Consider the following 72,089-nt stretch of genomic DNA (forward strand, 5'->3'; position numbering starts at 1 on the left):
AGATGTAAATAATAATCAAAATTCATGTTCTGTGCTAATTATTTCTTCAGTTACTGTTCCAGTTGTTTCATTAATTGCTAGTTATGGTATTTGGTAACACTTTATTTGACAGTGGCGCCATAAGACTGTCATAAGACCATCATAATTGACATTACACCGCCATGAGCATTAATGAATGCTTATAACAGATGTCATTTAGTGTTATCCGGCAAATAATCTCACTTTTGAATGGATGTAAGAGACCCGAGCTGGACGTAAATGGAGTAAGTGACATAATTTGCCAGATGACATTTAATGATATCTGTCATAAGCATTCAGTATACCTATGATAGTGTCATGTCAATATTATGACGGTCTTATGACGCCGCTGTCAAATAAAGTGTTACCTATCAACCAGAATAAATTACATTCAGTATACCTATGATAGTGTCATGTCAATATTATGACGGTCTTATGACGCCGCTGTCAAATAAAGTGTTACCTATCAACCAGAATAAATTAACAAATAAACCGTACTGGACTATAAGCCGCAGGATTCAAAATGAAGGAAAATAGTAGCGGCTTGTAGTCTGAAAACTACGGTAATAATGTGATTTTTTTTGCAGAGAAGAAAGAATATGAACCCATAAGCAGTGTTGTTAAATTAATTTTAAAAAGTAATTAATTACAGTTACAAATTACTTCCCCCAAAAAGTAATTGCATTAGTAACTCAGTTACCTGAAAGTAAGAGTAATTAGTTACTTGGCAAAGTAACTAGTGATAATTTTCATGTTTTTTTTCTCAAAAAAAAAAAAAAAAGTCACACAATGTGAAGTTTAAAGGGTTTTGGGGACAATTGGCCCTGGCCCAATTCTTTACCCTCGACTTAATTAGACACAAGGGTATTGCGATAACTAGATATTAACCTTTGCTATGTGTGGAAGTCATTTAAAGTTGTGAATCAACCGTTAAAGTTGTTAAAATTGCTCCCGTTATTGCATTAGTTCCCTTCTGTCTACTTTCAACATGTGTAAGTTTTAAAACTACTTCATCATTTAAAGGTAGATTTAGGTCAAGATTTTGCCGATCTAGGAGCATTTTAGATAAAAGAAACGAAAGTTACTTAGGTTCGCTAGGAAGGATCTCTACATCAGAGCCTTCCTGAGAGGTCTACTGGTTTAAGATGGCGGCTGTTTACAAACGCATGTAGTCTTTAAAACATGTTGCCAATGCAGCCGTGTCTGTCATTTGCATCTAGTTCTATAATATGTGATATCTACAGTATCATGTGGGCGTAGTTTGTAGGCTATGGCTGCAGTCAGGTATTATTGGAGCCACCTAGCATCGCGTTTGCAACGGCGTCTTCCCCACTCCTGCTCTGCGCTCTCGTTTCCGTGAGTCCGTCTCTCTCAGACTTTTTTTTATTCAACCAACTTAGTAACGCATAGTAACGCACGCCTTTCACGCCTCAGTAACGGTGACTGCGTTGCCAAGATGAGAAAAGTAATTAATTAGATTACTCATTACTGAAAAAAATAACGCCGTTAGTAACGACGTTATATTCTAACGCCGTTATCAACAACACTGCCCATAAGTATTGTTACCTTCATAAAACAGTTGCAAAGTGTTGTTTTGAATACACATGTTGCAACTTGGTTTAATGTGTGACAGTAAACCTTTACAACTAAAAAAAAAAAAAAAAAAAAAAAAATTCAGTCAAGTCACTCTTATCTCAAGGCACCACTCATTAGCAATTGGGTCTTAGCCAGAGGACAAGACTGGTGTATTGGGGGAAAAAAAACCCTGAAATGCAAAGTCAACTCATTCAATGTCCATATATTTTTATTTTTAATTAAAAAAAAAAAAAAAAAAAAAAAAAACATCAGATATTCAGGAAAAAATGAGACATTTTATTTAGTATTTCAAAAGCCTCGATAAAATTAAAATACATTTAAAGTCACTGTACTATGGCAATACATACACACGTATAAACATGTATGTGGTGCTTTTTGTGTACTGTAGGCTGTAAGCAAATGTACAATAGGTACAGCTATGTGCAAGTTCGTTGTACTATACATGGAGAAGAAAAGTCCAAAAGCGGCCCCTCCCTGTACAATTGGCACATCCATTTACACTGACATGACAATATTTCACATTAGATTTCATTTGTGTTTTTTTTTTGTTTGTTTGTTGTTGTTGTCATTTTTTACCATTAATACACATCATTCAGTCCATAACATTTTTGTACGGTATGAAACCAATTAAGCTTTGTTTACCCACCTGAATCCCTCCACTCTGTAATTTGCAGTAGTTAGTGTCAATAAAGACAGTCTTGACGAGGTAGACTGTTCATTTTCAAGGGCACATTTTTAAAAATTATTTTTGTGTTGCTGTTATCCCGTCTTTTTATTTTTCTCCACAATGTATGACAATAAAAAAAAGAAGACATACATACTACATTTACAATATGTAGCAATATGAGGTAGAAATGCATATAAAGAAAAATCACCAGCTCAAACTACAAACTGTACGGGTGGAAGCAAAAATATTACATGAGTGAAAAAGACAAACAAAAAGCATCACTGTGAGGATTGATGTGCTTATCAAAGATTCTGCTCAAGTATGATCGGTGACCACGTGCCCTTCCGCGCGTCACCCTTAATAATGAATGACAAATTATAATTCTAACATTGACAGCAGGTGAAACCCACACACACCCCATTTGAATAAATGTGTGACTGATCTGTCCTCATTTGAGATGTGGTAACAATTAAACCTGCACAAATGCCACTCCTTAGCCGTGTGCCATATTTAAAACCTATTCATAATTTTCCAAAAAACCTGTTCTGAGATCATTGCGATTTACTGCCCTCGTTTTAAGCATACATCACTCTGTATGTTCTTGAACCTTTTTCATAAGCTCTTAAACACGTGACGTGTGCTTTGCAAAAGCACTTAGGGCTTCTCGTCACCTTCTTGTCAGATAAAACTTGAAGTAATATATTAAAATTGCCAGGAAAGAAGACAGATTGGTAAAGCACTGCAATGTGTAACCGGGCATTTCCCACCAAAGATTGTATTGTATGCATTTTTTCTTTTTTTCTAAAAATTGATAAAACCTGTCAAAATATTGCCAATACCATGACACAAAACTGAACAATGTAAAATAAAATGAAAGTGTTAATTTCAAAATATCTCCATGAACTACAGCTGTTTTTAACACAGTCAAAAGAAAGCTGTTTTACTTTGGCCTCAATTAGGAAAAGTGCAGTTATTCATAACATTGGACTGGTGTTTTCTTTTTTCCAAATAGTCAATGATGTCCAATTAAATTTGACTACAAAGGAGTATTAGAGCCAAATTGGAAAGACAAAAAAAGATAAAACATACTCAGGGAATATTTTATATGAGGTGTCATTTTATGATAAATTAAAAAATTACTAGGTACAGTGATCCCTCCTCTTTTAGCGGTTAATGGGGACCAGAATTAATTAATTAAAACATTTTTAATGTATTTATTTTTTTGGTTCAATGTATTTATTTAGTTTTAGCATGGAAAAGAATTACATATAAGACATATAAGAATGTTTTTTTTTTTCACTTTTTTCCCCCCAAAGTATAATTAAAAAAAAAAAAAAGATTCATACATATTTTAATAAATAGTTTTTTAAGTACTTCAAATGTAATAATTATGATAAGTTTAAACATGTTACTGTCCCACCGAATTATCACTAAAAAAGAATAAAGTACCGTACTGTACCGTAGTGTAAAAATGTTTGGCTTTATTAAATGCTTCTGTTACCTCCCTTGGCTGTGACACTTGTGGCATGTGGAAATTACAAACTTCTCAGGATCAATTTTAACATGTGGCGTTTATTGCCGTGCATACAACACGTCCGGCTGCCTTGAACGTCGCCACACAAATGCACATTCATTCCAGCGCGCACTTCCTTATCCCCCTACCTGCGCAATGCGCACACAGAGTCTGTCTGTTCCTAGGCAGCACTTCAGTGAGTGAGTCTACTCAAATCCTCTCACTTACACACAACGAGTTGCCACAGCAAATGTTTAACAAGTAAAACGATAATTGACGCATGCAGCACTTTTGAAGTTTTGGCTTCCATGCATCTCTGACAAGATCAAACCTTAACATCTGTCAATCATCGTTAACTTTAATAAGCAACTCCAGTGCATGTGCACTGCCTGCCTGGGGAGCAAAGAAAGTGATACTAAGGGGCAGTTTACATGGCGACTCTGCGACACGAAGACGCAATGACAGTGTTGCGGAGTGGCCTCGCGTTCGTATGGTGTCGGCGAAGACGTAAGGCAAAGACGAAAACCTTGGAATCCTGCCTCCAAAGTGGAAGAATTCGATTGCGGGGGATTGAGGGAGGCTTGCTCTGCATGCATATAAAAACCTCCCACGGTGCAGGGCCTCGCCGATAACGTCAGCACTCGTACACATCACATTGGGCGTGTGCAGCGGTGCTACTAAACATTAAAAACAGCAAATATGGCGGAATGTCGGATTTAATTTACTGTTTTTATAATATTTTTAAAATTTAAATAGGTTGAATGTTTCCATTTTTGTGCCTTTTTGAACAAAAGAAAATGCCATTGACTGGAGTTGACGGGCATGTTGTCTTCCAGGCTGAGGAGATCAAAGTGCACCATTCGCTTTCGCCTTGTAAAACTGCACTGCCCCCTAGGGCCTGGCATGAATACTACATCGGTTTCATGCGGAATTGCAACACTGTTCGAATGGAGACGGAACCATATAAATGCAAACATGAAATTTTTCGTCTTCTCGGAGTGTCACCATGTAAACGGCCCCTAAGCGATCGGCTCGGGACAGCTCATCTGTATTTTATTTTAATTGGAAATAAATCCGCTATGGATTGAGGGTGCGAAGTTTGAAGCGCAAAGTAGCGCGGGATCGTTGTATATCTTTTTGTATATCTGAAGTAAAATTAAACAATGCTTGTAGTAAAATGAGGACCGTTTCGGATGTTTTGAAGTAAAACATGCCATTAACAGTTATGCAATTTTGTGAGTTTTCAAATTGTCTTTTTTTTCGTTTGCAATGATGGCTCTGATCATCCTTAGTAGTTACACTATTTGGTAGTAAAACATTAAAATTCCACTTATGATTCTCCAGTCCTTTTATGAAAAATGTATACATATTAAGAGATTATGGAACAGAAAACACAAGCACCTTTGGAAAGATTCCCGTTAAAATATGAGTAATGAGGAAACAACAGCAGCGAATACACATACTAATATACATTCTACTCAGGTGAATGAAACAAAATCCAAACAAAAACAATTCCTTCAATTTCCAGGTTGATCTCAGAGGGCAGAGAGACGAAACACCATCTGGACTACTGTGTGCATTTCATGAGAATGTTTCTTAAGTAGCCTACACAATGCACGGTGAAACGACACAGTTTATCGCAATCTTTGTAGCTTCTTACATCTTTTATGCTATAAGATCCAATACAAGTCCTGTAATAACCTTTCAAGGATTTAACACGCTTTTTTAGTCAACAGACAGTTTCCTTCAAAACAGCTCTTGTGTTGAATCTCATTTGTGCATGTGAGTGGAGCTATAAAATGATAATCAAATGTTGACTGTAAATAGTAAGACAAAACAAAACCACTTTGAAAACAAGTTTAGTGCAACAGAACAACAGTGCTATCTACTTCAGTGCCTTTTTTTTTCTTCTTTCAATCACTGTGCGAGTGTTTGGTGTTGATTCAGGCCAGAGGACATCATACATTCAAAATGTGCCAAACTCACTTGTCAGATGTGCTCTTTCTTTTACCGCCAAAAACGTTGTTTGGATTATTGTACCGATTAATGACAACACACAGGTATAAATAAACGTCTAAAAATAACACTTTGTCACATCTTGCCACCTGCCCTCAAGTCAAAGGAGTGCCACTCAACTCATGGATGTTACAGTTATAGACTGAGACAGTGTCACAGCACGTCTTCCATAAACATTATGCTTTTTTTTTTCCTTTCAAAGTAACTCAGCTGTTAAATGTGGAAATAAATCTACATTGTGATAAGTGGTGATATATTAAAGCAAACATCATCAGTGGTATTCCCCTTTTTGTGTATTATGTGAGTTGTCAAATTGTAAAATGTGGTTTTAAAAAAAGTCTCCACAACCCTATTCGAACAAAGGTTTCTGACCAACGTTAATGCTTGTACAACTCAATTTAATTGCTTAAATTAGCATAAAATATATCATGGTCTGTTTGACATTGCCGGGCTGGTGGTGGTCGTGCCAATTCAAATGGATTTCACGTCTATGGCAGCCAATGAGTTCTAGTGAAATTTAACATTTAAGCCACAATTAAAAAAAAAAAAAAGAGTTTGGAACAGACGCAATATTGCTAATCACATTTTGCAATCTACTAGTATTCTGTACTGTTTTATAACAAAACCTGCCATTCCAACAGGGGTGTGTAAACTTTTTCATAGCCACTGTAAGCACATACCAAAACATAAAATAAAACACTGGCGTTCTTTGAATACTTGCCATCGTCACTTATTTGCCTTTCAGAGAAAACTAACAAACTGAGGTAGAAAAGCAACTTAGGAGATACATAATCCTTCGCTTTCATTAATGATAAAACAGCAGCAGGATGGAATGAAATGGCTCCAGGCAGTTTTTCTTGTTCAACCCCAAGATGTTTGTCTGCACCTTTTTTTAAATTCTACACCACTCTCATGGCGAGATGTACAGCTGAGCCTCCAAAAGGGGCAACTCAAAGAGCAGAATCACCGTGTATGATTTTCCGTGTGATAGCGCCTTGAAAATAACGACGGAATTAGCCAGAGGCAACAATTCAAGATAAATAACGGTACCATTCTCTTCAAAGGCAAATCTCTAATCATAATACAATGTTCCATTTCAAGGAAACAACAAAAAGCAGATTACTATTTGTCTAGCAAATAAATCAGAATTAAATATATACATTCATTGTAGAAACCATCTTATTTCTCACTCGCTGAGGTATTATAGCCGTATATGGTTGTTTGACACAATTTCAGATGTAAGTCTTCTTGTGGTGTGGTGTGTTGGAAATGTACAGTTAAGCCCAAATTGATTCATACCCTTGACAAATGTGGTATTAATGTGTTGACTCGATATCTTAAACATGAACCATTGCAGTTAGCTCATCACCATTTTTTCCTCTCAAATATATTCTTTGAACAACCTACATAATTTAGATGTTTGACATTAACCGTATCTATAATAGTCTCGGGCTAACACGATCAATCAAATAATGGATTGATTTGATTACTAAAAAAGTTGAATAAAATTTTTTGCCTTGAAGCTTCATAGAGATATTTCTTCCACAAAGCCTAATGTTACTGCAAACCTGTCTGTCAACTTAACCCATAAAGACCTGCTGTCCACATACTTGGATATCACATTTTGGTCATGTTGGCCACAATAATAACATTTAGTATGCAAGTGTGACCAGCCAAAATGTGACGTCCGCGTATGTGGACGCCAAATCGTAGTTATAACTACGTTATTATTAATTATTATTATTTTATAAAATTTTCTATGAATAAATAAAATGATAATAAGATGTTCATTAAAAAAATAAATTAAAATGAATCCAAACAAGGTAGGACGCAATTAAAAACATTATTCTAATTAATTTGATGCTTTTTGTTTATTTAATCTTGAAGGACTGCATTTTAATCATAAAGCAATATTTGTCCCCTCCCATCTGTTTTTTTTTTTTTTTATTTGAAAGGACTTTAGTATTTTTAGGATTTTAGAAATATTAATAAGAAAAACAATTAAAAACTTGAACGATCTGAAGTTGATGTACCATTTCAAGACATTAAAATTGTTATAAAAAGTATTAAAAATATTTTTTAAATTGCATAATATGCACATCTTTTCAGTGGCGCCGGAAGTACGTTACGTACTTTCTGGTGTTAGGGAGAAAAAAAAGTTGTGGTAGACTCTGAAACAATAGCGTATTTATTTTTGGGGATTAAATATACATGTTGAAAATGTTGTTTTTTGTTGTTGTTAATAACATGGTCAGCTCCTGACACCTTGCTTGCTACCACGTCACGCTGGATAAGGTGCTATTGGAACGGAAAAGTTAACTGTTGACAGAGGAAGCGTTAACATGGCGCAAAAACGAATTATTTTTTTTCTTTACAAAAATAGCGAAATTTAAAAAAAAATCTATTTGATGTCAAAAATGAAGATTATTATGTTAGTTTATAATAGTGCCCAGATTTATGTGTCATTGCGCCGTATAAATGCTGGGATTTGCTTTACAATACACAGGCACTTTTATTTCCAATAGAAAACGCCAACACACACTGTAGGAGAAATACAACGTTCTAGCGGTGCGTAAACTGTCCAGGATGTGTGTGTACTGCCATTGTGCACACCTTTTATGGAGAAAAAGTGCGAGCATGACAAATTTGGAAAGAAATGGCTGTTTTTGGATGGGAAAAACAAAATAAGATCCCCAGCACCCCCTGCTGTGAGTGACTTCCAACGCCCCTGCATCTTTCTTCTATAAATCGTCCTAAAAGTCCTAAAAGTCCAAGTAATTCTAGCAAAAATTATCGTGTGCTCAACCTTTTTTTCACTATGGACTTATATCATTTGAATATTTTGACATACTTTTTTAACAAGCCATCATGTAATGTCGTTAGTGAATTATGAAAAGACTAGCACATTATTGGACTATAAAATACTAGCAAAAAAAAAAAAAAAAAAACTAAAATATACTCTGATTATTACCCTCAGTAATATTATATATAGGGCTGTCAAAATTATCGCGTTAACGGGCGGTAATTCATTTTTTAAATTAATCACGTTAAAATATTTGACGCAATTAACGCACATGCCCTGCTCAGACAGATTTAAATGACAGTACAGTGAAATTGTGTTTTATGGAGTTTTGCCGCCCTCTGCTGGCGCTTGGGTTCGACTGATTTTATAGGCTTCAGCAGCCATGAGCATTATGTAAGTAATTATTGACCTCAACAATGGCGGGCTACTAGTTAATTTTTTTATTGAAAATTTTTACAAATTTTATGAAAACGAAGACATTAAGAGGGGTTTTAATATAAAATTTCTATAACTTGTACTAACATTTATCTTTTAAGAACTACAAGTCTTTGTAGCCATGGATCGCTTTAACAGAATGTTAATAATGTTAATGCCATCTTGTTGATTTATTGTTATAATAAACAAATACAGTCCTTATGTACCGTATGTTGAAAGTATATATCCATCTTGTGTCTTATCTTTCCATTCCAACAATCATTTACAGAAAAATATGGCATATTTTATAGATGGTTTGAATTGTGATTAATTGTGATTAATTAATTTTTAAGCTGTAATTAACGCCATTAAAAATTTTAATCGTTTGACAGCCCTAATTATAAACAATCCTTTTGGTCCCATTGACATCGACAGACGTCCAATTCTTTAGCTTGGAACCTGGGGACCTGTGGATGCTCATGTTTCAATGTTATTGAAGGTTCTAGATGTCTAATCCATTTTGATTATAAGTTTCAGCAGCTGATATTAGCTACCAGACCCTCCCAGTCAAAATGGATTGGACGTCTTGCATCGTCAAGTGCAGCCAATGAGTTAAATGAGTGTCTTTAAACGGTTAATTGCAAAGGATATGAATAATTTCAGGCTGAACTGTATTTGATTACTGTACCATAATCACTTTCCTGAGTATTCAAAAGAAAGAAAACTAGATGGTGTAATTTTACATGTATGTCAAACACTGTGAATTACAACTAACAACAACTACATAGTAATTTATTGGTTTGAGTCAAGCCACATTGTAAAATAATCTTCACCCTTTAAGTCCTATCTACATCGGAGGAGCGAAAAAATATCACCTTGCTTGGCTCTTACTGAACCAGAGTATGCAAAGTATGAGTATGTAAATGTTTTTGTTTTTTCTCCTGTAATCAAATCATTTACACATACAAAATATGCCAGAAAATGAAGCTGAAATTATGCCCATAAAATTTAATTTAGCTGAAAATAACTGTTCACAAAGAGCACACAACAGACACAGCTGTTCTAATGGAAAAGAGAAACAGGTTTTTTGTCTCATTTTAAAGCTTTTTTTTTAACACACTATTAGCACATGTCACCAATGAAGATTGTGAGCCAAAAAAAAAAAAAAGAAAACTTAAACAGCACCACCTCAGGCACTTGATAGCAACTAAATCTCAAAATCAGCAGTATAGTATAGTCATATATATGTAAGTATATACAAAAACGAGGACGGGCGAGTGAGTGAGGATCCTTTACAAGTCTTTTAGTGAGCACATAACTCCAGCCATGTGCCAATTTATCAAATTACGGGTTGGTCATTTTACATCTAAAACACTCAATGCCAAACCCTCCACCACATCAAGAGTCTTCATGTAAGTGATTCTTCCAGCCCAGTGCATGATTACATGACCACCCAAACACTTTTAGGGAATCATGTTGGAAGTGTCTCATCAATTTCATTGACTGCATCCAAACATTTTATTCCATTCAGTGTAAGTGTCAAGTTCTTTTTGTGATATGCTGGGCTGGAATTTACAAAACACATTGTCAAAGTCTTGAAAAGACACCGGTCTCATTTGTCTGGGGTGGATACTGGACAAGTCAGAGCCGGGAACGCCTTGGAGAGCGCACACCACGGCCTCTTGACAAAGCTGAACCACGTCCAGTCCTGAAAAACCTTCTGTCCTTTGAACCAGTAAAGACATCTCCTTGTCACTAAGACAGTAGTTGTGCTGTGAGAGTACTTGGCTGATTATCTGGTGTCGCGCAGTCCCGTCGGGTAAGGGGATGAGCAATCGCTTGGTAAAGTACCTCCTTAGGGACTCTGGGATCTCTTCGGGTTTACTAGTGGAGCAGACGACGAGAACGTGATCCTCTGCAGAGGACAAAATACTATCGAGCTGCATGAGCAGTTCAGCCTTCAATCGACTCACTGGGCTGTCCTCGCTGAGTTGGGCCGACAGGAGGAGGTCCACCTCGCTAATGAAAACCACCGCCGGTTGGCGACACCGAGCCACCAGGAAAGAAGCCTGGATAATTTTTTCCCCTTCGACCAACCACTTGGTAACAAGTGCAGAGCTGCTAAGTCGCAAGAAGGCGGCCCCCAGTTGGCTAGCCATGCAGCGAGCCATCAGCGTTCTGCCCGTTCCCTGAGGTCCGAATAAAAGAAGGTTACGAGGTAATGCGTGCAGTCCGCTAAACATATCTGGCCTTAAAATAGGCCATAGTATCTCCTCCTTGACAGCCGCTTTGGCCATATCTAGTCCGGCGATGTCACTCCAATCCACCGGAGGGCACTGCTGAAGGATTTCTGCTGTCACCATGTCCACCAGGTTGGGATCGCTGTTCTTTAGTTGCTCCTCTGCAGCGAGGATGGACGAGGTAGGCGTGCCGACATCGGGCCCCGTTAGGGAATGAGGCAGGTGCTGTCTGTGCTCTTCGCTTTGTTCGCTTAATATTGGGGATCCGAATTTGCCATAGGTGTCCCCGGCTCGGAGGTCGTCCACAGAGCTTTTGGATGATCCAAAAGACGGGGGAGTTAGCGCTCCGCTGGAGTGTATGCTAAATTTTCTTTGCTGATCAGAGGATATTGTCTGTTTGGTTGTTTTAAATGCCAAAGAAGATGCCTCAGCATTTCTGTCAAAGCCATTGCCCCTGGTGGAGTCTGAAACACTGCTGTCTGCTAGTCTATACATGGGACTTTGAGAAGAGCGCTGTTGGTTGTAGTTGAAATCGCTGTAGCTAGAATCCACTTCTCCGTGTCCACTCATGTAGAAAGCCTTTCTTTTTAACGAGTTGGATGTGCTGCCGTTCAGAGGTGCCGGGGCAATCGGCGTGTGATTGTGGGACTGGTACGTGTAGCCGGGCAGAGTAGAGGGAGGGATGGGAGTGGGCGCCGCGATACCGGACGGCAGATAAGCAGAAGGAGGGGGCGCTCCCCCGGGGCTATAACCGGGGCCGACAGCCGTTTGAGAGGGATACCCTGTTGGCGGATAATTGTAGTTGGGGAGGTTTGGCGAGGCGCCATTGTAGCTCGGTACTAAGGTGGGAGGAGGAGGGGGTGGTGGAGGCTGTAAGAGCCCGGCGCTGTGCAAAGGAGAGGGATGCGGAGAAGGGAGGGCCGGGGTGGTCTGGCCGCTGTAGCTAGAATGCAGGTATGAGCCGTTGTAGCCGGCGCTGTATTCCTGAGAGGAAAGGCTCGAGTGGAGAGTCGTGGCCGTGTGGCTCCCGCAGTTGCTGCTGGAATAGCTGGGCTCAGACAAGCTGCTCGGCACCCCCGGGGAGCTGCCTATGCTAGCTGACGCATCTGTAGGGGGTAGGGCAGCTGTCATTCCAGCTTTGCTCACAGATATAACATCTGGAGCACAGTTCATCGGGTAAATCCCCTCCTGCCAGGGCTCATTCTCCGACTTGCGTCCATTCAGGAGTCCGGTGGCGCCTTCAGAGTAGGAACAGAGAAGGGCTCTTTCGTTCGGGCCTTCGAGGATCCCAGAGTACTTCTCAGCATACTTCTTAAGTAGGTTGGAGGCAGTCAGCGCAGAGATATCATCGTTTGCCCACGCATACTGGTACGTTCGCTGTAAGTGTCCCCGGTAGGCCTCTACTTTGTGCGCTGGAGAGCGGGTAGTGGATGAGATGTCAAAGTGTTGTTCTGCCCATTGTGTGTGCTCTGGGGTCCACTGCATCTTTAGACCTAGGTGTTGCGCATAAGGGAAACAGATGTCAAAATAAGCAGAAACAAGTATAAAAACAATGGTGGTTGAATGGGTACTTGAAAATGGTAAATATGACCAATTCAGTCGTATTCATTGAAATACTTAATCGTGAAACACTTTTTAACTCACGTTTTTCAATTATGTCTTACTTTTGTGGTATTAACTGTTCAATACTGAGAGATGTGGACTTTTTGTATCACTGCAATTAAACTGTGTTCTCAATGTTAAGAGTTCACACATAACTTGCCCAATAACACGTTAAACAATTTTTACACGTATCCCACGTGGGAAACAAACAAAAACAACAGCAAAACAGGATGCATTGATCAGGATGCGTTGTGAGACATGGCTCTGCGCTGTAATCCACCCAACGTAGATCAGAATGACACAGACGGACATCATGGGTCAGTCCATAATCCAACTCTCATCTGAAGCATTCTGAGACAGTTTCAAATCTGCTTGGAGGAGCGCAGCAAAGCAATCTTCCTTGGCAGCGCTCCGTTGCTTTCATCACACAAACCCCTCAGCCCAGCAGGAATTACATCCACATCAAGTCTGCCCACTGCTTCCCATCCAGAGCGAGGGAGGGGGAAAGAAAAAATAAATAAATAAAAAAACAAAAAACACATGCTTGACTGCGAGCGTCTCCCGGCCTATTCAGCCTTGAGATGTGAATGACATCGAGGATCAAGTTAAACCCCGACGTCAATGCGCAAATAAATGTTTTCATGCATGTGGTAATTTTTTTATTTTGTTCGGGGATTATCTGATGATTTACACCCTCAAAGAATATTTAATAGACAGCTGCTCAAAACACATCACACGGAGGATGCATCCAAGCAGATGTTTTATTTACACGCGCAATTATTAGACGGAGCAGGTATTGCAGTGCCAGATTCCAGTATTGCAGTATTTGCAAGGCGTCCTTTCACATGATTTAAGAAGCACCAGGCAGCTGCAGCTCCAGGCGCGTGACAAGCGCAGTTATTGTCTGGAAAGAATAACGGATGATTCCCTTCCCCGTCTGACTCCATCTCCATCACTGGCCCACCCACCACACCAGGAGCTAATTAGCAGGATTACGCTGCACTAATTGTGTTAATTTACAAGGTTTTAGTCAAAGAGATCCATGCTATGCCTTACATGCTTGTCACCCATCCAAGCTAATGATGAAGGGGGAAAGCCCGGGGCATGAAAGAAAAAAAAAAAAACTGGCAGAAAAATAAAAGCACAAGCCGCTGTTCAAATATATAGAAAGTACAAAACAATATGGAGACATATAACAAAGCATTTTGGATTATTGGAAGAAACTCTTCAAACAAAATAAATAGGAGCATATTTGGATTGTTCACATATCAAATATAGATAGGTAAAACAAATTATGAGCCATAACAAAGCATAAATAGAAAAAAAAAAAAAAAGAACCATTTTTATAAGCATATTCAAGTTACTTCAGTGAGGGGAAAATGAAAGGTAGGAAAGTAAAATTTTTTAATTTTATATTCCATATCTGGAAAAAAAAGAAATTTTGAATAAATTAGGGCTGTCAAAATTATCACGTTAAAGGGCGTTAATTATTTTTTTTAAATTAATCACGTTAAAATATTTGACGCAATTAACGCAGGTGCCCCGCTCAGACAGATTTAAATGACGGTACAGTGAAACGCTCACTTGTTAATTGTGTTTTATGGAGTTTTGCCGCCCTCTGCTGGCGCTTGGGTGCGACTGATTTTATAGGCTTCAGCACCCATGAGCATTGCGTAAGTAATTATTGACATCAACAATGGCGGGCTACTAGTTTATTTTTTGATTGAAAATTTTACAAATTTCATTAAAACGAAAACATTAAGAGGGGTTTTAATATAAAATTTCTATAAATTGTACTAACATTTTCTTTTAAGAACTACAAGTCTTTCTATCCATGGATCGCTTTAACAGAATGTTAATAATGTTAATGCCATCGTGTTGATTTATTGTTATAATAAACAAATACAGTCCTCATGTACCGTATGTTGAATGTATATATCCATCTTGTGTCTTATCTTTCCATTCCAATAATAATTTACAGAAAAATATGGCATATTTAATAGATGGTTTGAATTGCGATTAATTACGATTAATTAATTTTTAAGCTGTAATTAACTCGATTAAAAATTTTAATCGTTTGACAGCCCTAAAATAGATTTAAAAATCTAAATAATAGTTATTTGGATCCTACCTGTTTGTACTCGGAATGAAGTAAATTGCACGTCAAAATACATATGCATACAACTATGCCCTTTTTAAAATTTGTACAGTCCTACCACATACACAACGGCTTTTGTATTTTCATACTTCAAATAAGGCATCTTGGAAAAAAAATTTTTAAATACAAATCGACCCTTTTTCTAAAACAATAAAAATAAACAAAAAATCTACAAAAGTCGATTACATCCCTTAACGCATTATGATCATTTCAATTTGCTGAAACAAGTCCTTTTATCTAAAAGTACAGTATTGTTGACTACACAACCCTTCAGATTTCAACATTTCTGCCATCATCCACTTCTGGTAAATGCTCCGCACAGAGTTGACCAACTGTACATCAACCATGTGCATTGATGTAAATATTATGTTCTCAACCGAGTGTTTATCTCAAACAGGTTGTCACGCTGCTGTCAAAGCTTTAACTCCTACTCACGCTACAACACATCAGAACAATTATTGCCGTATTCCTGATATTTTCCAATATTCTCCCACAGATGAGGCGCAATCTGGCCTGTGGCAAGCGGCACTCTGAACCGAGAGTAAGAGCGATGGATTTGGTCAAAACTGTTCATTAACACTCAAGCCACATTTCGTCAATAGCAAAATTGCACGGGGGCTTATTGAGTGTGATTCCTCTGATATTGTTAATGGCCTCTGAACAATGTGCCACTTAAGGCAATCAAAGAGGTGCTACTTGCAAAGTGTACTTGTCATCCACGAGCATCTAGCTTTTCATATAATGAACCATCCAAGATGATTACACGAAGCCATCACGCTGCTAACATTCTCCATGTAGGACACAAGCACAACACAAAGGATTTTGATTTGTGGAGCAAGATTAGATTTTAGATTGAATGAAGTGAAAGTAGATTTAATGTCTGGGTGCAATGGGTGAAATGACTTAATTACCTAGCTTCCTGTTATTAATCAAGTCCACTATTTTAAAGACAATTTTCTTTCATAAAAAGATATGAATCGCAACAGTAGAACCAAATAAGCAAAGGCACGTTCACTGCACACACTTATAATTTCAATGTTCTCTGCTTGACTGTCAAAATCAACATTCGCAGGATCCTTTGTTTTATGTGAGGAGCTATAATTAGATTCAACTTGTGGAATTATTGCAGATAGCCTGAGGGTTGAAGATCACATTGAACCGATCAGCCCGCATCAAATACAGTCTTTGTGAGCCAGTGCCGATCGTACAATTTTAGCTTTAAAATGTAAACATTTCAAGAATGTGCAATTTTTAAATACTTTATAAATGCATTTCGCCTCATCTCAAGACTCGGGCTAAAGCACCTTTACAGCAAAAGGGTGAGGATTTCCTAGAAAAGCACACTGGTGGGTCAAAACACGCATTTGACACCGCGATGACACGGTGATACGCGACGCTACGGTGTTTAATTTCAGGTTCAGTGATCAGCATGGATGAAACTGAAATGTTGACCTTTTTGGGAACTATTAATCTGCTAGCCAAGACCGTTTTTTAAGCAAACAAGAGCGGGCCTCCACTCTGTCCATCCAATTTCCCAGTGTGTAAATTGGACCGCCGCTTGGACAATTCTCTATTCATTACAGTGCGGCTGAAAGGAAGCACCGAGGTGGCAGAGCCGTTTTCTTTTCCTTTTTCTGTGTGTGTGCGTGTACGGCACATGCATGTGTGTGTGTAAGAGAGAAAGAGAGCATAAAGAGCTGGACTTTCCTTCCTCTGTTTTTGGCTTGGGGGAAGGGAGCATTAAGGGAGATGGGGGAGGAAAAGCTGTCATAATTGAAACGTGGCCTAATCAGAGTCATTACCATTTTTACCAATTTGCACCACCCAAGATGCTTATTAGGTAACTGTGTTTAATAAGCGCCTCTTTAGAAAACTAACTGTAATGAGCTCTTTAAAGTCAGACTGGAGCGTGATTATGCACTGGAAGCCAAAGCAGACTTGGCGCTGGTAGAAAAAAAAAAAAAAACAGTCCACATTTAGTGGCACACAATGTCATTATTAAGCTGCACAAACTCTGGACTTCAATGCGCACAATAGCTCCCACTGAGGCAGCAGACATGCTGAGAAGTATTTATAATTACTGATCATTACAATCCTTGGATATTCATCTCTGGATGTAAACATAATTACGAGAGCTTTTGCTTTTATTCCGCACGCACAGGCCACCCTTGACAGGCGTGCAAATATTTCCGACAGACAGTAATTACATGTAGGGTTAAAAACAAGACCCTATTCAAATTTACTGGAGATATTCTAAGAAAGGGTGGGGCCAAACATTCAGATACAGTGTGAATCGCTATAATCAGGTTCTCATTCATGCCACATATTAAGTTAAGTCTACTTAAACTCAACGGATAGCTCTATGAGGCACTAATTCCAATCTTTAGAAAGCAGGGTGCCATTTAACCCCTCATTTGGAAAAGAGATGTCTTCTTCATTCCGAGTATTTGCACGCCTACTGTCCATAAATTTCACAGTCTGACCACCACGCTGATTAACGACTACATGTCTGCACACTATCAAGCACATTGATCCTAAAGGGCTGTCCGTACTGAGATAGCAACCATAATGATAATGACTATGACTACATCATCTTAAAAATCACTCTCTGAGCATAATGGACAATGGAATGGCTAGATTCATTAGATTCAAGAACAATATGTGCGCAGAATAAATTGACGTTTGTTACAGCAAGTCATTCTAGTGTAAAAACAGAATTCGTACACCACTATAACTATGTTTTTCAACATTATTTTTTAATTCAGCTCAGCATACCAACCTATCTGTACTGTTTTATTCATAATTTACTGTACAATGATAGGACTGAAACTAAAATTATATTTAGAATCCATTCATCTGTTGATAAGTTTTTTGATTGATCAATGAGTCCGGTTAAGAAAAACCATAGACTTCATCATCAGTTGACAAGACAGCTCCCACAAACATTGCGCCATGCCTTCCCGTTGGGGGCCGACCCAGGCAGAGCATTTGGCTGTCACTGTTATAAACTCAAACACATGCTGCGTTCAAACGCCGGGTTTAGGTGTAAAAAAGACGAAAGTTGCATACAAGCAGGCAGGAGTGTCTCAAGAGTGATTTGGTCAAGGAAGGTAATTATTATATAAAATAGTCTATGTATGACCTTTGAAACGTGAACAACATGCATGGAAAAAATTAGCGTAACTTTAGCTAAAAAAAAAATTAACTAAAAATGAATGATAACTGCCTGTTTTTTTGCTTTTAACCAAAAATCTAGACTGTTCTATGTTCACATCTATACAAATTCAGGAATGTGTGCAAATAATTACAAGAATTTTCAACTTAAAAAGCTCTTTGTTTTGTGATGGCCGCCACGTTGGATTTACAAAAATAGCGTAATTTTAGCTAGAAATATTTACGTAAAATGAATGATTACTGCCCGGTTGTTTGCTTTTAACCAAGAATCTAGACTGCTCTATGTTCATATCTATAGAAATCGTGGGATGTATGCTTTTATTTACAACAGGGGTGTCCAAACTTTTTGCAAAGGGGGCCAGATTTGGTGTGGTAAAAATATGGGGGGCCGACCTTGGCTGACGTCATTTACGTAGAACAATATATTTAAGCAAATGTTAGCAAGCCATTCTGTGTATCACATTTGCTTTATTATTTTTTAAAATTAATAATTTCAACAATCTCGCAACTATCCTTTGTGGCGTTCTCTTTCGATTCTCGAGCTCTTGCGAAATACTGCTGCTGTGAAATTAAACTAGCTTCAAGTTGCTTCAATTTCTGCGTATCTTCCCTTTAATCTTGTCGTACACGTCAGAATGTCTTGTTTGGTATTATATATTTGGTTTAGAAAATATTTGAATTTTAAGTTTTTGAAAATAGATTCCCTACGGAAAAACGTATTTTAGAAGGGCATTTTTACGAAAATATCCTCAAAGTAGTAGTTTTTCAAATGTTTTTTTTCTTTTTTAAGAAGAGAGAAAATCTCTCTCACTATGTTCTGAAATTCTTCTATAGATATCAGTGATTTATTTCTTGCATTCAAAAATGACTCTGACAAATGCTGTATGTTAATATCACATTACCTAATTCATTTGAACTGTTGTTCACTGCTCCACATCAAGTACAATATATATAATATACATTTCAAATATGACTTTGACACAGACAGCGAAGAATCGATTACTGCTCAATGGTGGTGTGAATGTGACTGCAAATTGTTGTCTGTGTCTGCATATGCCCTACGACTGAATGGCGACCAGCTTAGGTTGTAGTCTAAATTTTGCTCGAAGTCAGCTGGGATAGGTTCCAGCATCTTGCAACCCTGACAAGGATAAGTGATGTTGAAAATGAATTAATGTTATTTTTTGCCATTGATTTAAAATTTCTATTATCTTTTTCAGCCTTTGAATTGTAGCCAAATGGGAGTAGTGCACAGTGCAGCTAAAAAGCTGTGACTCAACATGGCATTCATCATCCTTCATTACTATTGTGAACATTTGTACTGTCAAACAAACAGTATTTTTGGTTTGTCGGTCAATTTGTCAACTTTCTGTGAAATTAGCTCTGATTGTAATCACAGTCCATTGTTTGATGTATACTACCACTACTATCACATTACTTTCCTGAAATCAGACAATTAAATTATATATTAGGTGTAGCTTTGGAAGAACTGTTAAAAATTGTCAATATCTTATCCAACATGTCCCAAAGAAAAAATAAGAAAATTCATTTTGAGTAACCTTTACCCCTTTAAACATGTGCACTTTGCATTGCACTGACATATGACGCCATTTTCATCCTCGGCTTAGGGAGTCGAACTACCTCCACATTAACCTCAGCTTTGACACCATAGAAGGGCAACATTATACTGCCTAAGACGAGACTGGCATCCAGAACATGTTCAGAACATTCAAGGAGTTTCTTGTAAGTCATTAAGAAACATTAATCGATTAGAACCCATTAAAGCCCAATACAGTTCTCAGATTCACACATGCCAATATAACAAGCACACTTTGTCATTATTTTAACACTCTTGCCATATAACTGCGGCTAACAGGGCTAGATTCCCACGTGCATCGCTTGGAGTACAGTCCCTGAGAAGTCAGTGGACATGTCTGATGTAACCTTGCTTTCGGCTATCGCATTTCATCAGTGGTGATTATCATCTGAGGCCCAAAGCTGAAGATTACTTGAGTAACCGCACTGGCAGCAAAGCTATAATAACACTCATTACATTAGGTTCATATTAGGGCTGTCAAAATTATCGCGTTAATGGGTGGTAATTATTTTTTTAAATTAATCACGTTAAAATATTTGATGCATGTAACGCACATGCCCCGCTCAAACAGATTAAAATGACAGCACAGTGTAATGTCCACTTGTGTTTTTGGTGTTTTGTATCCCTCTGCTGGCAATGGGTGCGACTGATTTTATGGGTTTCAGCACCACATGAGCATTGTGTAATTATTGACATCAACAATGGCGAGCTACTAGTTTATTTTTTGATTGAAAGTTTTACAAATTTTATTAAAACGAAAACATTAAGAGGGGTTTTCATATAAAATTTCTATAACTTGTACTAACATTTATCTTTTAAGAAGTACAAGTCTTTCTATCCATAGATCGCTTTAACAGAATGTTAATAATGGTAATGCCAACTTGTTGATTTATTGTTATAATAAACAAATACAATACTTATGTACCGTATGTTGAATGTATATATCCGTCTTGTGTCTTATCTTTATATTCCAACAATAATTTACAGAAAAATAGGGCATATTTTATAGATAGTTTGAATTGCGATTAATTACGATTAATTGATTTTTAAGCTGTAATTAACTCGATTAAAAATTTTAATTGTTTGACAGCTCAGTTCATATTAGTAAAGGAAACAACAATCATTACTAATACTGAGATCTTGTATAGATCAGTGGTGCAGTCTACATTGGAAAGCTTAAAATCTAAATTTTCTGGGGGGAGAAAATTTTTGAACAGGAGGGCATTTAAAAAAACAACAAACAAAAATTTAAACAGCAAAACCCTAACTTGAGGCGAGAGCACGCGAGAGCATAATTAAACACGCCACAATTTTAACGATATATTATTGCGTACCTACCTCTTTTCGATCCAAAAACTCCATGTAGCATGTATCACCGAGTGTCAAGACACAGCTGTGAATGGCCACATTTGGCTTTTTGGGGAATTTTAAGGGTGAAACATGGTTATACAGTATAACAAGGGTCACGATGCAGAAATCGCAGACATCAAGGAGTGGTCGAGATCTTCATTTTCATATATTTACCCTTTTAAATGTTTTTTTTTTTTTTCATTTTTCATTGTTTGGATCGATTCTTTATCATCTAAAATATTGGGGAAAATGTGACAGTAACGAAAAAAACTACAGTTAAGCGATACAGTAGTTATGAGGTAGATATCCATGACTTTTTTTACAGTCTCCAATTTTTTCATTGTGACGTAATTTGTTTAAAAGTTTAAAATATGCCTGTGAATAATTGTTTTAAAGTCTTTTCTTTTTTTTTTTAAAACTAAATATTAGACTTTAGATTTTTTAATATTAGATTCTAAGCTAAAAATGACATACATTTCGAATAATAAATATAATTACCTACCTTCTTTTTATGGCTGGGTTGAAACAAAAGCGGTTGCGCAACGTCTGTAAACGGTGGTTTCCAGGGTAAAACGGACAAATTAAAAATAGTTCAGGGGCTTAATGCACCATGAATCTGCACTGGCAGCATATAGACATATTGTTCTATCAAACACAACAGTTCTTTTGGCTTGAAATACATAAGTTTATTTTAAAGAGGAGTGCAAGAGCAGAAACTGCTTTTTCAGTCTTGTCTGTGTTTTCCGCCATATGTATATCAAAGTTAGACATACTGGACTGTCTCAGGAAATTAGAATACACACTATTCTAATTTTTTGAGACAGTCCTGTGTATATATACAGGACTGTCTCAGGAAATTAGAATACACAATATTCTAATTTCCTGACTGTCTCAGGAAATTAGAATATTGTGTATTCTAATTTCCTGAGACAGTCCTGTATATATACACAGGACTGTCTCAAAAAATTAGAATATTGTGTATTTGTGTATTCTAATTTCCTGAGACAGTCCAGTATACTGTATGTATGTATTTCTATATAAAGTAATCCCTCGCTACTTTGTGGTTCACGTTTTGCGGATTGAATGCATTTTTAAAAACTATTCATAAAAAAAATAAAAAAAATAAAAAAATATGCGTTGTTTCATTTTGAGGGGCGCGAGAGAATGTTTTGCAGCAAAACATACTGTATGACTCAGGGGCTTTGTACATACTCACAGCCACTCATCCGAGGTGCGTGATTGGTTCCTGGCACATGACAAAACCAATGAGCACCATCAATGCCGCCCCTACTATCACCAACACGACATGTTAACAACATGGTCACCACCTGACACCTTGCTTACTATTGGGTCACATATAATGAGGCGCTTTTGTAACGGAAAAGTGAAATTTTCTAAAATTCAATTTGAGGTTGAAAATTAAGATGATTATAATTATAGTTCTATAATAGTACCCAGCGAGGAAAAGTAAGCTGCAGATTAAGACCGTGGAGTCCAGAAAGGTGGCTCCAAGGTAGCATGCTTGCATTGTAGCCATATCATTATTTGCTGTTGCTGTTGAGCTACCACCGTTCAGAGCGCTGTTGGTTATTCATGTGCTAATGACCTTTTAGTTTTCAAATGTGTTCGTGTGGCATTGCGCTGTCTAGCTGCAGGGATTTGCATTATGATACACGGGCATTTTTATTTTTTAAGACAAAAACCTAAGCACAAACTGTAGGTGAAATAGAACACTGTCTTTGTAGTAGCCTGGTAGTAGTACGTAAACTATCTAGCATGCTTGTGTACTGCCATTGTGCACGCCTTGTATGGCGAAAACAAATGACAAATTTGAACCGAAATGGCTTTTTGGGATGGGGAAAAACTAAAAAAAGATCCTCAGCATCCCCTGCTGTGGGTGACTTCCGGCGCTCCTAGGTGAGTTTAGGCCTGACAGGGAACCGTTTTTGTAGAATAATGTAGACGACATTATCTCCAGAAACTATCACAATAAGAGATAGTTCTGTTGATTTTTTTCCCCCTCATAACATAAAATTACAACTTCTTAATTAATCATCATCATAGGTCATGTAAAAATTTGATTTAGTGATTAAATATTTAATAGTATCTTCTATGGACAACACTGGCCTTGTACTAGTAGGTATTTGGAACAGATGAATGGCAAACTATGCAGTATCGTACATCATTATTTTCCACGCCATCAGTGTGTATGTGCGTGAGTCCAACCTCCACCAGTGATCTACTTTGCTTATAGAAGAAGAGAGAGCAAGAACAATGCATCACCAGTGAAAGATGATGATACATAATGTGGATGAAATCAATCGTTGTTAATTTTATTAGGGGTATAGGGAGATAAGTTAGCAAAAACTATCCTAGGCCATTTGATATATTATCAATAAAAACTATCCGCCATTTTATATATTATCGGACAATAAATTGATGTAGTATTTATAGTGACAGCCCTAGGTGAGTTGTTGAGTGTAAACATTACATAAACATTGGGTTTTTGCATACCCAATGCAAAAAAAAAAAAAAACTGGACAAGACCACTAGTGTAGATGTACCAAAAATCTGTCTCAATATTCTTATTATAATTAGATATCAACAAATTCAACTGCAAGTAACATTGAAGACTATATTTTTTCTTCCTTCCAGTTGTGGAGTGCTATTTACTTTTCAGCCAAGAAAACTAAAGTCAGTGAATGCATGTCTAACACCAACATGTCTGATCATTTCAGCCTGCAGCAAAGTATGTACAAATCTCAAAAGAAACATTGGCATGGAGGCAACCATTAACACAACATGACAGGAGTTCTAGCTGGTTTGCAGCAAAGGGAAATTATTTGTGGTCACTATAGCAACAAAAGTTTATTTATTATTATTATTTTTCTTTAGCTCATCACTACCCACTGAGATGATTTAAAAGCTTTTCATTTAAAGTAATATCAACACAATGTGACATAAACGGTCAAAGCCCATCATGAATGTTTGGTGAGTAAACAATTTCTTGTTGTGGTGTTACATTATGAACAGATTCTTTGTAAACTTGAGGGTTACGGACATGGATAACGGGTATGAAAAAACAATGGCTGTTCCTAATGTACAAATGAGAAAATACATACAATATCTACAATCAAACTAGTTCTAATCATGCATTCATCTTCCAAGCCATTTATCCTCACAAGTGTCGCAAGGGTGCTGGAGCCTATCCCAGAAAACTATGGGCAGGAGGCGGGGTTCACCCTGAATCGGTTTAATAGATTAGTGACAATATATTTTTGGGATGCAGCAGAACCCCCTCTTTTCAACCACATTGAAAAACTTAAAATATGACCCAAAATGTTAGAAAGGTAAGTATTTTTTGATCGGCAGAACATCTGTATGATTTTCATTTGGAAATTTCATTCTAAATAATAACACATTGTGGGTCAAACAGTGTCAGTACAGTGGTGTTGGTTTGACTCTCAAGTGTAATTCTATATGTAACCACACTTGTAGCTCTACTACTGTATTTTTCAGACTATAAGTCGCAGTTTTTTTTCATAGTTTGGCCGGGGTGCGACTTTTACTCTGGAGCGACTTATGTGTGAAATTATTAACACATTATTATATCATTTCACATGTTATTTTGGTGTTTTGGAGTGACACTGATGGTTTGGTAAAATTGTTAGCGTGTTCTTTATGCTTATCTGAATAACTCTTAATAGCTATGCTACGTTATCACACTGTCCATTTACCATTTACCGTCCACGTTCGCATTTCGCCGTTCATGCATCATGTACCATTATCATAATGTACACTTATTGAGCATGTTGTTGTGTTTTGTATTTTTATTTTAAATTGCCTTTCAAGATGACATATCTGTTCTATGTGTTGGATTTTATCAAGTAAATTTCCCCCCAAACTGCGACTTATACTTCGGTGTGACTTATATATGTTTTTTTTCCTCTTCGTTGGGCATTTTATGGCTGGTGCGACTTATACTCAGGTGTAGGGCTGCAACTATCGAATATTTTAGTAATCGAGTAATCAACTGAAAATTCTATAAAATTCGGATAAAACATATATTTTTAGGTGAAGAGCAATTATAAATGTACCTGAGAAAATAAGACATTTCATCTAATACTTAACCATTTTCAGTCAATCAATGTCTTTATTTTCGGTGTACATTGTTGAAAACAGCCAACTATTGCATCTCAGATGTAACTAGAATAAAAAAAAAGATTCATCCATCTTGTCACTTTTAAGTCATGTTACCATGCTGTTTTTATTCATTTCACAAAATACTAGATTTTCAAATTGAACAAGACCGACAAGACTAATATGGTTATATTTTATTTCTATAGCAAATTAATATTATTCATTTTTTCATTTTAAATTCTATTCAATGTATTTATTTTAGGGCTGTCAAAATGATCGCGTTAACGGGCGGTAATTAATTTTTTTAATTAATCACGTTAAAATATTTGACGCAATTAACGCACATGTCCCGCTCAGACAGTATTCTGCCTTTTGGTAAGTTTTACAGCAAGGCTTTTTGTGCTGTCTAACAGCGAACTCTTGTGGTCGCTTTGCGACATGGTTTATTGTTTTCTTGCCAGTTCAATATGGCTGCATGACGTCTCGGGCTGACGTCTACGTTGTAATGTTGTGCTTATATGATCCTTGGACAAGATTTGTCCGTAAGTATGGTTCTTGTAAAGAATGTACATATTATGTTAGTAAGCGAAATGTTATATTTTTTGTTTGAGACGCTTTTTGTTTATGTTTAGTGAACCTGTATAACGTGCTAAGCTAACGTTGTTGCTAATGCAATGCTTGTGTACTTTTTTTTTTTTTTTTAAGTTTTACGACGGTCTAAAGAGGACAATGGTTTGAGGCCATTTTATTAATAAATCAGATGAAAAAGGAAGAAGTCTGATTATTAAGGCGTCGTTCACTAGCTGACTAGCTTTGGAAAAAGTAGACGCTTCGGAGTGAGGACAGCATAGACAGATTTAAATGACAGTAGAGTGAAATGCCCACTACAGTCCTTATGTACCGTATGTTGAATGTATATATCCGTCTTGTGTTTTATCTTTCCATTCCAACAATTTATTTTACAGAATATTTATATAATTTACAGATAAATATGACATATGTTATAGATGGTTTGAATTGCGATTAATTGCGATAAATTACGATTAATTAATTTTTAAGCTGTAATTAACTCGATTAAAAATTTTAATCGTTTGACAGCCCTAATTTATTTCTGATACATGTAACCATACACGCAGAGACTATTTAAAAAAAAAAAAAAAGGTAGTCAATAATGTCAACAGGTAGTCCGCATGCTTATCGAAAAGGACACTAATGTGACACCAGGCAGAAAATCTCCCAAAGGCTAAACCCAGACAATTAACTCTTTCATTGCAATTGCTGGACATGGACGTCAAATTTATTTTGACTGAGAGGGCTGTCAGCGATTATTAGCTCGCAGCTATTTTAAAACACCTATATTTGTCCTTTGCTAACTACCACATGATATATACTCTTTGGTTGGCAGTGAATGAACGAGTTAAAGAGGATGCTGTCGCATACACAATACACATACAGTATACTCAATCTTCCATTATGTTCAGCTCCTGAATCAAGCTCAACTGCTATCATGCTCAGCATTGTAGACATGCATTTTTCAATGATGGTACTCGTCAAGCCCATGACTTAAAACTAACACATTTTATTTATTTTTTATTTTCTCAAATTCGGAGCCTTATTTTCACACAACTTGTCCTGTACCCTGTGATCGACTGGCAACCAGTCCACCTTTAACCTGAAGTCAGCTGGAACACGCTCCAACTCCCTGCGACCCTCAACAGGATAAATGTGTGAAAAGAATGGGCCAAAATATTTCCGTGTACTTGGTAAACTTTCTTGTGATATTTAATGCACTGCATTTTTCGTTATTTAAGTCGTACTGGAGTATAAGTCGCTTTTTTTTTTTTTTTTAAACCAAAAACAAACATTATATATTATCGTAATAACAATAACATGGAGAACAGCAGGCTTATTGCAGATTTCTGTTAACATAAGATAATCACAGTTTGCCAGATCGCTATACAGGTAGTCCACTGGTTACGAACGAGTTCCATTCCTAAACTGGCAACGTCACCCACATTTCCACGTAAATTAACCCTTTAAGGACCCCTACATACCACCTAAATATCAAAATAACTATCAAAAATCATGTATAACACATCATTGTACTGTCCTCGCCAAGACGTTGGAGCTAAGTCCTTGCTAGACAGCGAGACAAGCTGTAATCTTTCTCCTCTCTCTCTCACTTGGATGCACGATTTCTTCGTGTGAGCAAATGCGCTCTTTCTCGTGCATGCACTCTTGTTCATGTGCGCAAATACCTTCTTCTTCGTGTGTACATAAGCGCTTAGTTGCATGGTTACTACCTGCTCTACGCTTCCTGTGCCAAAATAAAATAATGCATCGCAAAACAAAAGTCAATATTATAATCAATTAATATAATATTTCGATATATAAGAGCAGAACAGTCATATTGATAAAGTCAAGTAAAAAATAAGATACAGTGGTACCTCGACATACGATCGCTTCGACACACTATCTAAATTTGACTCGCCATTTGTTTCGACATCCGACGACATGCCCGAAATACGACGTTTTATGATAGCGCTGCAGTTTCTTTGTTTTCCCGCAAGATGGGCACATGGCGGATTTTCTTGTGAGAGAAATCAACATGGGTTCTAAGAATGTTAGTGCAGGTGGTGAAAAAGGGAAAAAGGTGAGGCTTAACATTGAAATGAAGATGGAAATGATCGAAAAATATAAGCGCGGTGTGCGCGTCCGTGAATTAGCTCGACAATACGGTTAGGGGTTACTAACCCTAACCCCTAACCTAAACCCTAACCCAAACCGGTTAGGTTAGATATCTACAATCATGATGGTCCTCCTCCGGCCTCCGTTTGCCAGTCTTTATAAGTTAAGGTGACCATTATTATGATTGTAACATCGCCAAAAAACGCCAGCTTTCTCAGGTTTTTAATAATATATTTCAGAACCTGTGCAACACAACATGCCTAGGGTTAGGGTTAGCCCGCAGCAGTTGAACATGAAAACTAAAAAGTCCTCTCTCACTCTGTCAAATCAGGAACGCGATGCGTTCAGGTACACCACGCAAAACACATTCGCCAAATTAGAACCCAATTCGTTCCATTATTACAGGCATCATTATTATTATTTTTATTTTTTTATTTTTATTATCATCACTATTGTTTTATTCATGATTTATTTATTTTGCTCTGTTTAATTGCTATTTGTAATAGTACCTGCAGTATTTACTAAGGATTTAGTGTAGGTTTTCGGGCTGTGGAACGAATTAATGGTATTACAATGTATTCTTATGGGAAAATCTGGCTTGACATACGACCATTTCGACTTACAAACAAGGTCTTAGAACAAATTAACTTCGTATGTAGAGGTACCACTGTACTGTGATGTACAATAAAGTACTGTTTACGCAACTAAAAAAACAAAATGACTGGGGACAAAATGGCGGATAAAACTCGTGCGTGGTAAAGTTGAAATCACGTGAGTCAGGTACGTCATACCCTGGGACTACCTGTAGTTTAAACAACACAACATCACATGTTCACCAAATTTCTGGATCTCACTCCTACTCATTACTAAATCCATTAAAGTCGTCTTCTGGATCCGTTCTGACTCCACCAAATCTGAAGGTTTAAAGCACATCTGAAAGTATCATTTTCGTAGCTGTCAATGAGAAAACAAATTCAGATCGAACTAAGACTGCCGAATGAACTATGAGGCCCTCTACGGGCTAACGCCGAACCTATGGGTAACAATAAATCTGCAATTAATTAATCAAGCCTGAGACAAAAAGTTAAAAAACAAACTCTCAGGATGGAAACATATATACTGTACATCCCAAGAATATTCCTACCAAATTTAATTCTAATCCAGCCACGAATAACAATAGCCACTTTACCAAGAAGAAGAACATCAACAAAGCAAGTGAGAGCTGGAGTCTTCCCACCAGGCAGTCTAAAACTGTGAGTCACAGGTCCAGCCAAACTATGAAAAAGTATGACTTATAGTCTGTAAAACACAGTACATAAAACCAATGGTGACTATAATTTAATTAATATTTTTTGTACATAAATCTGAGGTTTTTTTGGTAGAATCCCCCATATGTTTTCACACACCCGTGAGGTTTGAAGTTAATAGTTAAGTCTAATAGCTAGAGGGAACATGTATTTCTCAATTTCCCTCTAATACAGTAAATCAGGAGGTTGAGCGAGTTGGTGAGCTGTCATTTCTCAGTTTCAGTGATGCTCATTAAACCATGACTCTCCAGGCCAAGAGGCCCCCGAGGCTACGTCTCCTATTACAACCTTCAGTGTGGCTAAATCCACACAAATGCTCAAAGAATAGCCCTTGACACACAAGTTCAGCGAATGCAACTGGAAGACAATTGGAGGAGGCGGGGCTCATAATGTTGGGTTGCGCCTGCCACGGACGACAACTCAAATGTCTCGTCAGTTAAGACAAAACAGCCGCTGAAGTCAAATAGTCGGGTTTTAATGGTTGGAAATCCAGTAGAAGCAATGATTTTTGGAGACCTCTGTGGTTAATCTGCCTCTCGTGCGTTACACACTCACACAAGGGGTTACTACATCCTCCAAGAGAAGCGAGGCACATTGTGACCTTGTTACATGAAGCCTCATTGACCAAATGCTACTCATTAACATCTTTATTCCCAAATCTCCTGTTATCCCTAAAAAAAAAATCGTCGTCATCAAAGATGGCCATGCTAAATGTAAACAGTAGGAGAGGTGGCATTTTATGGGATTTTCCAGTGTTCTATTCTATTTAGCAAGTGCTGACGTTTACTGTAATGAAGCAGTTTAATGGTGCCGGGAGGCAGTCGTCTGGTGTACAAACCAACAGGGCCAAGCCTCATTGGAAACGAGCAGGTTATCTTGTTCACTGATCCCATTCCCAACCATTACTTTTTATAGCCACGTTAACCTGGTTAGAATAGCGGGATATCGCATTGTAAAGGAAGCTCATCCTTCACGGTGTGATCACGGGACGTACGTCTGGCTGATAAAAAAAAAATCACAGCCTCTCCTATTACTGCAACCTTCATGTTTCTAAAGCGGACTTTATAGGCAGTGAAGGATCATATGGATTGTTCAGTGCAGCTTTGACCAGAGTATGAATTGACATTTGATGCGTCTGCGACCGCTTTCATGTTAACACAAGATAAAAAGGAGAAATATAAAACACCAACGCTGCAAAAAGTTGGAAAATAAAAGATGTTTACCTGTAATTGCTAGCAGCTTTTTTGTGCCAAAGCGATGTGAAACATTCCGAGTCTCAAAGAAGGTCTCTTGTCCGACACAGGAAGGACAAAAGGTGAAATGAGACATCTGAGGCAATTTTAGATCAATATGACATGGGGATCGTTCAGCTAGATTTGTCATAAAGTTGCTAACGGAAGTGAAGAAGCCAGAAATGACAACTTGTACATCCCAACTGAGTGCTGAGAACTTGAAGGAAGATGAGAAGATAAACGTTTACATTTAGTGGCTACTAATTTGATATTCAAACAATATTCAATATAATCTAAAAGACATATCTACATCTAAAAGTCAGATTTTGTTTGAGTCGCTTAAACTGCACTGCTTAAAGTCTTTCCATAGCCCTTTTATGTATTTTCATGACTGAGAGAAAGAGCTTTGAAAGCAAGCTCTAAGTGTTAATTTGAATTATCTGTACAACAACGTGAAGAAAGGATGGTGGGCGAGAACCTTCAAAGAGCGGAATTGAAATGAGAAAAGGAAGGGAGGGTGCTGGCAAAATGATGCCCAAGCATTTCTTTAAGGCTATGAATAGAGGGAAATGTTAACCTGTGTCAAATATGAAATGAGCGGGAGGTGAAGTACCAGCTCTCGCAACATTAAATGTTGTTTTAACAATTCTATAATGATCATAACTAGAATTCATTATGCAGCGTGAACAGCTCTGCCAAGGTCAAAATCTTAATAAAAGTGAAAACATTCATGGCACAAACTATTTTTTTGCATGTATGTCTAACATTATTACGGCTGTAATGTTCTACACGAGTTTAACATTTGACTTGAAGTTTTCGGAAGCACTTTTGCAAAATGGCCGTGGTTGTCATTATTCGGTCACCAATGAATCAACAATTAGCACCATGAATTGTGTTCATCAATGTTTGGGTTTATTATTTTGAGTCACTGTATAAATTAGGGCTGTCCCAAACGATTATTTTTCTCCCGATTAGTCAAATTTTTTTACTGACTTCTCTTCATGTATTTATTTTTACTAATCTCGCAATTATTATTATTTTTTTTGCTGATGATTATTAATTCAGAAAAACATTTTGGAACAGTTCAATTCTTAATTAAAGTACAAATAAACACATAAATAACAATAATAAATCACAAATACACAATGAGGTCAAATGCTGATGGCATTAACTAGTGCAAAAGAATAAAATGTAAACAGATTCAGAACACTGTGACTTCATTTTTCCAACAGGATTCAAAACATTTCTTACTTTCTCTTTTTATGGTATGTCTATGTTTTTCTCAGCATTAGAGTCAGTTCCAGCAGAGTAAATTGATAAATGTCACATATCACTGGAGTGAAGTACGTGGAAAAAAAAAACCCTTAATGATGCACGATGATGGCATCAATTAGCATTAGGGCTAAATAAATAACTTTTAAAAAAGGACTACGGGATTGAAGTTGTACTATTGCTACGAGGGGGGAAAACAATTCTCATTATTATGTAGGGGTAATGTAGCTGTGTGCCTCTACTCACTTTGCATACATGTACCTCAGCTTAGAGCAACGACAAAGCATTAGTATAAATTCTTCAATTGATTATAATTTGATGTAGATGAAGCAGAATAATAATAAGAAATAATAAAGGTTTCCTTATTTGTAAAACATATTCTAAAGCACAAGATGCTTTCAATATTGTTGATTTTAACGGCGGCAGCAACGCGCTACGTAAGTACGTAGCTGCTTATTCAGCTACATTAGCCCAGCATTAGCCCCTAATACTCCGTCGTATGACACACATAAAGGCAACTTCAATAAAAAATGTTGTTATATGGCTTTACGATCCTCCAGCTTGTTGTCTCCTGTCGTCTTCCAAAATTATCGCTGGGTGATACTGACATGCTGCCGTGGTATGCAAGCTCAGCATTGCAGAGACAACACACGACAGTGACACCCTCCAATGTTCCGTAAAAATAAATAAATAAATAAATAAATGAAATAAATGTATACATACATATATATAAATGTATATATATATATATATATATATACATATATATATATAAAACTGCGAAGTAACAAGGGATTACTGTATATAGAAATACATACATATATATTTAACTTTGATATACATATGGCGGAAAACACAGACAAGGCTGAAAAAGCAGTTTCTGCTCTTGCACCTATCTTTAAAATAAACTGCTGTATTTTAAGCCAGAAGAACTGTTGTGTTTGATAGAACAATATGTCTATATGCTGCCATAGCAGATTCATGGTGCATTAAGCCCCCGAACTATTTTTAATTTTCTGTTTTACCCTGGAGACCCCCGTTTACAGACGTTGCGCAACTGCTATGTTTTTTTTTTGGTTTTGTTTTTTTTAAACTCGCCTTTAACCATCGACGGGATTTTGTGCTCGTCGACACATTTACGTCATCGACAACTTCGACTAGTCGGGATGGCTCTGGTTTGAATATTAAACTGTAATTAACGATCTAATTAAAAGGTTTCATATGAAAGTTCAATAATAACGAAACTAACATGTTTAAAAACAAATACCTTATTTTTCGGACTATAAGTCGCAGTTTTTTTCACAGTATGGCTGGGGGTGCGACTTATACTCAGGAGCGACTTATGTGTGAAATTATTAACACATTATGATATCATTTCACATGTTATTTTGGTGTTATGGAGTGACACTGATGGTTTGGCAAACTTGTCAGCATGTTCTTTATGTTATAGTTATCTGAATAACTCTCAATAGCTATGGCATCGTTCGCGTTCTGCCTTTGGAAATGTGTGTTCAATTTTATAATTGACTTTTTTTTATATTGAAATGCATGCTTTTAGTTTGTGGCGCTTTCACGCCCAAGTGGAGGCGCATTCGCATTTGTTTACGCAAAGAAGAGCGCCCACACGCCAGAAGAAGACGGACAGCTACGCAGCGTCTCTGAGCGAGTGGGCGAGAGAGAGACACGGCTGTGAACCTACGTTCATTGTTTATGCTTGTAAAATATCTGTACAAAAGCAAACGCCCGTGTGTATCGTCTTTTCTGTTATTGTTGTGTGTTTTCCACCCGCGATCGGACACTTAGAGCCGGTTGTGTGGTTGTTTGAATGATGTGCTAATGCTAACGAACGCATGCTAACCGTTTGTGTCATTGCTGTAATGGCATCCAATTATCATTTATCTACGTTGATGAGAACCTGTTTGGTATCGAGGACGAAATTGATTCAGTAAATTATACAGACGTCCAGCATCGTCATTTGGGAGTTTAGCTCGCTGTATAGCCAGGACCGAGCCGTAGCGTCCTGGTGAGGACAGTATATTCGCATTTCGTTGTTCATGCATCATGTAACATCATACTGTACACTTATTCAGCATGTTGTCCTCTATTGTATTTTTATATTAAATTGCCTTTCAAGATGACATATCTGTTCTATATGTTGGATTTTATCAAGCAAATTTCCCCCCAAAATGCGACTTGTACTCCGGTGCGACTTAAATATGTTTTTTTCCTCTTCGTTGGGCATTTTATGGCTGATGTGACTTATTGTCCGAAAAATACGGTAGTCATTGAAAATGAAGTGTAAATGTCTGCAATGAGACTTAAAATGTTCCTTACTTGAAAAATAAAGTTCACTGTGCTTAAACAGTTAAGAAAATAAATACAATGAATAAAATTAAAAAGCCACACCTTTATCACTGTTTCCACACTTGTTCATTAGAGCTTTTTTATTAGCCATTTTTGTCTTGTAGTTGGTTTCCATAAAGAGCAGCCAAAACAAGTACACACTGTATCTCGGTATTTGCAAGTGTAATGGAGCTATCGTATCCTTCCAAATCAAAGATATCAATTTGTACTGTTGTTTACGAAAACAAACGGAAATTGCAAACTGAATTCTACATCAAAGAAAGCATCATTAAAGGTCGTCAACATCAGAACAGGCATGTAACTCTTGAACTTGGGATCAAGTGTAGAAATACAGTATGATTTTCTTGATTAATTTCAACATACTTTCCATTTATGTCAATCTGCTCTTATGCTCGCCTGAGCCCATACAGATTCAAACCCCAACCTCAGAACTGCAAGGCAGATATTATAACCATTATAACCACTGTTTGTCCCCTACATTTATACATTACAAAACAAAATGCATCAATAACCCTGCAATGTTGATATGCTTCATTATTGTTGCTTTATTATCCAGCGAATGAATATGTAAAAAAGTCCTGATGGGCAAAGCGTTTGAAAGAATCTTCCTGTGGCTGATGTGAGCTCCCTTGATGAAGTGTGAAAAGCTGCCAGTGAAGAATCTAAATATACCGGTCCACGTTGTATTGAGCAATTTGTACAGTTTTGCTCATTTAGGTATGCGTGTAATAACAAGACTCTACTGGGAATGTTGCGAGTTTCAATCACTCGGGGTCAACTACACAAGCAGATTCCGTAGGAGCAGCCCCCGTGGCCATCGAGGTCTGGAATCTACCTCCCTCCTGGCTGGGTGACGTTGCATGTTCTATTTACAGACTGAGGGTTGAAGTAAGGCTGCGGGGAGTGTAACACTGACCCACATGACCTGTGGCCTAGAAAAGCCGCCTGAAGCGCAGCGCAACTTCTTGCCCATTTGCGGCAGCCTTTTCGAAGCCAAACAAAAAAGCTCTCGCGCCGAGTATGTCTTTTCTTTGCCAAATGATTTGCATCCCACTTTTTTTTTTTTTTTTTTAGCGCCTTTGACTTGTTGTCAATGTATCCGAGGCAGCCGCTGCCTGGTCTCAAGTGGGTATGAGATGGGAAGTCGGGCGGGCGAAAAGTGCTTTACTTTCAGGCCTCGTGTCTGCGGGCCACACGTCTGCAGTCATCTGTCACTAGTTTACATACGTGCTATGACACTTTCTCTCTCTGTGGGAACCCATTGTCACCACTTGGCCGCCAGCAGAGGCTGACTGGGTGCTAGATGGGTCTCCCCCAGGTACCTCTAGGGAGCCACATTAGGCCTAACTGACAGTCTGACAGCACCGCACACACTCACGCAGACACTCACATGCACTCCATGCCTGGCCCGGGCGCCAACTCGTCTAACAGCACATCAACTGGCAGGGTCCCAAGGCATGGCACGCTTTGCATAAAGCAGTGTCTTTGCCATGCACCACCACTTTTTTTTCTTTTTTTGATTATTATTATTTTTCACCCCTCCAGCCTCTTTGTGCTCTGGTGTACATTTTGAAATGAATAATGGAAACAACAGAGCTGGCGACTCATGGGATCCATTTAAAGATGAGGCCGAGGTAGACAATGCAGAAACAACGGCTAAACTATTGTTCTCTATAGTACAGATATTTGGGTATGAAATGCTAATTCGTGATGACACGGGGCTACAAATAAATGAGGAGCAACAACAACTTTTGAAACGGCCAGGACATCTTCAGGAGGTCAGAGGTCAAATCGACATTGCGTATATCCCGTGACACTTCAGCAGAGTTAGAATCTAAACATGGGAGTCCTAAGCCACATAATTAATGGTTTAGTTAACTGTAATATAAATAATATTTCTAGACATACATGTACATTTTGTTTCACTGAAGGCCATTTGAAAATAAAGTAAATTCACTAATGTATATTTCTGTATTTTTCTCATTATTATATTTCAACAATGACCGAGGGGTGAAATTTCACCTCAGTCCTGCTATCTAAATTATTTTGTTCATGTTTATTATTAATTTTTAAAAATCTAATGTGCTTAGTGTCAACATTCTATTAGTATAAATGTTTAATGCATTTGCTAATATGCTGAAAATACACTCCTATTACTTTCAGTACCGTTACTAAAATGAGGAGTTCCAGTACAATAAAACAATGACAAAAAATATTGATTTGCCTAAAATAAGCCAATACACATTTTCCGGAGTTCAATATACAGGGTGATTTTAAAAGAATTTGCCCAAACCATTGCGGTATGTTTAAAAAACATTAAAATAATAATAATAATAGGGCTGTCAAACGATTAAAATTTTTTAATCGAGTTAGTCACAGCTTAAAATTTAATTAATCGTAATTAATCGCAATTCAAAGCATCTCTAAAATATGCCATGTTTTTCTGTAAATTGTTGGAATGGAAAGATAAGACAAGACGGATATATACATACTGTACATAAGTACTGTATTTGTTTATTATAACAATATATCCACAAGATGGCATTAACATTATTAACATTCTTTCTGTTAAAGGGATCCACGGATAGACAGACTTTTAGTTCTTAAAAGATAAATATTATAGTTACAAGTTATAGTAATTTTATATTAAAACCCCTCATTATGTTTTCGTTTTAATAAAATTTGTAAAAATGTTCAATCAAAAGTAGAGTTAATATAATAATAAGAAGAATAAAAATAACAATAATAAGAATTGAGTGACCAAAGTCTGAGTAAGTTTTATGTGTATTTTGCATAGTTATTTTAATTAGGAATGCCAGTTCTCTTTGCATAGTTGTTTAACTGTGTGAGAATAGGGCCTCATTAATATAGATTGAAGTGCTTTTCTTTTTGTGAACATTATTTTTTTGAGAGATAGAAATATTATTTTTCTTGGGCTTTCACTAAATGATACTTATGTTTGTTGTGAAGGAGTTGCCGAAGCTTTTGCCAATAAACGGCGTGGTCCAATGAACGCCTGTGTCCACTCGCCTTTATAACATATATATCTCTGTACATACCTTACCCAAAATACAACAAGAGACACATAATTGCCACTAAAAGAAAGTAAACTTACAGAAATATGCGTGGAGCACAAATAGCACAATGCAACAGCATTAACGTCTCACAACTACTAATTCTCCCACTATTAGGAGAAATAACATTAGTATGGAATGGCGCTGCCCCCAAGCGGCCGGTGGCATTCTCTTCACTCTCAATGTGCATAAACGGCGTCATTGTAATCTGTTTGAGGCAATGCGTGAGCGGGTCATTCCGTGCATGCGTTAATTGCGTCAAATATTTTAACGTGATTGATTTTAAAAAAATAATTACCGCCCATTAACGCGATACATTTGACATCCCTAAATAATAATAATAATAATAATAATAACTAGCTGGATACAAGTATTGTATATAACCAAGTTTTTATTTCATGCTTTACAAGTGCTCAATGTGACCACCACTCGCTGTGACAATGGCATTTATTTTCGCAAACTCTAGCACTCAAAATGCTATTTTGAGCGTAAATAAACGAGTGATTTTCCGACAAAGACAAATTGAAATAATAATAATTAATAATAATAATTTCTGTGTCAAATGATCCCCAATTCAGTCTATTTCAATGATTTTAAAATGAATAAATGCATAATGATTTTGGCACATTCTTTTTGAATCACTCTGTATTTAGTTTTGGATTAAAAGTTGTGAGGAGGGATTGATCCATTTTTGGGGGGAGAGAAAATGGCACAAATGTATGAATACCTCATCATGTTATCAAACGTAAATAAAATTATGACAAATTATCTTTTAAACAAGGAAAATAGTTTAACTATTGTTCAAAATTGGAAGTAACGAAACAAGCAATACATATTTAATGGCAACTGTTTAACCCCGGGTGAATTCAAATGAAACTTTTTACACTATTTTAATAGGAAATCTGAACAAAAACGACATTGATTACCCCCAGAATGGATAGTGTTCAGTTCTAAAGGTTGTACTGTAGATCACAAGCTAATGGCTGTATTCCAAGTATGTATGGCTTTTCTCAGCAGAATCTTAGCTTGGCATATCCGCCCTGCCTCACATGATGCTCCACGTGGAAGTGAGGAAGCAGGCAATAGGGCGAAGTAACTGTTACAGCTATTTCAGACCGTGCAAAGTCAACATAACTCCCGAAGGTGATTTCCTGTTAATGAACACAAAAGGAGCTTCGGTCCTCTTAAAGCTCTCAGATGATACTTAACTCTTGACTGCTCATTTCTTATGTTTTTTTTTCTACTTAAGAAATTAATTTAAATCCAGGTGGAGTTGAAAAGGCACAGTCAATTAGGACGTACGCAAGATTAATAATAATAATAATAATACAGTGCTGCCTTGAGATATGAGTGACCTGACGATGTAGCTTTTCGAAATACAAATCATGCGCCATACACAAACCTTTCTAAAGTTGTTTCCAAGGGGTCAGACAAAAACATTAATGGGAAAAAGCTCATCATTCCTTTAAGGAGAAGGAAGCATTCTGATTGAGGTTGCAACAGTACGAAAAGAACTAGAAACTAGAAAGGGGCTTTGCTGTGCTAGATACAGATCTATCATTGGGGACATTTGGGGACACGTCCTGTTCATATCACGTCACTTCCTGTTAAATTGGAGACAGTTCAGGTCACCTCCTGTTGATTTGTGAACATTTCAGGGACACGTCCTGTTGATATCATGCTACTTCCTGTTAATTTAGGGACATTTGGGGGACATGTCCTTTTTATATATCAGGTCATTTTCTGTTAATTTAGCGACATTCGGGCGACATATCCTGTTGATATCATTTTGGGGGACACGTCCTGTTGATATCCGGTCACTTCCTGTTCATTTGGGGACATTTCAGGGACACGTCCTGTTAATGTCAGGTCACTTCCTGTTCATTTGGGGACATGTCCTGTTCATATCTTTTTAGGGGACATGTCGTGGTCATATTAGGTCAGTTCCTGTTAATTTGGTGACATTTCAGAGACACTTCCTTTTGATATCAGGTCACAAAATGTCAATGGGCTTATATGGTAAATGGTAAAAAATCACAACAACCTATGGTTTCCTGCTATTGACAATGAATGGGAAATTTAGACGTACATGGCTGTCAAGGTTATTCCATTAGGAATAAATGGGACAATTTTTGGCAAATTTGGGGGGAACCGTACATTTTTGCCAAATTCTGTATACAACTTTTGTGCCCCTTACTGTCCTGGAATGTTTGATGTTTAAGTTATGCGATTTGGCCAAAAATTGTAGGACAAGTAGAGTTTCAAAAAAATTTCGTTTTTTCAAAAAAATCAGCATTAACGGGTGAATGGAAAATATTTGGGGGGGTCGTTCGAAAAATTCCCTGCGCCGCACGAAAATTCAGGTCATTTTGATATTTGAACGGTGGCCATTGGTCAAACTGTTTGGGCTGTGCGGTGCGCAGACGAATAAAGTCCCAGACACGCATCCAGCTGTAAAATGGGAAGAATTAAGACATATTTGAAACTACTAGTAATGACGATGCCAGGAGAGTGTAATGTAATACACATCAGCCAGGTTGCAGTCAGAATAGAAATAGTGTATAGCAACAAGTTTGAGTTTGACTTTACATCTTTGTATACTTATTACTTTGTATTTGGGAGCTGACAGCACAGATAGAGAGAGATGAGGAGGTTGAGAAAGATAATAAGACAAGAGTTTTGCACTACTATTCCCAGACACACTATACTGTATTTATAAAAGAATTAGGGCTGGCAAGATTATCGCGTTAACAGGCGGTAATTAATTTTTTAAATTAATCACGTTAAAATATTTGACGCATTTAACGCACATGCCCCGCGCATACAGATTAAAATGACAGCACAGTGTCATGTCCACTTTTTACTTGTGTTTTTGTGTTTTGTCGCCCTCTGCTGGCGCTTGAGTGCGACTGATTTTATGGGTTTCAGCACCATGAGCATTGTGTAATTATTGACATCAACAATGGCGAGCTACTAGTTTATTTTTTGATTGAAAATTTTACAAATTTTATTAAAACGAAAACATTAAGAGGGGTTTTAATATAAAATTTATATAACTTTTACTAACATTTATCTTTTAAGAACCACAAGTCTTTCTATCCATGGATTGCTTTAACAGAATGTTAATAATGTTAATGCTGAAGATGCTGATCGATAGGGTCCGATCACGTCATTTTCAAAGTATCGGAATCGGCAAAAAAATATCGGACATGCCTTTTTTTAATTAATTTTTTTAATTTTTTTTTTATTTAAATCGTTTTCTAATTGTATTTAACGTTACAGACAAAATGTTTTACACTCATCCAGAGTAGTTTTGGCTTAAAGTAGGGCTATCAAATTTATTGCGTTAACGGCGGTAATTAATTTTTTAAAATTAATCCCGTTAAGTAATTAACGCATGCGCTGCACGACCCACTCGCGCATTGTCACGTTCAATCTATGAAGATGCCGTTTTACCTATAGAAAGCGCTAAAAGGCAGCGTATAATGAGTAGAGAGAATTTTGACAGCCTTTGGAGCCATTTTTTATGTAGCTAAAGCCTTACAATACCTCTCTCAGCAATTAAATATAATGTGGGAATGTGGGGAAGAAAGGTAGTAGTTGATCATTTTCTTAATACCCTATGTTCTTTCCCAACGCAGAGAAAATATATCAATTGGTAGCCCTACGCACAGTCATGGTTGCACTTCCCATCATGCATTTGGGCAGAAGTTAAATGGCTGCAGTATCATTTACTGAAAGCTCAACAAATACACTAGATGGCAATATTTCGTCACAATATACAAAGTGACATTTATCCTTTAAGAATTACAGGTCTTTCTATCCGTGGATCCCTCTCCCAGAAAGAATGTTCATAATGTAAATGCCATGTTGAGGATTTATTGTCATAATAAACAAATAAAGTACTTATGTACTGTATGTTGAATGTATATATTCGTCCGAGTTTTATTCATTTTTTTCTTAATGCATTGCCAAAATGTATATGATCGGGAAAAATTATCGGGAATGATTGGAATTGAATCCGAAGCAAAAAAAAAGCAATCGGATCGGGAAATATCGGGATCGGCAGATACTCAAACTAAAACGATCGGGATCGGATCGGGAGCAAAAAAACATGATCGGAACAACCCTAGTTAATGCCATCTTGTCGATTTATTGTTATAATAAACAAATACAGTACTTATGTACAGTATGTTGAATGTATAGTTTAAAGAAAAATATGGCATATTTTAGAGATGGTTTGAATTGTGATTAATTACGATTAATTGATTTTTACGCTGTAATTAACTCGATTAAAAATTTTGATCTTTTGACAGCCAAAAATAAATAAATAAACTGGTTACTTCTGTCAACTCAAAATTAAAAAAAAAAAAAAAATGTTTTGATTTTTCTTTTTTACCTATTGTCTCCTTTAAGAAAAAGCGGGGTGGCGAATATCAGCGCAACTGTATATCTAATTGTTTTGTGGGGGGAAAAAGTCGGAGACAAAATGTTGTCCATTATGGCCCAGTCCTAGTTTGAACCTACTAAAATCGCCATTATTATTATTATTAAAATATTGGGAGGTTGCAGATGGGCTCGAATGGCATTTCCATTCGTTTCCCAAAAGGGGAAGCAGATTTGAGATCTGTGTTTTGAGTTTGAATTCAACTCTTTATTAAAGGCACCACTAATAATAAGTGACTTTAAGAAAATATGTGTGAATATGGCCGTTGACTAACACAGCTGCTTCCAAGCTGATAAAGCTGGACAGCGTAAGAACAGAGCGACATAGCGCTGGCTGGCTGCTGTAGTCATGTCACAGTGTCACTGCAGATACCCGCTGCTTGGCTGCAGTCGAACGCCTTCAAACTACACGACAGCAAATAGGAGCCCGGCCGTCCTCTTCCCCCTCCTTCCCTCCTCCGCTCATCACATTCCTCGTCTCCTCTCCACTCCGTCAGGCAGAATACAACCCCTCCACCCCCTCCTGCCCTTCCCATCCTTGGCACCAGAACCTCCCCCCCCACCTCCCCCGCCAGCGTCTGGCATTCTGCCGACCCGGCGTCAGGTGATCTGCTCTGCGCACGATGAATGAATTGTTAAGGACCTCCATTGCGGCCATCTTTCCTGAGTGTAATTTCAACTGAAACCTGGCCTCTAATAGTTATAATAGTAAATTTGGCTGAATACCCAATGTTTTAGTATGTGTGTAGCTCGAGCCTAAAAGCGCATCTTTTCTTATGGATACGAATGTCAAAACATTGATGATTTGAGGTCAGGAATGGAAATCTGAATTTTAAAAAGTGCTCCTTAAACTTGAATAATAAAGCTGTTATCGGACAAGGAAATGTAAGTGTTCAAAATGGACGCTATCTCGTTGGAAATAAATGGTATTTCTCGGAGATGAAAGGAATAAAAATATGGATTCATAAATGCTGTACAGCTTTTGCAGGGAGTTCCATTATGTGCCTTAATAGCGTAATTTCTAATCAGTAATGGTCAGGGTTTCCAGGTATACACTGTAGTTTGACAACTTCTTGTTAATTAAATGTAAAAGGCTGAACTATGTTTTACTAATTGCACGCATGACTTTTTCTATTAAATCCTCAGAGACATTTTTGCAAACTAAATGCTTAGAAAGATGTCAAAACATCGGACTAAGTAATTATAATTCCATTCAAACTGACAAATAATGAAGAAATATTAATCTGGTGGTCATCACTTCAGTCTTTTATGCGTATGGTTGGACTTTAGTAGACTAAATATCAGCATAATTCTATAAACAAGTCGGTACTTTGCATACATGTATAGTAATCACCGACTTGCTATTCCGATATGCAAACACTGACATATTGTGCTATGGCAAGGTAAAATGAGTGACATTGATGCTACATTAAGTCCAGCGCAGCCTTCGTCTGCAAAAATTAATTCAGAGTGAATTTCTAACTAAAGTTACACATTTGAACCGATTTTCAATTTGTCCGAGTAAAGCCGCTGGTATCGCTCTCAGGGTTTTGGCTTGTTGAAAACAGTTCCGAACACATGCTACCAGGCCTTGCATATAATGAAGCTGACAAGTGTGGTGAAATAGTGATGTAATAGCTTCTGCCGCTGCCGCACGGGCTTTTCAGGCCGGCTCCAAACGGCGGCCTCGATTGCCAGATTAGTCCGAAACCATATTGTGAAAACACAGGAGGAATTTCAATACGGCCAAATATTGAGTTTTCTCTTATCCACTTGTGAAAGGCTTACTGCATTCTCCCAATACAAAACTCCCCAATAGCATGCAATAATGAAACACCTTGGAAGAAGGACAGAGGAGGAGGGGAAAAAAAAAAAAAAAAACGCCTCTCTTCACCAAGGTTACTCAATGATAAGCAACTCAGGCGCACAATGATGGCAAAAAGAGCTGGCTATTATCAAAAGTCATGGAAGTGCAGATTCTAAGAGGGACTGTAAATAATTTGAAAAAAATACCTGAACAATTTTCACGTGTCTTTCACGAGTCTTCAAGCATTTACCCTTTCTAGTAAATAAACACAGGAACGCTACAAATATTACTGTGCGAGCCGTTGTAAGGGCATGCTTCAAACTGCATCTAGGCCTCATTGGAGCACACACACGCCGTGGAAATAATGAAGAAAATCACAGTGTAGTGATGAAACAGATGATTTGGGAAAGGGAAAAGACAAAGAAAGTCTCTCTGGCTTTCACCAGGGATATGATAATTACGGCGGCACCTTTATGAATGCACATGAATCTCCTCCACATCCAGATTAGAAGCCTCAGTGCTAAACCTAGTTCGGTCCACCTGGGGATTGTCTATTCTGGCCAATCCCCAGTAGGCGTTGGGCTACCTCCACTCTTTCCGAGATGAAGAAACATCTCAAGTGTAGGAAACGAGACGGAGCGCCAATGTGGCAATAAAGCGGCCCTACAACCGCGTTGCTCTCACGCGCAAGCCGACCATGTGTAAGCACGCTACACATCATGGCAGGGATGGCAATAACATCATGGAACGTGTGCTGCAAAGATTAGCCTCTCATAAAAACAAATAGGAGGAGACAGAAAGGGAACAAGACATTCTGTGCGCCCTCAAGGTGGTTCTATGGGGGAGTGGTCGGCGGTGGGGGGTTGGTCACAAGCACAAAGAGAAACAGACGCACACATGCTTGGAGAGTGCACTCAAAACACCAATGATGGGATAATGTGTAATTAGAATGAAATTATAAAAGACAAATATCCTATAATAGCATTTAAGTGATTGTTTATTTAGTCATTTGGAAATTTAATGGTGGTCAGACCATCATACAGCAACATATTTTAGCAAGTTTTAGGTACAACTTGCCACTAATGTTGCATAAAAATGCACAGATAAATACAAAAGAACATCATTTACATGCTGAATTATCCGATTTCACTCTTTCATTTTGTCCAAAAATAATATTTATTAACAACTCCAATTATATTTCTGCTCATCTATCTATGTCAGCAACAAATACTGATAAGTAGAAGAAAAGATACGGACTCCCATTAGATGGCAGAAAGTCCAATTCATTTGGTTATCCACCTGTTGCAATTCATTCAGCAAAATAAGTCATTCCATTCATAAAACAAGATCAAACAGAATTTGAATTTTTTTTTGTTTTTTTTTTTTGCATGTGCTCTGTGAGTTTTCTCATGTAAAATTGGCCCCTCGGAGGTAGGGGTGGGTGTCTAGAGCAAATCTTAAAATACTTCAGATCAGAGAGAATCCAAAAGATTAACTTTACAAATATCCTCTGATATTGCCAAAGGGAAAAATTGATGACTACCATCCAGCCAGGAATAAAACATATTGAGATATCAAGAAGCACATCCCTCTCTTGTCAATTACTACTTACTTTAACAAGAAGATTCAAACTGAGGAGCAGCCGTAAGAATAGGGTTGGAAGTACCAATGATTTTAAAAAGAAATGTTAAACACCACTATAGGTGTTTTAACCGATGTCTAAATAGAAAAAATGTACAGTGGAGTAACTAACAATTAACAGCAAGTTAACAGGTTAATATCTAACTCTCTGCCATTGACACCCAATCTATTTGTGAACGATCACTGACTGCTGTACCAGTTCAAATGGATTAGACGCAGGGGTGAAAGTGGGCCAGAACGGTCAGGAACGCAGTTCCGGTATAAGATTCAGGGTCAGAACGCAGTTCCGGTATAAGATTCAGAGCCAGCATGCTGTTCCGATACACGGTGCTTTGATTCCGAAAATATGACGGCAATTGTCAAAACGCTATGTAAAAAAAAAACAAAAAAATGCTAAGATGCCACACATGCATTTCATCTCCAAGAAGAAAACAATCTACCAACATCAGATTTACATACACAAGTGTTAACAACAAGCGTAATGAATTGCTTGTGTAGCGTAATTCGTTTCCACCAATATTTATTACTTATTTTAGTCCACGGACAGCATGTGATAAGCAGAGATAGCTCTGATTGGTTCAAATGTGCATGTTTTCTGGAACAGCAAAAAAAAGGTTGTTGAATTGATGCGACAAAAACAGGGCAATGCAACATAAAATGGATCGAATCTTTAAGAGCAAAAAAGAGTTGAGGAGGATTAGTTATCAGAATTAGTTTTATTTGCTCTGATGGTAAGGTTCAGAACATTTTAGCTGTCAATGTGCACTTTGGACTTATATTTGTTCATTTATGTTTGGCTACTTATTCATTTCCTTATGATTTAAAAAAGTCAATGTTTACGCGATCTTCAAACTATATTCAATTTCACTCTGCATGATAGAAGTCATTTGTACTTATTTTTCTGAGTGTATGTTATATCTTTATTATTAAAAAAATAATAATAATTAAAAAAAAGGAAATGTTTACATCAATTTACATTACTCCAATTTTAATATACATCCTATGTTCTTAAGTAGTTAAAATTGAGATTTGGCATTTAGTATGTGAGGAAATGAGGGAAAATAAAAATTGGGAGATGGAGGTTGGGGTTATTGCTGTTTTTGTTAACTTTTATTTTGCAAATCATTGAAAAAATACAATTTTGAATGAAAATCAGTTTTTGTATGTGTTATAGAAATAACTGTGCTAAAACAGTTTTCTTTGCATTTCAGTAGTTTAAGAGGTTTGACCCGCTCCCTGAAAATAAATAAATAAATAAATAAATAAAATTTCTGGCTCTGTGGCAACCTTCACGTCTGGGAGTTCCGGCAAGAAATTGTAGCCACTTTCACCCCTGATTAGATGTATATGTTGCTGTCAATGGCAGCAAAAGTGTTAGTAAGTGTCTGGAGGGAAACTCATACAACAGCACAGTAAGAAAATGAAAGAGGATGTTAAGCCAACTAGCCAGGAAGAGGAGTAAATCAAGTCATTTGTCGATTTATACAGCTAATACAGTATTCAAAGTATCAGCAGTCCTACTTGTTTGTTGTCAGCACAATAAATGCCCTTAAAACTTGCTATCTATTGTAAAGTATAAAAACCAATTTTTGTGGGTAGTAATTATGATCCATAAAAATACCGTAATTTCCAGAATATAAGGCACACCCGTGTATAATGCCCAAACATACTTGTAAAATCTAGGGAAAATTATTGTACCCGTTTATAACGCGCACCCTAATTTAAGCGCCAATAAATAGAAGAATACAAAAAAACAGAGGTTGTGTAATGATACAGAAATGTCATTTTACTGACTGGTGAAACACAGCACAAGCATAGCATATTGTTAGTTCAAAACATTACCATAAACTGACAATATTTACGGTAATAATATGATTTGACAACTTCTCCATCTTACCAGAATCTAGGAGAAAACAAAACAGATGTGACTTTTCTTTTAAAGGCTGCTGTATAACTTGATCGTTTCATCATGATGAATAAATGTTTCTTCCATGGATTGATTAGGTAAAATGAAAGTGAGAACGTAGGTCGGAAATCCGAGAGAGCTCATCGCTGTCGACACGACGGTAACAATAGGAACTATTGTTATTTGGGTTTGAGTTTCCCGAGGGACAGATATAGTTGACGGACACACACAGGATGTCTGTATTATGTTTGTTATGGTCTGAGTTGCGGAGCTGCAATAAACGTTTACTCAAATGAGTTCAAGAAACTAAATTCTGTGCTTTATGAAGAGTGAAACAAGCAGAATTTAACACAGACGAAATTATTTGGCCGATCAGAGTGAAGTATTACCGAAACAAAATGGTGACGTCACGTACCGTAATGGTCGGCAACGGATCGCCGCATACGTTTCTTCAACACAACGTGGCCGTGTCAATAAAAAAAAAATCGGTTTAGATATATATTTCTGTCTCCATCCATGTACCCGTTTATAATTTGCACCATGATTTTACAAGTTGTTTGGGGGGGGGGGGGTGCGTTATATTCGAGAAATTACGGTAGTATACATTTTTCTAAAAGTATAAAAGTGAGTAAAATTTCAACTTGAACAAACAAGATAATATCTACCCCAAAATATTAGGTGTGTTCTGAAGACTGCGCATGCGCAAACGAGTTTTATATGAAACTGAAAGGAGGACCATTTCAGTTGGCTCCAGCTTGGATGGCATCGTACAGTAGCAGGTAAGTTTGAACTTACTGTTTCTTTTAAAATGGACAATGCGAAAACATTAACAAGCCTGCTGTGTGTTAAATTAAGAAGCCCCTATAGTAAAAATATTTGTATATTTTATTTCTGGATTTTGACAGCCATTCCTGATAGCTAGCTGACAAAGTTCTTCGGAGCATAGCAACATGAGTTGCTGGTAATAATGTGGCTTAATTTGAACCATTAACCGTATTTTCTAATTAACTTTTCAGTTACGGCATATAGTATTGTCAAATGTTTCGCCCTTCTGTACAATTGAGTGGCACGTCACCCCCAGTACCCGACTGGAAGTACCCCGTCCACCATTTGCTGAGGTGTGCCGTCTGCAGCACACAGTCAGCATCAGCTAACTTTACTGTTTACATTAAATGAAGCCGGGCTGCTACTGAGGCGTGTAAACTCAGTAATGGCGGCAACCACTAGCGGCCACCACAACTCGGATTAGTCAATATGTATTAAGGAACAACTCATCATCAAGCTATCCCATAGCCTGATAATGATCCTGATTATTTGATTCAGGTGTGTTGGACAAAGGAGATGTGGAAAGCAGACTGCCCTTGAGGACTGGAGTTGGTGCTCAAGGAAGTCTTTTCTGCTGCTAATAATGTATTTCATTCACATTTGTTTCTTAAATTTGCACACTAATTCCATGAAACTATTTTGCACTGTAGTTTATCATGCTACAACATAGCACTCCTGTGGTGTTTAAACATCTATGGTATAGCATTTTATGTCAAACTGAAAGATGCACTTGTGTTGTTCACTGTTCAGTTAAAACTGTTCTTAAACTCATGTTGTTCGCATATTACTTATTTTGGGCTGATGCCTTCATGTTCTTCATTCATCAGTTAAAACTGTACTGTACTAACTCAAACTGTGACGAAAAACTGTTTTCATGCAATTTATATTGGGCAGACAATTTGTTAAATGTTTAATTAGCAAATTTTCAATTAAAAAAAAAAAAAACTAAACCAAAAAAAAAAAAAAACAGTTGCCAATCAAATGTTCCTCTTGTGTACAATGACTTTAGGCTAAAACAAACCTTATCTACAATAGTAATAATTAAGTTTATATTTTAATTAATATTCATTTAAAAAAAAAAAAAAAAAATTCAGTAAAATATACAATACAAATACTCTAAAATCACGAGTAAATAATACTAATTTTAATAGGTATTAAATTGATATAATCGGTTTCAAAAGGTTAAACTTTACCCAAATTATTTGAGTATATTATTGTACTAAGTAAAATGGGTAAATTTTACACTATCAAACCGAGTGTAAATTGTATGCTCAATTTTATTGAGTAAATTCTATAGGTTGTTTTTTTACAGTGTATGTTTCTGTCTTCTTGATTTTGTTCTTCTTTTGTTTTCTTACCTTTTTATGTATGTGTTTGGGTCTAAATTGACCCGTTTTCAAACTTAGGTTTATATGAATCTATATTTAAATTTAGATTAAAACAATGCAAACGCTGCCAATCACACATGGCTTATTCAAGCTATAAAACTAATTATTGCATTAATCTTATCACGTGGATGTCAATCAATCAAACCTTTATTTCTATAGCCCTTTCATACTGAAAACCTCAATACCTGTGAGTAACAGTGGTCGCTCTTTCATAAAATGATTTTAAAAAACTTAACATGGTTTCTGAGACATGGCTGAGCACAGCGAGAAGTCAAGTATCTTAAAACATTGCCTTGACAGATAAAGGATGTTTCATGATAGTGTCTGTTTAAAGCCAAAACACATGAATACCATTTACATTCAAGTCTAACAATGCATTGACAAAACTATGCAGCCAGAATGACTAATTAGGCAACCTGGTTTGTTTTGTCTGCTTAAATCTGAATCAAATATGTTTCCTTTGAGAAACAATGCAACCTAGAGACACGTGGACATTGTTTAAAAAAAGAAAAATGTGCATTTTAAACCTTATGCTGTCACTCAAAAGACAAATAAAAGAGGGAAGAAGTGAGCGGACAGTTGCATGTGTCTAAATGAGATGGTGGGAGGAGGAGAGGGGTTAGAAAGAGAGGATGTCAAGGATTCACGGTCCTTTATCTTCGCAGTAGAGCAAACACATCCCTCAGTGTAGCAACAGACAGCTGCCTCCACTTTCAACGCGGCCCAACTTTAGATCACTGCAGGAATTGTCAGTGTGAGCGCAGATAACATGGAGAGCGGCCACCGGGGGAAACAAGCGCCATGTAGAAACAAGGTGGAAGAGAGAGGAGGAAAAGAGGAAGAGGAGTCAGGGAGGAATACATTGAAGCCGCTTCTGTGGAGTGTCACGCTCCCACTGGGGACCTCTTCTGCTTTTTGTATGAAAATGAGGAGGGACAGCATTTAACATCTAGTCCTTAAAGATGACAAACCCGTACTGATCTCACACGATGTAGTCAAAGGGCTTCATGTCCATCTCCAAAGATGAACATTGTATTGATTTATGGCAGCAATGCCGACATCCCAGGGGCTGTGTTGTTGTTGTTTCTTTTTATTACACAAGGTAATCACGTGCCGGCTTTACTTGTCACCATTAGCGCACATGCATGGAGTGTCAGTGTTGATGTTTACGGCTCCCTTATAGCGACGCTGTGGGCCCGCGCTGTCAATTTACACCATCACTAATGGTGTTACACACTCCCCATTATGGGCTGATCATTTAGAGTGGGCTCAGACGCTGCACCGAAACATGCGTGGCAATCAAGTCATAGGGGAATCAAAAGCACATATAATACAGTCATTCATCCAGGATCACATATTTCAACAATAAAAGTGCCACACAATTACACTATGAGTACACTTACACAAAAGCTACTAATAAAATGCCCTTTATAGGGATAATAATGCTCTGTATTGATTGACATTAACAGAACGAAAATGTGCTTTTGTTCATATCAGTGCCAAACTGTCGTAACAAATATATTACATTGTTACCTTATAGCAGATATTCCAATAGCGTTGAGTGTAATTCTTTTGTGTACTTTTTACACCTTACTACAAAACCATAAAAATAAACATATAATTTAACACATTTTTGGTGCATCTAATTCTACAGTGAGTGAATGTCTTCGATAACATTTCTAAGAATGAACTTTATATTATTTGGTTATTCTCTAAACACCTTCCAGAATGCTGTAGCACAGTTCTACACTTACAACAACTGACTGACTACAGGTTGCGGTTATAGGGTGAGGTAATACACATTGAATTCATTAAAAAAGGGAATTTAAATGTTTGCAATCTACCAGTTTGTACATAAATAATAAATCACCTAATAAACCAGCATTTTTCTCCCAGTGAGAAAAAAAATGCATTTCTTCTCTTTTGACAATATACAAACACAATTGCTAAAGCATAAAATGAGAACTAGGCTTCCTCAAAGTCCTTCACATCAGCGTCTTGTTCTCGTTTAGCAGCAGCGTTTGAAAGTGTGAACGTGTGTGACATTCAGCAGAGTGGGAGATGAAAACAAGGGGCGAGCGGTCTGTCATCACATTCCGCTGCCGAGCTTCATATCAAGCAACAACTTGGATTAATATCTTAATTTCAGATGTGACACAGCTGTCATGCACACGCAAGAGGTGCGTGGAGCGAGGTTAAGTAAGGACCTGTCACCTATAAACACTACAGGGACCCTCATAAAACCACCCAATGTGCTTGTGTAGTGACCGGACTTTTTATTAGGTACACATGGGCAAGCTAATTGCACCCAACACAAGAGGTGAATTAAAAAAGGATACTCCTATTAAAAAAAATATATATATGATTTTTTGATAAATACTACTGTAGCTGTTGTTTGTAGCGGTATGGCACTGCACTACATAAATAAATAAATTATAAAATACTACATAAATAAAAAAATATAAAATATAAAAAATCATGTTTGATCTGTTGCAGTTCTGGACCAGTATGATAATAAATATGGTTTGACAAAGTGAATCAAAATCGAGAATGATCATCTTTGGAAAGGTGGAATTAGATATTAAGGATGGACTAATAGTGTGGGTGTATAGTAAGGTACTCAATAATTGTGATACTGTATGCAATTTATTTTTAAGGACATGTTTTTGACAATATTATGATTATATTATCATATATTTAAAATTGTATTCACATTTCCAACAACCCAATGCAAAATTCAGGTGAAATTAGTTAATGTACAAACAACCGCCTGCACAATCTCCATATGCGGGTCATAAAACTAATAAATACGAACAACAAATTTAAAATCCACTTTCTGACAACACATTGCAACTAAACACTCCAACATAATGGATGTAGTTTAGTTGTTTTTTTGTTTTTTTTTCATCCCCCCCCCCCCCCCCCCCCCACGTCCTCACTAAATGACGGGTGCTGGAATGCTATGTTTTTTTTTTTTTCAAGAGGAATGAAAACATACTTGAGCTCATTGCTGATGATGCTAATTTTCTCTGCAGAAGCAGGTCGCAACATGCAAATGAAATGTTTGAATACAATTAAGTGCTTTGGTCTATGGAGGTGAACATGGTTCACTTAGGACAGACTGTTTACTAAAGCACATAACTTATGCTCACTTGTCTATGTGTGTGTGTCTGTTTTTTTTCCCCATTTATTTTGATCTATTTATGAATATGTTCCATATTCATGTTTTTTCATGAAAACCAGTATTGTTGTCTTTTTTATATTGTGTATCAACGCCAAAAAGTATTGACGATATACATGATAATGCATCACAATGTCAAAAATAAAAGATATCTTTTGTCTGAACTATTTAATTTTAAGACAGCTTTTTGTTCTACATTGTTGTCAAGCAGAACACACCTTTAATGCAACACCTGCTAGAAATGTTATGAATTTTCCTACACGAGCATCAGTTTTAATGTCATTAAAGTATTTTCCTGATATTTTTGCATTAAAAATGTCTCCCTCCTATAAATTAATTCATAATTATTATATTTGAATACGAGAGACAGTGATGTTGGCGAGCAAAATTGAGACAGGAAAAGTTGAATTGCAGCAGTAGCACAGATATAATTAAACGTGGTTCTAGTCTTTTAGTCTTCCTAATGGGCTGTACTGGGAACCTAATTGATAGTGTCACATCTATTGATTATAAATGGAACATGACTTTTCACAAAGGTCTCAACTGTCACACACTGAACATTAGAAAATAAAATAGGGGCTAAAACTTTGCATGCACATACACAAATGTGATCCTATTTCATGGCTATTCAAGACACAACATGGCATAAAACAGCATAGGTAATAAAAATAAATTTTGAAAAAGGGGACATACCATAAAAGCTGGTGCTAGTAATCATGTCTTCACGCCTGGAAACGAGAGGATGTAGACAGCAGATTCGCAATGTTCACCAGGTGGAATTCCAACGGGTTGCTTCTCATTGCAGCCACACTAGATCTCCTTTCACAACTTTCACACACACACGCACACAAAAAAATGGTTTAAAAGCGGCTCTGTGGTGTGTCCACGCAAATAAACGTGCATGCATGCGAGGGGAAATAGGAGAATAAGGGTGTTAGTATTATTATTATTTTTTTAAAGAAAGATATCATGGCTACACAGGAGTGTGACACTTCTTGCAAGAGCCGGATGAGACACTGAGGATGTCATGAGCCACACACACGTTCCTCATGCCGCCCATTCGAGGAAGAGCTTAATGCCCCCCTCCTCTTCCTCCACCTCCCTTTTACTTTTGGAAATAGATTACTTGCAAACACACCGAGTCCGAGCATCCCGTCGCATTCTAATGCGGCAAGTTCTTCGTCCGCTTTTTCCTGGCTTTCATCAACGTGCACAAACTTGTTGTTCAAACTTATTGAAATGCAGACGTGCGTCATCGTTGGACAGCGCGTCGCCTTGTCATGCAGTGTTTATTTCGTGCAATGAAGCTGGCAAATACGCATTCGAGAGGGAGACTAGTATGGAGCGTGGAAAATAGAGATATATATCACGGAGGGAGGATGAGGCTTACCTGTGTAGGTGACAGGGCAGCTGCGGGCTTTTATTCGAACATCGATCCGAGTGCGGAGGTCTGGTAGCCGTCGCGGGGCTTTAGAGGCTGCCCCAGCCGCGGCTCGGCATCGGAGAGCATTCCAAGTTGCTGCGAGCGAGACTGACCACTGCCTCTGCCATGTTGGAATTCCAAGCCCTTGGACAGCTGCTCGGCCGACTGGAGGGGAGGCAGGAACGCTGCACACTGCGCATGATCCCTGCAGGAGGGAGCCAAATTCAAAGAAGAGCCCCTAATGAGCCCAGCTTTTACCGGGAGCCTCGATCATGACAACACTCAGCCCTGAAGACATTTTCACATCTTAATATTCTAATTACAACCGTGTGCATACATTTGACTGGAAGCTGGACTTCAATTGGTTTAGCTATGGATCTACATCATAGGGACACTATCCATTTAAGGCGGTCAGAACAAAAATGAAGTCTGAAATAAACCAGTTATAGTTAAAAAATAAAAAACTGCATGAGTGAAAATCGTTATAATAAATTCAAATCATTTGAATTCTACCCCAGATAGCAGACCGACAATAAATAAAAGTTGATTTTCCATCAAAATCATCAATATGCAAGGGCGTTGGTTTGGTCTCAGTATTGGTAGGGACGATAACCAGAGGTGAAAGTGGGCGGGAACGGTCAGGAACGCAGTTCCGGTATAAAATTCAGGGCCGGAACGCAGTTCTGGTATAAGATTCAGGGCCGGGGCCTGTTGTGCCGAAAAATAGCCGCCCCGCGTGAAATGTCCCCCCTGACGGAACCGCCCACACGTCACTCGTACAAACAGCTTTTTCTTACCAATCGATGGACACGGAAACGACTTTCTTTTACCATGAATACGTATTATTTTCCTCTGCTTGAACTAATAAATATTGTATTGTGAATATGTATTATTTTGCTCTGCTTGAACTAATAAACGTTATACCTGTGTGATTGTCATCGGGATATGGTCATGAAAACCTGTAGACGAATACATTTCTGTTCAAAGATGGTTATGTGACCCAGTCCACGATTTGTTACCAAAATACATTACTAGTATTTTGTGTAATTTATTTATTTAAAACTGATTTTACAGTCGTAAATCCATTACTGTAATGCGTCCATGAAAACATTTGACGTTTTCACCTCAATAAAGCCTCATAGATAAGCGCTCCCGTCAGGGGCGACATTTCACGCGGGGGGGGGGCATTTTTCGGCACAACACCGGAATGTAGTTCCGGTATACGATTCAGGGCCGCAAAGCTGTTCTGGTATATGGTGCTTTGATTCCGAAAATAGGACAGCAACTGTCAAAACGCTATGTAAAAAAAAAAAAATAAATACAAAGCTGCCGCACATGCATTTTATCTCCAAGAAGAAAACAATCTACCAATATCAGATTTACATACACAAGTGTTAACAACAAGCATAATAAAGTGCTTGTGTAGCGTAATCCGTTTCCACCGATATTTATTATTGATTTTATTCCAGGGACGGCATGGAGGTTTCTCCAGCTGCTGCAGTTATCGGAGTCTGATGATGACGAGTCACGTCAATGTGCGAATGCGCGCAGGAAAGCAAAACGCCTGGAATCATTTATCCGTTCAATTGGCTGACATACTCACGTGTGATCACCATAGATAGTTAGCTCTAATTGGTTTAAATGTGCATGTTTTCTGAAACAGCAAATTTAAAAAATAAATAAATAAATAAAAAACATTTAAAAAAAAAAAGGGCAATGCAACAGAAAATGGCTCAAATCTTTAAGAGCAAGGAAAGAGTTAAGCTGGCTTATTCATCATATTTAGTTTTATTTGCTCTGATGGGGAGGTTCAGAACATCTTTCTGTCAATGTGCACTTTGGACTTATATTTGTTTATTTATGTTAGGCTACTTATTCATTTCCTTATTATTTAAAAAAGTCAATGTTTGCGCAATCTTCAAAATATATTCCATTTCACTCTGCATAATATAAGTCATTTTTACTTATTTTTCCTGAATGTATGTTACTTATATCTTTAATCATTAAAAAAACACAACAAAAAGTAACTGTTTATATTATCTTCAATTTTAATATACATCCTTTGTTCTTAAGTAGTTCAAATTGAGATTTGGCATTTGGTATGTGAGGAAATGAGGGAAAATAAAAATTAGGAGATGGAGGTTGGGGCTATAGCTGTTTTTGTTAACTTTTATTTTGCAAATTATTGAAAAAATACAATTTTGAATGAAAATCAGTTTTTGTATGTGTTAAAGAAATAACTGGCCAAAACAGTTTTTTTTTTTTGCATTTCAGTAGTTTTGACACCCCCCCACTCCCCCAAATAAAAAAAAAAAAAAAAAAGAAGAAATTTCTGGCTCCTTGGCGACCTTCACGTCGGGGAGTTCCGGCAAGAAATTCTAACCACTTTCACCCCTGACGATAACCCTAACAAAAGTAAATAAAAATGGAGCCTTCCTTCAAGTAAAACACTACTACTTTTGTCCACAAGCACAGCCAAACTCAACAAAAAACATGAAAGTTCCTTTGGGCTCCTTAAAGTTGCCTGGCACAGCCAGACTATTCTCCCTGTATTTTTCAAATATTGTGAGAAATAGTCTGGGACCCAGCCCATTAACGGCCTCTCGAGCAAGGTACAAAATCAATCGTCCAATCAGATTTGTTTATTTGTGTGACGTGTTCTTAACGAGTAACGTCACTCTTGCGCGCCGAATGTCGTTTCTACAACAACACAGATGGCGAACGGGAGAGCCGAGAATATGTTCAAATCCGCGGTAAAACCAGTTTTAAATTACCAAAAACACATCGAAACAAGTCATTGACAACAGTCAACATGGCTCGTGCTAGCCATTTTAAATAAACTTCTCCATTCTCCATCCACGCTAATTACTTGTCGCTTTAACAACGTCTGCCCGTCGCTGATTGGTCCACTCCGCTGTCTGTTTGCTGTGGCTTGCTCCGCCCTCGGAATTTGATCCGCCGGACAGTCGCTAGACTCAATCGCTGGAACAGTGGTGAGTCTGGTATACCAGGCAATCCTTAAAGACCACATAAATAAAACAAAAATGAACACTGGGGAGAAGGGGGTAAACCTTGGTTCACTAAATATCTTACAGTTTACCATTAACAGTAGAAAACATACAAGAGGATATTTCTCTCAAAGCAGCTTCCTCCTAGAGTTCGAGAAATTCATATACATTAATGTTAACTCTGATGCAGGTCGGACTTTCTGGAGCAAAATTAGTGATGTGTTCCCCATCTGCACAACATTGATGTCTTTTTACTTACAGTGGCTGCTGCTGGCGGGAAAAAACTTAATATCCATCGTCTTCGAAGGGGGCGGCATATTGTATTTCTGTCGGGGCTGTGAATGCGTGTTTGTGTTTGTGTGTGTGTGTGTGGGGGGCTCAAGTCATCAGCCAATCAAACATGCGTTTAAGGGGAAAACATTCAGCAAGTGAAAAAGAGTCAATATAGGTCTGAACATAATGAAAGTACTGTAATTACCATAATAATTCTAATTCTATCCTTACAACATATCCGAAAAACCCGAAGTCACTATATAATGCAAATAAGGTTGCTTAAAAGTTGGTGGGGACAATTTGAGCATCCTGAAAAGTTGGTAGTGTTATGTCCCTACCGTCCCTATGCAAACCTACACCATTGTCAGTATGGTTGACACCGAAATTTTCGATGTCAAGTGACGTTGAAATAACATTGTTCTATCTATGGTATGTCAGGCGATGGTTGGGTTACCATGGTTTTATAGTTGATGAACTAATGTTGACAAATAATTGATTTATGATTGACCGGGAAATATGATTAAAAAGTCATTGAATTATGGATGATTAGGTGTTTTGGTCGAAAACATAACATTGATTCAGCGTTGTTCCAATATTATTAATAATCAAAATGACGTTTAGGTTTTGTATGGATTTCAACGTTGAAACAACATTAATCAAGGGTGCAAAAGTGACGTTGATTCAACGATATAAGATCGACAGCGGAATGTTAATCAACATCTTTTCAACGTCGGTATGCTATCTGGGATATTACTGAAAACGATGTGCTATGATTTAGAGCAGTGTTTTTCTACCTTTTCTGAGTCACGGCACGTTTTTACATTGGAAAAACATCTCGCGGCACACCACAGACCAAAAATGTTTCAAAATTACTTTTTGTACAGTATATTTAAACATAAAATAATTTCTCAGAATTTATACTTACTCAGTGTGAAATTTGAGCCTGTTTAGATGAACACAAAGCCTACAGTATATCCTGGAAGGAATATTTTTCAACAGCTCTAAGTTTCTCTCTGCTTTTATTTTTTTATAGCAGTTAGGCTTGAAAAGCTCAGAATTATCAGACAAGGGAACTTTAGCAATGTCTTGAACTGCATCTCGCTGACAATGGCTTTGCAGGCAAATAGTATTAAAGACTCTGCCACAGTGTGTGACTATTTGGATTTAGCTTTGAGGGCTTTCTCATTTACCTTTGGAGTTTTTCTCAAAAAAGTTGCCTGCTTCTGTTTTCATGAAGGCGAGCAATGTTTTGAAGCGATTGGTGTTTCCTTTGGAGATAACGTTTTAGCTTGCTTGGCACCATGTCGCTGTTGGATAACGTTCAAGAATTGCTCAGATTTCTACCCATCAGCCACCTTGCTGTCCTCGACAATGTGTTGGAATAAAACACAGGGGGAGGATTGACGGTCATCACATATGGATAAAATGGAAAGCACACTTTCGTGTATATCGATACTTGACAAGTCAAGACAAATGATGTACAGTCGACGTGCTGGGGTCCACATTGTCGCGGACAGCAAGGTGGCTGATGGCTAGAAATCCGAGCAGTTCTTGAACGCAACACGAGCAATACCTTGCTCATCTGCACACGACCAAGAACTTTCTCTCTACTCCTTCCTTCGTATTGCAAAAAAAAAAAAAAAAAAAAAAGGGACATTGGATAATTTTTTACGGCACACCTGACGATCTCTCACGGCAGACTGGTGTGCCGCGGCACACTGATTGAAAATTGGGGAAACATCGCCAAAAAATCGCCAACTTCGTCAGGTTTCATTTATTCCAGAACTTGTGCAACACAAAATGCCTACTGTCTGTCGCAGCTGAACACAAAAAGTGAAAGTAAAAGGTCCTCTCACTCTGTCAAGTCAGCCACGCGGTGCATTCAGGTACACAACGCAAAACACATCCGCCACAATAGAACCCGATTTGTTACATTTTTACAGGTATTAATATTATTATTATTATTTTATTATTATTCCAATTTTTATTCATAATTTATTTATTTTGCTTTGTGTAATTGCTATTTACAATAGTACCAGCAACATTTATGAAGGATTTAGTGTAGGTTCTCGGGCTATGGAACAAATTAATGGAATTAAAATGTATTCTTATGGGAAAATCATGCTCAACATTCAACCATTTTGTCTTAGAAACAAGGTCTTGGAATGAATTAACTTCGTATGTAGAGGTACTACTGTACTGTATAATCAAACCAAAATACTGTACAAGTTTCGGTAAAAAAGTGACATTTTTTTTCCCTGTTTTTCAGCCATCAGTATTCAAAATCAAAATTGGGACATCCCTTGTTGATAGTCAATTCGCCTCTGCTCATGCTCATCAATTTCCCTGCTTCACCTTTTCCTACACTCTACTTTGTCTGGACAGAAATGGGGATAAATCATTCTAACTGTTATGCAATTCATCAGTGTTTATCAACTGGTAGGTTGTGACCTAAAATTGGTTTATGTTGCCATGGTGTGTTACCTAGCTTATTACTATCTTATTTTGGACATGCGCAGATAGACCAAATATACTTGAAACAGTAGTAAAAGAAGCCATAACAACTTCCGTGTTAACGAAACATCACTCAGTCCATTTGTACTGTGAACATCAGTGATTTTTTCACATGTCTGTTGAGTCGAGTTATCACTTCTTGTTGGAGCTGCAGTGTATTTTCCACACTGCAATTTCCTATTTGCTAGTGTTTATTTTAAAGTCAATAGGCCAGGTAAACGTTCTTCTGCATGCGATGATGAACCAAGTGAGATGGCAAGGGCACAAATATGTACTTCCAAGAGCTTTTACTAGCTTCTGGGAATAACAGAAACGAGTATACTGACGTCACAGACATGAAGAGTAAGGACAGTTTGTTCCAAATTTTTGGAATAAGTGTTTTCATACGCGCCAAACGGATTTTAAATCGCCATAAGCCACACCGATCGTTCTGAATGAAATCTGGATCAGAATGGGCTTGATTGAGTCCGAATATTCCGAATACGTGTCTACATGAAGCATTTTTATTCCAATCAGGCCTTTAATACAAATAAATGTGTCCATGTAAACATAGCCAATGACAGCAACAGGCATCCAATTCATTTGGGCATGAAGGCTTGGCAGCAAGCATTTGCTGCCAGTCCCTTCCAGTTCAAATGGATTGGACATCTTGCCATCAATGGCACTGAAATCACTCACTCGAGCCCTCAAAGTTCAAACGGAGTGAACATTTATTACTGTCAATGGCCACCAGTGGCAGCCATTTTTAAAATTTTCATTTTAGTCTTAGTCTTTTGGACGAAAATACTTAATCGTCTTAGTCATATTCTAGTCATTTCAAAATGTGTTCGTCTTCGTCTAGTTTTAGTCGACAATTCTCAAAATGTTTTCGTCTATAAACTTCAAAAGTTTTAGTCCATGAATAAATAAATAAAATGTTTCCAACAATTTCGAATGAACATGACAGACGAGCACATAACTGTAGAGTCTACATGGACATCAAAACAGCACATTATTTGAAATTGAAACTTCAACGCCACGAGCTGTATGTAAAATGTTTTCCAAGGGTTTAAGCAGACATATAAAAGACATATAAATATGTTTTTGGGACACTGAAACAATTAAAAATAGAACATATTGATACATTTTTGGGAGCAAATGAGCTAATGTGAAAGTTTCTGAGGTGAAAGTTCATTCATACTAGAGGAAAATCATGCACTCGAGCCCTCCCATTCAAAATGCTTGGACACCTATCCCCCATCATGCCAATGTGTAAAACAAAAAAATAACAAAAGAAAAAAAAAAGGAAAAAGTTTTAAACGCCCCTTTTAAAATCCATGTTATCGCAATACTGTAATACTGTGCTCTACAACTTTTTTCAGCCCTGTTGTGTAAACAAAAACAAACAAAAACCCCCCAAAAAACAAAACAATCAAGAGAAAGTAAAAATAAAGTGAGATGTAACTGTGAATGTTCCGAATGACGAATAACAGAATATTCCGTAAATGGGACTCAGTAAACACACGCCATCATTTAAAGTCCATCCAAAGAAACAAAAACGTTGTAGTGGGCTTTCCCTGGCATTTTTGTTGTTTCTTAAGAGAGATTGAACAGTATCGGAAGGATTGTTCAACAATATCAGTCAGGATAGTGCACGCCAACAATTTTCCATGGAATTTAAATGCTGTTACACGGAATTTAACAAAAACAGTAATCATCAAGTCCCAAAATATTTTCCTTATTATGCTCACCTTTTTTTTAAATGTAACAACATCCTGACATTTAAAAAGTGAGTCTTTGTTTTACTATGTATCAGCTATTTAGTATTTTGATAAATCAACACAATGTCAGTTTGTTTTATTTAATAACTCAAAATAAAATAAACAAAGCTCCTTGAGTCACCAATTGTGTGTCTGCACTACTGTTTCTCAGAACATTTAAAATCATATTTTTTCTCCACCTGGTTATAAAAACAGTATTGTGCACACTCATACACATAATTCAAGTACAATATTGAAATTGTGCTGAAATATACTTTTAATACTGTACAAACACATAGGTGGCCACAATTTTACATATGACTACATGGCACTGTATTATTATTCAAAATTTATTTCCTTCCCACATTAGACCGGGACATTGCACTCGCCTGCACCTCTTCATTACGTGTCCATGGCCTTGACAGAGGGAGGTAATCTCTTCTCCTTTGGGGAAGCAATGCAGGGAGACCCTGGTTAGACACATGATATGAGCATCGGCACCAAAAGTCCCATTATGCCTTCTCATATCCATAGCCAAGGCCCTAAGAGTGATGCATTGATTCAACCTCCACCACTCCCCTGGCTGCACCATGCTAATTCAAACTCGATGAGGTCTTCAGAGAAATCCGACCCATGAGGCGGGACACCACTCGTGTGGCTACTCCAGACAAAGAGCTGTCCAGTGTGCATACAGTATTACTAGTAGATTATATCTGATTTAAAGATTGCATATAATTCCATATAGTACATAATTTCTTCATTTTAATGTTGGTCAGTGAAATATAAAGACGGTAACAACAAAAGAATGACATTGTGCTTCTGCACGATAATCCACGGCGCAATAATGGCCGAAGCCTATGTCCGCACGGACAAGAGAAGCCTGTGGAAATCTCGCCGTGCTTTTAGAGGTCACGGTGAAAAACAACAGCAGTGCATTTCCAGGTGTAGCCACAGCCATTGTCTGCTTCCTCATATGGGCATGTTGAGACGGTGCCTTTGTCCTTGTGTCAGCAGGCAGGACATTCTAAATTATTTTGCTCAGCTGCCTCCCTGAACCCTTGCTACAGCACGTCAACGCACACATCACGCAGACGCCCGCACATACGGCTTCGGAGATCACAGTTCATGTCCATCACAAGCTGAAATCCGGCTTCGGAACACGTCAAAGCTTGATGATTTGAAGAGGGTATTTGTAGTTGTTGTTTTGGGGAGTTCAATTACACTTCAAACCTATGTGACTTACCGCTATGTCAAATTTAATCATTTAAATGAGTAGAAATTGCATTTTGCAACATTTAATTTAGGATACAAAAAAAAATAAATCAAGGATGAGCATAATATTTCATTAGCCGGTTAAGTGACCGTTAAGAATTTTGTTAATTGTGTGGAAGTGATTGCATCTTGAGGCAATTGAGGACATTGAGGGGTGTACAACTTGGTAGCATGATTTGACGCCCACATTGAAAACAGAACATGCAGATATACTTTATAGCCACCCACCCAAAAAAACGATTTTAGTAATTAAACCTTGTAAATTCAACATTTATAATAGGGGTTGGCACTGTTAATTTGAGAAATAGACTAAGTTCCTTTACTGACAATTTGTTTAAAGTAACTTGGTTAGTTGTGTGCCTTTTGACTATAACACGAATAGTGTGTTTCAGCCACCTCTTGGATTTGGTTATTTGTGATGCCTAATATTGCTCACTTCTGCAATCTAATTGCGACAACTCATATTCATGATCAGTTTGGTATTAGCAATTGTCAGCATTTTCGCATTTGCTTATAAATTCCTATAACCTAAACAAACACATTTTCCGGACAATAAGACACAATTTACAAGCTGAAGGGCTCTTAAGTTAAGGCTTATGCTGTTGTTGTTGGCCGTATGTACACTTACATTTTTAAATCTATTTCATCATTATTCGTGGACGGATCACAATTAAATTCGGTAGGTGTGTATATTCTTGAGATGTATACACATCAATCCTCAGAGCCCGAGTTTTGATTATTTTTTTTTGTATCAGGGCTGAATAATTCATTGGGTATTAATTGTTGACTGTAGGCCAGGACATACGGGATTCAGGATTTCATAATGTATTGACGGGACACAGGGCCGATTCATAGGGGACCTATCTCAGGTTAAAGCTGACCGAATGGAAACACAGACAAAGAGCTTTTTGCGTTGAAAATTCATGGGAGTAAATGCTTAAATCCCTGAATTCTTTATAGATATGGATGTAAAACAGTCTCGATTCTTGGTTAAAAGCAAAAAAAAAAAAAGTGCAGTTAATATCAATTTTACGTAAATATTGCGAGCCATGATGCTAGTCAGTAAGCAAATTAGCCTTCAGCCTATAGTAGCTCATTAGTGCTTGTTCTTCTTGTTGCTCTTCTTTTTGGGTAGGACACTAACTAAAATTAATATTCCCCCATTATTCATATATCAAATGAAGTTTGATAGGTACATTCTAGGTTCTCAGAGCTGGATTTTTTTTTTGTCTCAGTACTGATTAAATAGATCAATTAGTTGAGAAGTTATCATTGTTAATTGTACATTATTCAAGGACAGATCACAATTCAATTTGGTAGGTATATTCCACTGATGTAAATGGAGAATACCTATATAGCGCATTTATATACATTGTTACAATACCCAGAGTGCTTTACATTAGCACGCATTTACCCTTAAACACACACATTCACACACCAATGGTGCTTCTGCCATGCAAGCCGCTGCCAACCCATTCGGGGTTCAGTGTCTTGCCCAAGGGCACTTCGACAGTGGGCAGTCGTAGCCGGGAATCGAACCTCTGATCCTTTGGTCCCAGGACAATTCAAGCTACCAACTACATTAACTTACATTAATTACTGTATTGGCCTGCATATAAGACGGCCCTGATTATAAGACGACCCGCTCTTTTTCAAGACTCAAGTTTGAAAAAATACTTTTTGAACACCAAATTAATTTTTATACAGAAAATAATTACAGTACATCTGAAACAAATGAGTCACTGAGGCGGTTGGTAAGCCCCTCGGTGGCAAGGCCTCAGGGGTAGATGAGATCCGCCCGGAGTTCCTGAAAGCTCTGGATGTTGTAGGGCTGTCATGGCTGACACGCTTCTACAACATCGCGTGGACATCGGGGACAGTGCCTCTGGATTGGCAGACCGGGGTGGTGGTCCCCCTTTTTAAAAAGGGGGACCGGAGGGTGTGTTCCAATTATAGAGGGATCACACTCCTCAGCCTCCCCGGTAAAGTCTATTCAGGGGTGCTGGAGAGGAGGGTCCGTCGGGAAGTCGAATCTCGGATTCAGGAGGAGCAGTGTGGTTTTCGTCCCGGCCGTGGAACAGTGGACCAGCTCTACACTCTCGGTAGGGTCCTCGAGGGTGCATGGGAGTTCGCCCAACCAGTCTACATGTGTTTTGTGGATTTGGAGAAGGCGTTCGACCGTGTGCCTAGGGGAGTCCTGTGGAGGGTGCTCCGGGAGTACGGGGTACCGAGCCCCTTGGTAAGGGCTGTTCGGTCCCTGTACGACCGGTGTCAGAGTCTGGTCCGCATTGCCGGCAGTAAGTCGAATTCGTTCCCAGTGAGGATTGGACTCCGCCAAGGCTGCCCTTTGTCACCGATTCTGTTCATAATTTTTATGGACAGTATTTCTAGGCGCAGCCGAAGCATTGAGGGTGTCCGGTTTGTTGTGGTGCTGTTGGCTTCATCAAGCCGTGACCTCCAACTCTCACTGGTGCGGTTTGCAGCCGAGTGTGAAGCAGTTGGGATGAAAATCAGCACCTCCAAATCCGAGACCATGGTCCTCAGCCGGAAAAGGGTGGTATGCCCTCTCCGGGACGGGGATGAGATCCTGCCCCAAGTGGAGGAGTTCAAGTATCTTGGGGTCTTGTTCATGAGTAAGGGTAGGTGGGAGCGGGAGATTGATAGGCGGATCGGTGCAGCGTCTGCAGTGATGCAGACTCTGCACCGGTCTGTTGTGGTGAAGAAGGAGCTGAGCCAAAAGGCGAAGCTCTCGATTTACCGGTTGATCTACGTTCCTACCCTCACCTATGGTCACGAGCTGTGGGTCGTGACCGAAAGAACAAGATCCCGGATACAAGCGGCCGAAATGAGTTTCCTCCGCAGGGTGTCGGGGCACTCCCTTAAAGATCGGGTGAGAAGCTCGGTCATCCGGGAGGGGCTTGGTGTCGAGCTGCTACTCCTCCGCGTTGAGAGGAGCCAGTTGAGGTGGCTCGGGCATCTGGTCCGGATGCCTCCTGGACGCCTCCCTGGAGAGGTGTTCCGGGCATGTCCCACCGGCGGGAGGCCCCGGGGTCGACCCAGGACACGCTGGAGAGACTATGTTGCTCAGCTGGCCTGGGAACGCCTTGGAATCCCGCCGGAGGAGCTGGCTGAAGTGGCTGGGGAGAGGGAAGTCTGGGCTTCCCTGCTAAAGCTGCTGCCCCCGTGACCCGACCCCGGAATAAGCGGAAGATAATGGATGGATGGATGGATGGTTGAAACAAATGATTATAACCATATATTTGAGAGAAAAAGCATGTTATTTTGCCACATTCAAATCTTAATATCTGAACATTTAAATATGTAAACTAAAGTGCAATCACATTCGTAAATGAATGGCTTCTGGTTTTTCAAATTTAAATAAACCAATCTATTGTGATAAAACAACAAAATTGCAATAACTGCATTAACCATCAAAGTGAAGTCTAACTGTAACTGTAGTCTTGAAACAAATCTGAATAAGGAAAAACATTGCAATAAAGAATTGCAAACTGGTTAAACTTGAGAAAAGCTGAGATCTGTCATGACAGAACATCGCTTTAATGATATCTGGCGCCATCTAGCGTCGTAAATGGGAATAATGTCTAGACCGCGAATGTAAGGCGAACCCCTCTTTTACAGTCATATTTCAATGCAAAAAACACCATCTTATATTTGGGCCAATACGGTAATTGCGTACATATTGTTGCATGTAATGTAGGTTATTTTCATAGTTTGGCCTGCAGCCTATACGCAGGTACAGTTACGTAATGTGAAATTTTAGAAATATGCATGTTCTTAAATGTAATTTCCCCCCAGGAGTTTAACAATAATTCGATCTTGATTGATTGGTTAAGCACAAATGATTTTTTTTTTTAGATATGATGCCTTGTCAAAAAGAATGGTTTTCATTCACGTTTGAAATAAAAAATCCAACAAAACAATAAAAAATATCAAAAAATAGTTTCTGATTGTTTATTGCTTAAGATGAAATGTAATTGATTGTGATGCAGATTCATCTATGCATCAAAATCAGGGTTGAGTTATTTAAGGAATTGTTGTACTGTAGGCAGCATTTCATTCATTCAGCATGTGTATACATCCCAAATACTTAAAATATTATAGTAATTAATCATTGCTAATCGTTGCTAATAGTAGAGTGAAATGAACTAGGAGCTACAATTTCTTTGTGTGCTATACTTGCCAAATAAAGATAATTCCGATTCTGATTAAGACAAAGACACTATAATTCTCCCTTTACACTAATTTCTCATTATTTTAAGACGCGTATCCAAGTGTGCCCATCTAGCAGGACTTGAAATCTTAATAGGGCCGAGCTTTGCAGTGAATAGAGCCCACAGAGGATAAGCTACTAAATCTTGCAATAAAAGCAATGTGATTTACAGTAAATTCCACAAGGCTGACAGTGCCACAGCTGAGGGCATAAACATTCCTTTCAATGCTGTGCCTCAATTCTGTCCGCTGTGAACTACAATCACGCAGGCACGCCGCTCGGCGCCGCTGACTTTGATAAATCGCCAGGAAGTCTTCCTGTTGGCACAAAACTACAACTTGTTCACTCGCATTTCTGCATTTGTCGCGCCTTTTTTAGCGCACGTGCAAGTGCAGTCATCTGTCATTGATTGATTAGCTACCACCAAATCTCATTTTGACTCACATTTCAAGCTGGACTATTATTTATAAGAGCTCTATCTCGAAGAATAGTGTGGATTTTTTGTAAATGTGTTCCCTATTTACCTGCAACACAGGTACATAAGCCCATTCGATTACTTTCTTGACCACCAGTAAACGAGATAAAAGTGGTCAGCTTTTGTGGGATTTTACGTCCTTAAAGCAGCAACAGGTAACAATTTTAGCTAAAAAATAGCAGCTTTATAACACTTGTACGCTATGAACTGTATACTCTCCCTTGTCAACAACACCATTATTCCTTGCATGAAACCCCCTAGTTTACCTTCCTAAGCTACATTTACAGAAATTGTAGCATATTTAATATTACTTAGGGATCACAACCTAAATTTTGCTCACACAGTGTTTTTTTTTAAAAATAGAGATGTCCCGATCGATCAGCATCCCAATCGATCGGGACATCTCTATTTCAAAGGCTTCGAAGTGGAAAATCACACATAACTAGCCCGTATCACGGTCCGATCACATCATTTTCAAAGTATCGGAATCGGCAAAAAAATATCGGACATGCCTTTTATATATATATATATGTATATATATATATATACTGTATATATATATATATATATTATTTTTTTTTTAATTAAATTGTTTTCTAATTGCATTTAACGTTACAGACATGATATGTTACACTCATCCAGAGTCTTTAGTTTAGGCTTAAGGTAGGGTTATCAAATTTATCCCGATAATGGCGGTAATTCATTAAAAAAAAAAAAAGTATCACGTTAAAATATTTAACGCAATTAATGCATGCGCTGCACGACCCACTCACGCATTGTCGCGCTCAATCTGTAACGGCGTCGTTTTACCTATATAGAGAGCTAAAAGGCAGCGTACAATGAGTAGAGGGAATTTTGGCAGCTTTTGGAGCCTTTTTTTAATTGGTTAAAGCCTTACAATCCCTCTCCCTACGATTAGAAATATCGTGGGAAGCAATGTGGGGAAGCAAGGTAGTAATTGATCTTTTTCTTAACACCCTAGGTTATTTCCCAACGCAGAGAAGATATATGAATTGGTAGCACTACGCACAGTAATGGTTGCACTTCCCATCATGCACTTGGGCATGGCTACAGTATCATTTACTGAAAGCTCAACAAATAAACTAGATGGCAATATTTAGTCACAATATACAAAGTCACATTTATCCTTTAAGAATTACAAGTCTTTCTATTCGTGGATCCCTCTCACAGACAGAATGTTAATAATGTAAATGCCATCTTGAGGATTTATTGTCATAATAAACAAATACAGTACTTATGTACTGTATGTTGAACGTATATATTCGTCCGAGTTTTATTCATTTTTTTCTTAATGCATTGCCAAAATGTATATGATCGGGAAAAATTATCAGGAATGATTGGAATTGAATCGGGAGCAAAAAAAAGCAATCGGATCGGGAAATATCGGGATCGGCAGATACTCAAACTAAAACGATCGGGATAGGATCGGGAGCAAAAAAACATGATCAGAACAACCCTACTTTGAAACATCACTCGGTTCAGGTTAGCATGTCGGCTAGCTGTCACGCCTCTTGGTTTGTTTACTTTCTCCTAAGCCGGGGAAGGGAAATGACATAAACCCGATTTAGTGACATAAAATATCATAAAATATCGTTCGGGAGGTGCAACAGTAAAGGTGAAGTCGACAGTTTTGACCATTATAGAGTAATTTTGCCATGTCGTCTTGAATAAATGCATTTTTATTATTTCATATTCCATTTAGCACAAGACTGTTATTTGTCATGACGATGCCATTTATTTAGCTATTGGGGAAAAATACTTGAATAAAAAAAAAAAAATCCTGTAAAAATATTGGAGTAATGATACTGAAACAAAGACATTTTGCGGCTCTCTTCGTCGCGTTTTTCCTTTCTGAATAATTCCCCCTCAACGGGCTGACTGGTCCTTCGCAAGCCATTTATTTAGCCATTGGGGGAAAAAAATACATGGATAAAAAGAATATCCTGTAAAAATATTGGAGTAGAGAGACTGAAACAAAGATATTTTGCGGCTCTCTTCGTCGCGTTTTCCTCGTTCTGAATAATTCCCCCTCCGTAGGCTGCATACTAAATCAGATGAAATCCTGACTCCGCTGACATCATCCACCTGTTGGGGACGCTAGATCCCTATAATGGTAGGCATGGCTAACCGGCAGATTAAAAGACTAATTTCTCGTCATCTGCGCTTTGCTAAATTGTTGTATATAGTCGAATTGTCTCAAAATATGATTCTAATTCACGTAATAATCCTATTTGACTTTTTTTCTCCTGTGGTGTGCACTTTTAACCTCTGCACTTCTGTGATATTTGACTATTTTTCACAGTTTTGCTTTAATGTTATCGGTAACATTGTCTGTATAGTTAATACCGCTCTCATAATTGTGCCCTGAAATGTATTATTTTCTATATAAACTATTTCCATTTGTGATTGAAATTGAGGTGAAAAAATTAGACGAGTTTATACTGTATTTAGAAATGAATGTTTGCAATCATTACAACATATCTATTTTGAATGTGATGGAATTGGTTGACAAATCAATATGGAAAAAGTGGTTCGTATTGATTGCTCCTGTCGGTAGATCCATTTTAATTAAAATGTAAGAGAGTGCACCACACTGATAGCAATTGTGCAACAGTTCTTTTCTTTTCGTTCTTGTTTTAAAAAAAAGGGGAAGGCATGACTGAGTAATGCTTGCATCAAATTACATTAAAAGCATCAAATTAATGCCAGGCAACATATGATGCATTTTGCAGTGCAATAATAGGTATAAACAATAATTTTGTTACGTTTTATTTTTAAATTGTGTGAATATGAACAACCGTGCATGCATTTTAATCGAGGCACTTAAATGGTAATTATTCCACTCAGGCTCAAACGTAGGTAACAAATGGAATTCAATCAGTGTCCGTGCATAATGATGGTCATTAGGAGAAGGAAAATAATAATGACATCCTCTCTGCATTAAACCTGAAGACACTTTACACAATGATCCTGCCGCCATTATTGATCTCCATGGAGATCAGCAATTGTCACTTTTCAGCATTATGCTTGAATGTTAAATACAGCTCGTTTTGTTTTCCTGCAAACCGCGTTTGGTCCAGCGCTAAATGTTTCATTTAATTTACTTCCCCACTTGAAATCCTTGCTCTCATTTGACATGATTTTTCATTTGCTGCATTATTAAAGTTTTCTTTACCGTTCTCACTTTTTCCCCGATTCGGAAAAAAAAGTAAATACGCAATACTTCAGCTTTCGTGATACTACAATGCAACAGTTCATAATTGTATGCGAAGGGTTTCGTAGCGACTGTTGCCACCCCTTCGTCAACACCTTCGTTATGGTATGAACATAAACCTAGCAGGGATATGCCAAATGGTTGAATCAACACTCATTTACTAATTAAGGCTCAAGGCTGTTTTCCAGCGCCAGATTTTTTAATGCAAACCCCCAAATACATTTTTATTAGCATGCGCAGCTTCAATTTAGCTGATTACCCCAACAGTCGCTTGCACTTATCGTACACTAGACAGTATGAATTGAGGCTTCTTTGAGACAGCCACTTGGTCGAATAATTAAATAAGATCTCCAATCAAATGATCCATGATTTGCATGCCGTCTGTTGCCAACGAGCTCCATCTGTTTGGCTCTGAGAGCTCTGACACTCTTGCTCTTGTGAGTGAGACAGCAATAACGTAATTGTGGATGTGACAGCTACACCAGATGATGCAGGGACTGTTCAAAAGTCTGGTCCAAGACATACTGTACAAGCACTGTGTCATATGGTCAGTAAGCATGACAAAAAAAAAATTAAAAATAAATGGCACTCAGGAACAACAAAGAGCTTCTTTAGCAATACATTGTCTGTTTTCACAAGCGTGCAACAGAAACTGGAACTCAAGTACCTTTGCGATACAAAGTTACAGTAAATAATTGAATAGCAGGAAACTGAGCATGGAACGGTGGGTGGGAGTGAAGGACAATGGTACTTGTGCCAGTTTGGCCGGGCGCCAGTGGGCAACGCAGTGCTGCTGGACTCGGCGCAACTCAAGGCTGAGTCAGTCAAGACAGGCGTCCCTGCTTTGATGGGTCTGTCATAGAGGGCGGGGTCTGCCTTCAGTGAGGGTTCAGGTGTTCTCCATCAATACAGGCTGCTGTCCCATGTCAGGGTGAGCCTTAATGAGGTCTGCTACAAGAGCTGCAGCAACATCGGCCACTCGCGATTCGCATTTCCGGTAACAGTGAATTTCCAAGTATCATTGATGCTCCATGAAAGTGAATAACTTCAATTAACTTATTGGCAGCCATTGACAGAATAGATGTCCAGGCCATTTGAACTGAGATGGTTGGCAGTGATTACTGCACTTTTCGGAGTATAAGTCTAACCAGCCATAAAAATGCCTAATGAAGAATAAGAAAAAAACATTACATAAACTTTTTATTTTACATAGGAGACCTACTGTATACAGGTCGTCCTCGGATTACGATGTACCCGACTTACGTGATTTCAACTTTACGATGCCCGAGTATTGTCCGCTATTCTGTCTCCAATTGTTTTTTTTCGTCACGTAAATAGTACCTAGTTTTTGACATGTCAGGATCCCCTCATCCCCCAGCAGTGTCGCCGCCGTCATGCAGTTCCTGACAGCGTCAGGTCCTACTTGCTTGTTCTCATGCTGCTGCCATTGCTTCTCAACCGGCACCAGCTCCTCTTGCAAGTCTTGATCCGTTTTTTAGA

General features: G+C 37.9%; 1 protein-coding gene across 1 annotated transcript; it reads right to left on the reverse strand.

The window, feature by feature from the left end:
- Positions 1–1,867: 1,867 nt before the first annotated feature.
- Positions 1,868–53,990, reverse strand: fign (fidgetin). The gene is made up of 3 exons (XM_057852064.1): positions 53,810–53,990; positions 53,113–53,247; positions 1,868–12,760 (listed from the first exon to the last, which is right to left on the reverse strand). The coding sequence occupies exons 2-3, from the start codon at positions 53,135–53,137 to the stop codon at positions 10,524–10,526; spliced, it is 2,262 nt and encodes a 753-aa protein (XP_057708047.1). The 5' UTR covers positions 53,138–53,247; positions 53,810–53,990; the 3' UTR covers positions 1,868–10,523.
- Between the last annotated feature and the right edge of the window lie 18,099 nt (positions 53,991–72,089).

The sequence above is a fragment of the Corythoichthys intestinalis genome, chromosome 12 (assembly GCF_030265065.1).
Source record: "Corythoichthys intestinalis isolate RoL2023-P3 chromosome 12, ASM3026506v1, whole genome shotgun sequence".
NCBI lineage: Eukaryota > Metazoa > Chordata > Actinopteri > Syngnathiformes > Syngnathidae > Corythoichthys > Corythoichthys intestinalis.

Coding starts and splice junctions, on each gene's coding strand:
- fign (XM_057852064.1), bottom strand. CDS start 53,137: ATGATTACTAGCACCAGCTTTTATG. Junction 12,761..53,112: donor TACTAGCACCAGCTTTTATG/GTATGTCCCCTT, acceptor CGCAACACCTAG/GTCTAAAGATGCAGTGGACC.